Genomic DNA, 60948 nt, shown 5'->3' on the forward strand with positions numbered 1-60948 from the left:
AATATCTGTGATAAAAGCATTCAGGATCTGCCCCTGATATTTTTAGGTGGCTAGAAATGTTGCCAAAGAAGTATCAGGCCTTTAAAATGTCAGAACATCCTATTACACCTGTGTGAGACACCAATGATTGTTCTTAAAAGCCACACATCTTTCCCATCTCCCATTTATCTTGCCCCATCTGATAACTAGATGGCCAGGTGCTACTGCTGTGACATTGATCCACGAGGGGAAACACAGGTCCAGTTCTTCAGAAATACTGTTTTCAATGGGAATTTGATGCCATCAGTCATCACACCTCAGAGGGCCTGAAAGATGCATCATCATGCAGAGTGGTGGTGCACTCAAAAGGGGGAAGGGGCCAGACAGAGAGAAACACTCATGAACCCATCTCCTTGACATAAATTCTTCACTCTCCTCTTCTTACTTTTCAGGTTCTGTTACATTATTTTTCATCTACATCTTCTCTCATATGATTATAAGATCTTAGGGTAATTCAGGGAGGAGGTGACCTCCAGTGGTCTCTAATTCAAGCTCCTGCTCAAGGCAGGGTGAGCCATGAGATCAGACCAGGTTGTGCAGAGTTTTATTCAGTCAGGTCTTGGAAACATCCCAGGATGAAGACCATGCAGCTGTCCTGAGGCCCATGTCTTCCTCTTTAGGAACAACATTTCCCTGCCTGACAGATCTACCTCACAAAGACCCACCTCTTCCCCTGCTATGCTCCTGCACCATATCCCAGGAGGTGGTGCTGGTGGGAACTGCAAGTCCTTATCTCCTTCATGGGGTAACTTAGGAGGTGACTGTGCTGAGAGGACAACTCACAGATAGGGAAATCACTCTGGCCGTCCCTGTTGACAGCAGGATTTTAATCAGGGCCTGACTTAAATCATTAATTCACAGCCCTCAGGTTGTTTAAAGAGCTGTGATAATGAGCTGAGAAGAAATTACTATCCATTTTCTCTTGGTGGGACTCTAACGGCATGACATGACATTCACTGAATTGAGGAAAGAACAGGGATAATCTTCAGAATGAGAGAAAGACAGATAATCTACCCAGAAGAAACAATGCCAGAAGATTCCTCCACATATGCAAACACAAAGAGGTCAATTTAGATCTAGTTTTTTCAACATGTCTTTATTGCTTCAGGGCATTTGGCAAGATAGCCATAACATAAACCTCCTGTCCAACATTACTTGGCAACATATTTCCCATCTGGAAAGAAAATAAATTGGATTTTTTTCTTTGTGCTAATGCCACATTTTTTGGATGCTTTTTTGGAAACTAATCAAGAGATGGCTGCTCAGCATGCCTCTTCATTCTTGATGGGCTTTTAGTGCAAAACTGCCAGCAGCAACTTTCTGAAGTCCCCAGAGGTGTCAGATCGGACAGCTTCAGCTAACGGCTTCTTGTACATTTGCTGGAACTTCTCCTTTATTGCTGGCAGATCGCTCTGAGGAGACACCAAGAGCCTCTTTAGAAGAGTGGTGAATGTTCTGAGTAATATGCCCTGCTCCTACCAGCGCCCCTGGGGTCTGATTCAAGGACCACCACACCCAGTGGGAGTAGGAGAAGAGAATGCAGGAGGTCTAAAAATCTTGGAGGACTTTCAGCTTGACATTCAGATTTGAGGTAAGCCCATGTCAGATGGTGGTGAGGGGATGTTAACTGTGAAGAGGACCTGCATGGAAAGCTATGCCAGGTGGCTGGGAGAATTTCTGCCCAGTGGTGCTGTGCCAGCACAGCCTTGGTACTGGAAAAACTCACACAGGTCGCTGTGAACTCCTGAGGTCATCCCATGGTGGCAAACAGGGAAAGAGGCACTTCCTAGGAGAATGGCTAAAAGTGTTTTGTTCCACCCGTAGAGGTAATTTTCTGGTTACTAGGCAGGGGAAGAAATAAACTCCTTGTCTTGAGCTTTCTTGTGAAGACACCTAAAGCACAGGTCTGATCTTTATCACTGTGGGTTTTAAATGTTATAATGACTGGACTGTGTCTTAATAGAGAGAATACCCTGGAGCCTAATTTTTCACACTGTGGATCATGGAGAAATATGCTTTCCTCATCCCTATGAAAAGCTCCTCCTCTGTGTTAGTTGAAACAGCCATGGGGTTACAACCTACACAGCTTAGAAGGAAGATTTAAAGACTGTGCTTAAATATCTCAAATGTCTTGTGAAATTTTGTGCTCCTTAAAATGACAATTAACTCCTTTGGCTTTTTATTTTTCTTCTCTCCTCCCCATCTGTTTTTCCCAGCTGGAATCCAAGAAAATTGGCAACATATGTTTATAAGCAATTCTCAAATTGGGAACTGCTGCTTTATCATTAATTAACTAGGAATTACTTTTACACATCCTAGTGGGGCCAGACCTCCCCATGGGTTGGTTTTAACCAGGTACAGTTGACTCCACTTGAAATTGCCTGCATGCTTCCTGGTTTAGTTCCTTTGAAAACAGAAATAGATGCAATATCAAAATTAGAGTTGCCTGGGTACAGAAGCAGAGTGTGACCACTGATGTCACTGGGCTGAAAAGGGTTTGCTGAGCACATGATCTATCAGGACTCACTCCATACCCTCTACATTTGTATTTCTCCCAGAGCTGATGTGAGGCATTACAGGACACAGGGTACCCTACCTCAGCCCTGGTCACAAGGATGCGAATCAAGGTCTCTTCATCAGTCCCAGCTCCTTTCATCGACTTGTGCAGAAGTGTGGCAAAGTAACCTGGGCAGTCTTTGGCACAGCTGACTAAAGAAAACAGTAAGAAGCCTCATTACACTTGTACATTTGCAGTTTGTGATACAACTTCAAGCAGAATTAAATAAGTAAGAAAGAAAAGGAAACTCCAGTGTTTGTGCTTAGACATATGAGATGGCAGGGCTTTTATTCCAAGACTGATCTGCTGTCAGTATGCAAGGAGAAATCTTGGACTCTGAATGGGGATGTACATTTTTCCACAAGGAAAGTGTGTTACACAGTGAGATTACCAGCACTGAGTACTCTGCCATTCCACAATGAAAATTACATGAACGAGAATGAGCATTTGCCCCTATGGGGTTCCTCTTGCCCGTCTATTCTTGAGGTAGCTGCTCTTTCTGCAGATCACAGCAGGAAGATCTGGGAGAGCCTAGATCCAGATGGATAACAGCAATACCAGTAAGATAACCAGAGACAGGGCACAGGCGTAAATACCAGTCAAAATCAACCCTAGTGCTAAATTGCTGTCAAGGACCCTGTACATTTTTGTGGTGGATGGCTAGCACACTTCTCATGATGCCCAAGCATCTGCTAGAAGTTATCACCAGCCATGGTCCCAGGGCCAGCTTGGAGGTGGCCACCCTGTGTTAGAGGGCAAATAATTTAGCTGTGTGGAAAGGAGCTGTGTCTATCAAGTTTCATTTTTAAAACCAAGGAGTCCTAATCACTACTGAAAACTCTCTTTTTTTTTCTGGCAGATATGTCACTCAGTTTAGGGGTATCTTAATGGCTATTGCCAGGCTGTACACAGACCCCCAACAACCAATGTCAGGCGATGGCAAGAACTAGAAAAGGAAGGTCTTGAAACAACTGCTTTTTACCTAGAGTCAGATAAGCCTTCTCCAGATCTCCAGATGTTTCACTTTTAATGGATTCTTCTATGTCCTTCCCACACACCTATGGGAACAAAAAGGAGCCATAAGAGCTTCTGTCTGTACATGTCTTCCCACTGTCCAAACCAGCATCAGACTCGGGATCCAATGGTAAAAGGTCAATCTAGATCCTTTAGAGCCTTTCCAAGAGAGTAATTTGAGGGCAAGTGAAGTTCTCCTCCGGTGTAAGTGCTCACAGATCCACTGGCACCAAGAGAAGGTCTATGCAGCCAGGTAAGGCACAGTGGTTAAGAGATGGATAACCTACATTATGCAGTCCCAGGTATCTGACAGCTTTAGGACAAAGAAGCTGCAGCTTCTTCTTGAGTGACCCCTGGTTGGGAGAAACTGTTTGACCTTCCTCTATCCCCTCTGTCAAAGGCTCTGGATGGCTCCCACACAAATAAGATAATTTTTGGAACTTTACCAACTCTATGAAGTTTTGTTACTTATTGTCTTTGGCTTCCCAGGCAAAGTTTACAAGCACCGCAGTTGTCCCAAAGTTTTTGTATTATTCTGTAGGGAAGGGGAGAAGCAGACTTGTCTCTTCAAAACAGAGTTTATCCTGACTTTTGTGAACTTCAGGAATCTCAAAGGCTTTTACTTTGCTCTGCTTTGCCTATCAGGATGTCCCTGCATGATTCAAGACTCTGACTTTTAGGTCAGAGCTGGGAAACAGTATGTACAAGGCAGCAAGGGCACCGTGTGAGGCTTTAGGGCTTAAGTTCTGCAAACTACCAACCTGGTTTAGCTCTTGCCCTATATATATCTCCAGCTGAAGAGAAGGGCATGTTTGCAAGATTTGGGCTCTAATCTTGGCCTACTTTGAGTGCAGCCAGGCAGGATGTGGTGGATTGGTTTGGGCAACCTGATCTGCTTGGCTTTAGGAATCAAAAAGCCAAGGTAGCTTGGCTATTGGAGCATTTAACTGAACCCCTAGGGTTTGGGCCACTGCAAGGGAGAGAGTATCAGTTTGTGACCGGGTTTGTTCTCCTGCCAGCAACAACCCAAAACTTGGATTAAGCTGCAAACATTTTTCTAACTATTGGTTCCTTATTATGCTGACACTGAAATATGGCTTTGACTGGAGCTCTTTTCATCTTCAGTGCCTAAGGCTACAGTTTTCTGATGAACTCAGGAGTTCAGGACTGTGAGCCAGAGGCTGGAGGGGAATCCTTTCCTGAGAATAAATGTCACTGCTGAGCTTCCACTTTGCTTCCAGGAGAAGGACCTTGGATCTCCCATTGCTTTGACTTTCTGAGGTAATTTCCAAGCAAGACATCTCCATATCAGGTCAGGTTCAGGTCCAAGCATGAGTAAAATGTCCCTGCTGGTGACACAGGGAGAAGTGCTAAACAGCCAGGATCCTGCTGCCTACTTTGCCTTATGTTTGGAGACAGGGGAAAGCACAGCAAAGCACCTGCACAGGCCATCTGCCCAGTGTGGGCAGAGAGGAAAAGGCTGGAGATAAGCTTCTCCTCAGCCAATATGAGCGTGTGAAGTGGGGAGAACAGCAGGAGATACTTTGCAGGCTCTATTTAAGAGGAGGGGAAAAGACCAGAAAAGCAAATCCTTCCTTCAGAGCAGGTATTTGTGAACCTGTCCCTTTGCTGCAGGAGGAGGGGTACCTACTACTGTGCAGCTGTGGGAAGGAACAGACACTGTGACATTTATTTGACTGAATATTGTGTAGGTTATGAAGGGGAATGGGTCCTTCACTGGCAGAGATACAGCTTCTCCTGTAAAACACCTATCCTGTAAGCTCGGAATACAGTTGCATAAGTATATTTTCCAAGATTCTTAAAGCATTCAAGAAGTTATAAAATGGCAGATAAAGGCTTGTCCATTACAAAGAATCATTTAGGGTGGAAGAGGCTCTTCAGATCATTATATGTCATTGTAGGGTCTGCACCTATATGTCAGGGCCTATGCAACCCACATTGCAGAAGATAATAACTCACCTTTTCATAGGCTTGAAAAGTAGCTCTCAGCTGGCTATAGCTTCTCTTTGCTAGGACCACATTGAAAGCCAGCTCCTCTGTTCCCCAGCGGCCTTCTCCTGCCTTCAAAATCACATGTTATTCCTTGGAAGCACTTGTTTATACACACTAGAGACACGAAGTCAGCCAGAGCCCTTGATTCACCAAGCTCCAGCCCCTGCACCCCTTGGTTGGTGTGTTTAGTCCCCCCGAGGCAGCCCTTGCTGCGCAGCACGAGGGAAAAGGGATTTGTGCGCAATTGCACTTACTTTATACAGATCTGAGGCATCTTGCTCTGCAAGCTCTGCATTGACCTGTTGGGTCTCATCTCGGGTTGCCTGCAGAAAAGGAGATAACCGTAAAAAACACCAGACCAAGTGCTGGTTACATTTCAGCTCGTGGCCCTGGCAGGTCTTTTGGTTGGAGTTTTGCTGCCATCTGCTGACACGAGCCCGGTGATGGGCACGGTGGGACTCGGGTTCACCGCAGCCCCTGGGTTCGCTGCCTTCAGACATGAACCCTCTGTGTAGGGTTTATCCCCCAGCCTTACGTGCTGTGTGCTGGGGCCCTAACGAGATTGCAACGTTGATGCCTCTGGAGCAGGAAGGTTCCCAGTACCTGCACTGAAGTGCTGACGGTTTTCACGGTGCTGGATATGCCCTGGTAACTGTGAAATGTTTTCCTGACTAACCCACATACTCTGAGCATTCACCAACATTGTCATCCCTGGGAGAAACTAAGAAGGACTGATCTATGAAAAAAAAAAAAAAAAGTATTTGCCACTCCTGAAAATATACAAGAGGTTGAAGAGAGCTGTATCAATGCTTCCCAGAATGAGAATCTTAACTGTGATGCATTTAGCAATGTGATTGCTATGTCTTTTAAGCTTTTTGTATTTATTCAGTCTTTTCATTTCCCAGGGTTGTCAGATCAGACTGGCCACCACACTGCATTTCTAGATGGGCTCCTATTTTTCTTAGTTATAATGTATCTTTATGACAATATTGATTTTCTGCTTTATTTCATGAAAGGGGTTTAAAATAAAGTCTGTTCTAATGGAAAACATGCTTTTTTTATGAATGAAAAACATAACAGCAATCTCTTTCATAGTTGTTCTGTATCTATCTGAATTCTAAAATGCTTAGCTGAGATGGAAATAAGATTTCCTGGTTTGGGGCAAAATTCAGAATAATGGGGCCATGACCTCGAATGAGTATTCTAGCCTTTACCATGGTATAAATAACAGTGAAACAATCCTGTTATTTTCAAAGTATCAATATTTATAAAATTATCTCTGGCTTCATAAACTAAAATTGTACATATTAAAAAGCCATATAAATACGAAAGGCTCCTATAAGAATGCCTTTTGTTTACTGTAAGTACCTCGTTATTATTTTACATATCATAACTGCAGTATTATAAATACCAGCCAATACTTATTATGATTACTCAGGGAAAAAAGGAAATATCCCTGTCAGGCAGCGGCATAAGAGGAAAGTCCCCAGCCTTACCTCTAGCACCATGACTAATATCTTCTGTAGGGAGCCACTGGTGTCACTTTTAACATCAGATTCTAGATCCCTATCAAACACTGGGAAGAAAAAAAATCTATGAGAGTTCAACCAGTGAGAAAGGATTTAAATGAAGGTGTTTGAAAGACAAAACTACTTACAACGTTTGTAGGCCTCCTTTATGTTTACAATTTCCTAGGAAAAAAAAATAAATAAAGTAATAATCAAATAAATAAAGAAAGAAATCTTATTAATCATTAAATAAATGAGTAGACAAAACACCAACAAGTCAGCACCACGCCTGTACTGTATGAGGCTTGGGACCAGAGGGGTGGGAGAAGCCATGAATTCCCAGTCCCCCGTTAAGGACAGCACTTTGAGGGGTGTGTGACTCGTGCAGGTGTCCTTCTGGTTTTCCCTGCATTTAGGCAAGAGCTAATGTTTTTTTCACTAGAGTTGTGCTCCTGTACCTCTGAACCATCAGAGTAGTGCCAAAACTGCCTTTAACATGTATCCAGGGATTTTTCTCACCAATGTTGCCTCCATGCCATCCAAGGCAGACAGGAGTAAGATAAAGGAAGGAATGTGAATTATATTGGTCTTAAATCCTTTTAGAGTTTCAGCTCTAGTATGGCAATCGTATTGCTGCAAACACTGGCAAGAGGCACTTCAGCCATGGAAGCTGGTCTGATCCCTCCTCCTCCTCCCAGGGATGCTCTTGGTGAGCTCTTTGCCCTGCTGCCTAAGGAAGGTCACACATGGTGTCCCAACCTTATTGTTTCGTGTGCAGAGAATCTCAATCAGGAGTGACTCATCTGTCCCAGCACCCTTCATCGCCTTCCGAAGCTCTCGGGCCTCGTACTCGCAGGGCAGGTCCAGCAAAGCCAGAACAGCCTTTTCAAAATTCCCACTCAGGTCTCCCTTCAGGTCCTCTTCCATCTCCTGTGGGGACAGTCATGAGGGTTAGTGCAAAAGCTGAGGTGAGATTAGAGGATTTCTTAATTTGTTTCAGGAAATCTAATGATTTAAAAGCTCCTTCTGTACCAAAAAGTGACAAAACATTTTTAAATAGGCCTTAAAATACACAGGCTTTTTTTTTTTCAAAATTATTTCCCTAAAAATTTTGGTTTGAGATGATTGTCCCATCTTCAAATACCAGCCAGTATCAGTCCAGTTATGACTCTTACATGAGTAAACAAATGCAAACTAGTGTTTTGAAAAGCTTAACAGGAGTTTACTCTGAAACAAAATGCAGAAGCTTCCTGCTTCGAGAGAGCTGCCACACAGGGGATCAAACTACAAACCTTCTCTGTTAGTTTTGGTTAAAACAGACTTACTGGAAAAAGCAGCAGATTTCTGCAAGGTGCTTTTGTGCCAAGCAAACAGCAGTTTTTTTAACATACACACACACACACACACATGCACAGAGAGAAGAAAAAAGCAACCTTCTTTGATGTGATCTACTTAATTAAAAATTTACTAAGACCCTGGAGAAGAGCTGGCTAGTGCATGCTAGCTAACCTTGAGGATGCCTGCTGAGGATGTATTTGAAGTCCTATCTGCAGTCAACATTTCCTGCAGTATGGGAAACACTTGACAAGTTCAGAACACTGAATGAGAAGTCCAGCTCTAAATCTATTGTTCTCAAGTTCCTCCTCACACAACCACACATGAACACTCAACTACTCAGGTCAGAGGCTGCCATCGGTGTTGGAGCAGGGTCAACACACACACCATGAATTCTGCAAGTTCCTGGAGCAGCAGGAGTGTGAGATGGTACCACTTGTGCCTCCTTCCCAAGAGATTCAGGCTGCCCAGGCAAGCAAGAAGGGTTGCTATGAGCTGATGTCACCATGATGTCTCACGGCATTTGATAATTTCTAATGCCTATTTTTATTAACCCTCATTATAGAACAAAATCTACAGTATTTTTGTAATCAAAATCTAGATCATGCTTGCTGTAAATTTTACATATAGAAGGCTTTCATTCATCTTCAGTGCTGACTTTCTTATTGACACTGATTAATGAGCACGCAGACACTAAGAAAATACCAATTTAATAACAAGGTCTGCAGGATTCAGCTGTTTACTAAAATAATATTTTTCTTACACACAAAATCATTACAGCAGTTTATGCCTCCTCCTGCAGAAATCAAGTGCCCAATGAAACTTCTTCGTTTTGCAACATGTTCTACTTCATCACTGGGAGAAATCAGTATTACTTCTATTGAACTCAATAAAAATATAGTTGTGCAAGATCAAATAGTTCCTCTGAATTTACATCTGGACTCTGACTTAAAATTTCCCTTTTATATTAACTTATTTTTCTGAATGTGCTGAAGATGAACACAAGCTGAAACACTTTCTATTTCAGTTATGAATTATTTTCTAGCTTTCCCAGCTTTGATTAAAATGCTCTGATCTGGTTAAGGCTGACTTCAAGAAGACTCTGAGGCCTAAAGTTAGAAATATAATTGGTATTTTAGGAGATAAAATAAATAGCTGAATCAGAAAGTAACTGCTGTCCCCCTTAAGTCCACTATGCCCTTGATATTTTCAAAAGCAGAGGCCTGTAGGCTGTATTTTCAGAGGCAGTGGTTTGAAACAGAGAGGCCACTTATTTCAAAATACCTTGCTATACAAAGCCTTGTACTTCTGTTTTATTTGTTGTCTCTGCTCCGATGTTCTACTTGATAAGACTTCAATAATTTTCTTTTCATTGGTTCCTGAAAAAGAAGTTGTGCATAGGGATTATATACTCAGGAATCTAATGCAGAGGAAAGAAAATGTGACCTCTAAAGAGAAAATAATTCCTGTACATATATCCCCAGTGGTTCCACCTTTAGGACTTGTAGCATCTAAGATTCTTTTGAGGATAATTTTAACTGTAGTCAGCTACAATGTTCAGGCCATAAAATAAAAGTTCACCATCTCACGCTGTTCATATCAGGGAAATTGAGTCTTCTGTTTGAGAAGGTCAGACACTGCTCCTAAAATCAGGGTTATGCCAGTGCCCATAGGCTGACATACACATTTTTGGTGACAATGCTTGTTTGAGTAGTCCCAAGGGATCAGCCACCAGATCCAGTTTATTACGTGTGCGAATGCTGTGCTGGCACAACAGAATGAGGGCAGTGGGACAAGAGGCTGGGGCAGGTAGGATGTGTTTGAATCAGCTTCATTAACCCAGTGCCTGGATGTACAGCCTGTAAAAAATTGGTTTTAATTTTGCTAAATGGAGTCCGGAAGAGGAGCTAGAACCAGCCTGGATGGTTTCAGTCTCTGCCAATGCTGTTTTGCTTGGCAAAAATCAGAGTGAAGTGGGAGCGTGGGATGCCCAGGGAGGTGCACCTGCTGTGCTGCCCATCACAGAGGGAAGCTGAACATGCAGCCCCCCTCCAGGGGAAAAGCCCTCAGTCAGTTTTGAGCTCTAACTTAGGCAATGGGTTGAAGAGGCTTACTAAAGGCAGTGACCTTGCTCTTGTACTTTTCTTGCCCTCGGTCATATAAACAGATGTTTGCACATAAACAGATGTTTGCACAAAACAGAGCTGCCAGAAGGCATTTGTTATGGCTAAAAAGAGACAGGACCTCAGTGATGTTACCTCGATGTACAAAAGACACAATAGGGCAGCTATTGCATTAACACAGGTGTCCTGGTGCACTTCCATCTCAGGGCCAGCAGCTTGACTCAGGCATTATTTCTTCAAGATGGGTATTGAAATTGAGCATGTGAGCCAGGACAGACATCTGACCCGGCATGTGATGGGCACTGCCCAAATGCCCATAGCATATCAAGGGTTTAGATGGCAGACCAAAGGCATCATGACATATGCCAGGGCTGCTGATGCCTGCACATCCTGCTGGTGGTCACTGCCTCATGCTGTCCGTGTGCTCTGCCATCTGATGCATTTGTGTTGCCATCCCTGGGATTTGTGCTGTGCCTCATCTCATGCTTTTAGGAGCAGGAACAAACAAGGGTTTTTGAGTAGCAACCAGCACAAAGGATAAAGATACAAATTATATTGGCATTCAGCAACAGCTGATGTGCTTTCATCCCTCATATCACTATCAGGTACATGTAGGACAACTTTAGGGCACCTTGTCCAGTTCTTCCTGCTTAGATCAGAGGCAGAAGGCATGGTCCAAGTTTGAAAGGAATTATATTCCTATTTGATAATGCTGGGCTAAACTTTCAGTAGAAGAGTCCTCTGGGGAACTGTTTTGAGAGGGCTCAGTTGATAGGACAGGAACAGTTCCTAAAATTCAACACTTAACTAGCTGATTCTGAATGTCATTGCTATACCAGGAAGAAATGCTTAAATACATATTAACTGTGCAAATACCTGGAGTGAATTAATAACTTATTGATCTTGTGTGCTGCCTGGATGTTCTTCCTCTATGGAACATTGTCACCTCCATGGACCTTAGGATCCCATGAAACACTATGCATTCCTCACTCACGTCAGTGCAGTCAGGCAGCTTACTTCAAACTACCTCAGAAGATGGGGAGGGACAGTATTTTCAGTTAAAAATCACTGATGAATGTTGAAATCACTGTAAATTCCTTTCAGCTGATGGAGCTGCAGTGGGATCTGGTGAAATATGGAGGTGATGATGTTCTTTACTGGTCTCTGGAGGCCTGAGAAAGGATATATAACCATGACCTTAATCTGACCTGACTACCTGGACCCTGTGACTGTCAAATTAGTCTTGGCAGCTTGATGTTCCTATCATAGGGAACAAATATCATATTTACCCTCATCCTCTGGAGCCATGCAGTTAACAAACTAGATCTTACCAGTCTTTGAGAAACAAGCTGGCTTCCCTTCCCATTTATCTTCATGGATGTGAATGTTCTTTGAGTCAGTACGTGACAGAAAGCATAAATATTACCTAAAACTAGTTGGAACAATTGGTTTGCCTAAGTTCATGTATATGCTCTTTATAATATTGATCTGCCCTTTGTACAAAATCCAAAAATCTACAAAATTTTTCTTACCTGCTCCTTTGCAGGCACTGTGTATTTTCTTGGCGTCTCGCTCTGGATCAAAGCCGTGATGGTGGTGTTTGTGGGTTGACTGGGAAGACAGAGGCACAACAGACACATGGGAAACAATTTTGCATTAGAATGACAGCAGTTTGGGGCAGGTTCTTGCTTGATCTTTGTTCCCACCATCTAAACCTTGAAGTTCAGGCTGAGCTTTGCTGAAATACTGTATCTATCCCTAGGGCTCCTGGAATGGATCCACAAATAGCTGTCACCACATAAAAACCACAGTGGTCTATATAACTTTGTCACCATATTTATATATGTATATGTCACTGTACATAACATGTCACCACATGACACACATGACCGTATAACATGACATATAACTTCGTTCTGCCAGTTCTGGCTTATTCAAATAATTTAAAGGTAATAACTTCATACCAGGCATCTTCATGCCAGATCAACTATTATTGGTTTGTACCACTTTAACAACAGGCCAATACAAACACCTTATCAGAAGCAGGACCTATCTCTGCAGTACAGTTTTAAGTACTGGGAGCTTAAAATCACAATCATCTGAATAAAAACTTGTCCCAAAACCCTTTCTTGTATTGATGCATTCATGCAAACAAGATAATTGGAGATATATAATGTGATAAATCTGGGGGCTTTTGTTGTTGCTGGGGAGGTTTTTTGTTTATTTTTTTAATTTGGCAAAAATGTGGCTACCTTGAGCTAAATTTACAGGGACAGGATAATAACTCAAAGTCCACATCCACAGCAGCAGTTTACAGCCTGACATATCAATGTAAACAGAAAACCATGTCTGCTCCTAATCTGACAAGCTGTGAGTCACAGGGGCTGAAATTCTGGTACACCCTTCATTCTGCTGTTTCTCAGAAAAGGGTAGAATTGTTTGAGACCACAATGACAGCAACAATTTCAGCTCCCCTTATATGATTAATCAGATATTTTAAATGCCCAAACTCCAAAACAGTAGTAGAAACTAGGTCCTGGGCTCCAAAGGAAAGTAACACAAGTCAGTATGCACACCATGGACTCAGGGGTCTAAGTGGGCACTGGCAGTGCTTTGGCATTTCCATTCAAATAGCAACATGTGGATCGGGCTTCTTGCTTGGCAGGGCTGCCAGGCACTGGCACCACCACTGTTAATTAAGAGTTATGGTACTGCAGGGCATGGCAGTCTGCTTTGAAGCCCTTCTGAAAATGCCACCAGTCTGCTGAGGAGCCGAAGAGGTTAAATGGCTGATTAACCTCCTTGTCTCTGGGGATTGCACATGGCAGAGATCTTTCCTGAAAGACATTAGGCACAACATCATTCTGCTTGTGGAGTAAAGAGAATTTAGCCACGTGGCTGTGGGCTGCGCTCTGCTATGTAGCCATCTGTCCAGAGAACATGTTTTATTTACAAGTACAGTTACAACCTGAAAGTCTGTTTGTTGGTATGCTCCAAAAGTTTCATGCTGTCATCTACTAGTTCTGGTGAAAGAGCTGCAACTCTGGCTAAAGGGGTCATCTGTCAAAAGGCAAAGGGTCAGTTCTCAAGGAGAAAAACCCAAATCCAGTCCCTACACTGCTTTACCCAATGTACCTTCGTGATTGAAGCCAGTTAGGTACCTGGCTTTTTCAATGCAGTTAGCAGCTAGAATACAACCTACTGCTAATGGTAGCTGAAACTGAACATTTTTACAACCATAACAATTAGTAAGGTACTGTAACAATGCAATAACTTCATCTCTACAGCACAAGGTAACACTTTGATTGCCATCATTATGACAAATGTTGCTTTTAAAGATGTATCCTACTGTATGCTCACACACAAGTGAGAGCCTTTCAAACAAGGTAGAAATAGTTGCATATAAGTAAGTAATATTTTCTAGTGAGAGATTTTATTTAACAGTATTCAAATTTCCCAGGAGTTTCAGTCAAAATGGAAAGGGAAAAACAAAGTTAGAAAGCAGATGCACTGATAACTATTTGAAATTAATTCCATTCACAGTTTTCTATTATGGCATCTCCTTAGATGGCATCGTGTACAAAGGGAATCTACTGACAGGCTGAGAGAGCTGGCGTTGTTCAGCATGGAGAAGAGAAGGCTCCAGGGAAATACCATTATTTTGGCTCAGTACTGTTGGTATGCTTATGGTTGATCTTGCTGTCTGTGTTAGGTGGCCAGTACTGAAGTTATTCTAGAGTTGTTTGCAAAGTAAACCAAAAAGACCAAAGAAGCAGCTGAAAAATCAGAAAAAAGGGGAAAATTCTGTAGCACAAAATACAGAGAAAAGTGCTAACATATGAAATGTAGACATTTGACTACTTTGCAGTTATCCAAGTGCTATTCTAATTTATAGACTCTCAGATTCCCTGCAGCAATAAGAGCTGAGAACTGTTGCTTCACATTCACTGCCTCCTGACCTGGGACAGAAGGTGCAGTGGTGAGAAGTGAAGAAGAAAAAGGCTTCATCTGGGGTTCTCTCCCACTTTTCAGACATTCAGCCTGGACAGAAACACCTGCACAAGCACACAAAGGCAGGAGCTGGGTTGTTCTTTGCTTTGCCTTGCCCACCAGCAGTGCTGGGCTGTGGGAATTGCCCTTATCATGCTCGTGCTGCTGCCTCTGCAGCTCCCACTGCCCCAACCCTACTGCAGGTGCACCTGATCATGGTAAGGTCATGGCAGGGCATCGAGAGAGTGGTTTTCTCTCTCCTGCCTTGATGGCTGGTCAGTTATCCTCAGGCTTAGTGAGCCCCTAATTCCTAGGTACAACTTGTATTGTAGGTGTTGTGTTTGTGTGTAGCACAGGTGCAATAGGCAGGAAAATGGTACCACCAGAAACTGAAATAACATTGTAGATTTATGATTATTCATAAAGACATAAATACAGAAAGACTTATTTTCAAGGGAAAAATCATGCAGAAAGGAAGGAAGGCCTGTTTCGATGTTCAGGACATGTTTGTTTTAAAGCACCAGAGGAATTTATTGAGTCAGCTCTGCTAAAGCCTCCATCTTCAAATAAATCATTGCAAAACATTAAATGATGTGCCTGGGGGACACCATTCTTATAGTACTGTGTATAATACTAGCATCAGCTTTATAGAGAGAAATCTGACACTGTGGGTAGGTGACTGTCAAGACCACCTCCTGGGTCATCTGAGAAAAAAATTCACTACTTGCTGAGTCCCATCCTTGACCTTCCCACTGACATAGCTTCCCAGTGCAGGAGAGGTAGAGCTGTTTCAGAGCTGTACTCCTTACCCTGTGGATTTTGACAGGTGGATTTTCCTGTAAGGGATACATGGCAAAATCAATTGATGTTTAATACCATTTGTAACTTGTAGTCATTTTTCTTCTAAAAGTATGGGTAGAACCACTTTAATATAGTTCTTTTTTTAGAGTTAGGACCTTAGATTTGATTAGTTACTGACTTAGAAGTGTTCTAGCAAATTTGGTGATAGCATGATGTGGAGTCTGAAATATCAGGTGGACAGACTGCAAACAGCTTTGAAGTTGGACAGACAGTGTGAGGGAACTTGCTTTCACAAACTGGTCCAGCTCCATCCACTCATTTATTTAATTTTCTTCTCCTTTCTCTCCAATAGTTCTATATTAATTAATGTGACCAGAGTTCTGATGGTAAAGAATATTCTTTTCACTTCCAGAATAGCTGTATTTACGGCCTGTGTTGACTTGTTTTCTCTCATCCTGAATAGTTTTTGTCTCACTCAAGCATGTTTTAGACAATAATCTGTTTCCCTTGCAGCTTTGACTAAAATTGCCACAGATTTATTTATATTAAATTGGACAGTTTATAACAGATCTAAAACTAACTTGCTTTGTTCTAACTTGCTTTCAAGCACATAAAGTAGTTTTTCCTACTATAAATTACATCTGACTTTAGGGAGCTGTAAGATGAGTTTATAGTTGAAGATGATCTGCAATGCTTAGAGAAGCTTTGTAGATTTTTCTTTGATGTTTCAGCATGTGGAGCCCTTATGGAGCACAAATAAACAGTTTAACAAAAAGGTCAGCAAATCAAGAAGGACATGATGGGGTGGGGGAACAAGAGCTCTTGCTGCAATACATTGCAGACACTCCTGAAAAAATCTAGTATCTTCCTCAGGCAAAGACAATTAAGCTTGCAGTAGATACAAAGTGCTCATCAGTCATTAGACAAGAACAGAAGACATGCTACCATGAACATGCCAGGTAGTTTCCTGTATTGCAAAAGAGAACCCTCCCTGAAAACACCTCATAATACAGCTTGAGCACTCACAGCTATTTTTCCATTTCTATCATCTCATGCAGATGCCACAAGCCTGCTCAGGAACAGGTTTATGGAGGAGTACTGTCAGAACAATGAAAAGAGCAGCTGCTCGGGGTGCTGGTCACCCGCTGCAGCTCTAACAGAGATTGATGCTGATGATGTATAGAGATAAATGCAGGCACAGACCCTTAAAGAAAATCAGTAGGAAGAGCCAGCAGGAGTGTGGTTGCTGACCAGAGCAGATGAGATGCAGCTCTAGTAGCTGTAGGCAGAGCTCTAAAAAGAGTTGGATTGATCCAAGCATGCTAAGTGCCTACCCCAGTCTTCATTTCTGCCAGGTCCAATTTATATGCTTTATTTAGTCGATGTCTAACTTCAAGCTTCTTTTTGGCTGCTGTTTTCATTTTTCTTTGGTTTAACAGAAATAAAAATTAAATCTCAAAGTGGTAGTACACAGAAAGGGCAGACTGACCCAGCCATGCTCTTTACAGCATTACCTCATGCACTTGAGTGGGGTCAGGAATAAAATTTGGGGCAGCGTTTAGTTGTCTAAACATAGACAACTAAACATAGGTCTCTGGTGCTGTTAAGAGATGTCCCAGGGTAAGCTGCCTGATGCCTGTCAGACATCAGTGGTCTCCCGTGGGCCTGCACCCATCAACTTGATGTGGATGTCTCACATACCTGAAAGCATCACCAGTGGACACTGGAGGTGGGCTACACAATCGTGCCAGAGTTTTCCCACCCATTTTCTTATTCTACACACATTTAATTATGTTGACAAAAATGCATTTGAGAAAAACGAGGTTTTAAAAAGAATGACATAAACTAGTTCCATGTACAGCAATCTGAGTTTTCCTTTCTATCAAGCAGGTGAGCACCAGCAACCTCTCTGCCTGATTTCCCAGAGATTTACAGCTCCTGTCTGCCTGATTTTGGTTCCTCTACTGCCTACTGCAGCTGAAACAATTCCTGTGATGGGCACAAGCACAATGGCCCAACACTGTGTGGATTCTCTGGTGTCTTATAAGGCTTGAGTTCATGCCTCAGTCTTTTGTTCAGGGTATTTCTAATACAGTCCCTCTCTTCTCAAGATTTCCAAGAAACATAACAGGCACTAATAATTTTGCGATTAGCACCCTACTGGTAAATTCATCTAAAGTTGTCTGGTGGGTTCAAACGTTTTTAGCTAGGATAGCAGATACATATTGCAGCATCTTGCATTCTCTTTTCTTTGGGAAGCCAAGTCCCAAACAATCCATAATGTCTCAAAGGTGAGGACAGGAATACCAGAAAAACAAACAAACAAGTCAAAACAATTGAAAACCCATTCCAGATAGGAAGCTACAGAACCTGTTGAGATTTTGCAGTTCTCACAATGCACTGTCACTGAGCCACCAGTTCAAAGACCTTTGGGGAGCCCAGTCTCCAGCTAATGAACCATTTCTCCAGCTCAGCACTGAGAGAGCTGTCAGGACTGGTTTGGGCAGACCCTCTCACTCTTCACATATATTTAATTATTGCGGTAGGCAATGGATAAGTGAGTTGTCATCTCAAGGTGCCTTCCAGTTCTATGATTCCTGTCTTTATCTTTTGTGTGGAGAAGAAAATTTATTTTCTCTATCTACCAGGAAATATTCCAAACCATCCAGTCACCTTGTTAGCATAACAAACAACAGGACCGGGGTGTGCATCTCATTGGTTAAACTGTATCTAATACACTTGGATCACAGGAGACAGCTTTTGGCAAATCAGCACCTACATGATTAATTTTTTATAAACATACATATACTCAAGATTAATTATTTATCTTGGCAGAAGTCTTTAATGAGCTATAATGCAACTAGAATCCAAGGTTAACTAGACTAACAGTAATGATTAGGAAAAAAAAGGGACGTGTTCTTAGATCTTGTGGTTAAAACCTTGTAGTACATCACATTGTCAGGATAACATCCTGTTATCAGAAGAAACTCTGAACTCCCAGCCAAAGTAGTCTTAATGACAGCCCAAACCTCATCCCTCATCTCAAGTATTTCCGTCTGTTGAGAATAAAACACAAGAACAAACATAGGAGTAGGCTGCTGCATTTTCATCCTGATCTACTTCCAAAGACAGACTGAAAACATGATGCTATGTTTGTGCTTCATCCCTAGTCTGATTTACTAAAACAGACATTGCCAGTCATAATGATTTTTTTTCACCTTGTTGCAATGCTACTTTAGGCCCCTCTGGATTGGGTCAACTTTTTGGATAACAGCAGAAGACATGAGCATAACCAACTCAAACTATTTTATGATCCTATCACAATAATAGCCAGAGCCTCCTACCGCTAAATAGGGTTTATTATTCTTATATAAAAATAGTGTCACCTTATTTTAAACCTATGCATTCCTAATAGAAAGTGTATCTTACTGTTCATGTCAATTAATGACGCAGCTGAGACTGGAATGAACACCAACAGAGACGAGGACAAACCATTTCAGTGGTAACATCCAACCTGCCCAACGAGCAACACACCTCCCTCACCCACGGCAAAGAGCCTGGAGCCACATATCACACATCTCAGAGCTGTGCATGGGAGAGCTCTCAGAGCCAGCAGGCAGATCGCCCCTCCACCAGGAGCCTCCAGCTTGCCATGGGATGGATGGATGGATGGATGGATGGATGGATGGATGGATGGATGGATGGATGGATAGATGAGGGCAACCTGGCATTGGTACCTGGTGACCTGTGGCTGCTTTCTGTAGCAGCAAGGCCCTGGGACACCACCACAGCCCTATTCTTGTCCAGCTTGACATGGGACTGCAAACATTCCTGGGGGATAAAATGTTGACCTGCTGAGAAAGCTCAAGACCATCAATCAGAAAGGGAAAAAAAGCAGATAAAACCCATTTCATTGCAATGTGTAGGTATTCCCATGAGAAAAACTTCCAAATATTAGAGCTCTTTAATATAATGGATAAGAAAAAGAAACAAAGAGCAATTACTGGTAGGCAAGGTCAGGTCTCATCTAACTGGGAAAGGCCACTCCGGGCACAGATATCTTGTCATTAGCGGATGATGCATTCACTACCTCCTGTCATCCTTCCACCAAAGTAAGGGATTCTTCTGCAAGCTCTTCTCAGTAAAGTTGAAATAATAGGGCTCAGTTATTCAGGTATGAATTTATGAGAAAGGTAAAGGCTTTTACACACAGGTCAGAGTAATGGACACTAACATCTAAAAACAAACAGAAGCAAACAGCTGTGGTGTGTTGGTAGCAGGGCTGTATCAGCAGGCACTGGGGTTTGTGCTGTGGTAATAAGAAGGTGGGGTTGACAAACACCTTTTTGACAAATCTATTGGCAAGTGCAACCTTAAGACAACATGTCCTTTTGTCCGTAAGGTTCCTTCTTCTCCTATTTTGTAAAACATACCTCTCATTTTTGTTTCTTTGAGCATTTTTCTCAGTCAGCCACAATATGCAGCTGAAAAATTGCCATCTGCCTCCTTGCCTGCTCAGAGAATGGTATCAATGTCTCCAAATGCCATCTGCCATCTGCCACCCAGGCTGTGACTCTCCCAAATCCTTGTGGCTGTTTTATGTCTAACAGCTGCATGACAGCAACACACATTGTCAGCTAGCTTGTTCCTGATGGTTTGTTGCTATTAGAATCAAAACAACTTCTATATGAATTCTATACTGGATAATACAATACATGTAAGTTTTATGGATTAGTCAACAGCTTTTGCAATTGTAGGACCCCAGAGTGCAGAGAATATTTCTCTGCCTGTTTTGAAGGGTTCTACCCCACTGGACAACACTGTTTGTGACCTTCGTCCTTGGAGAAAATTGCCTACCCTCTGGGAAGAATTAGAATCTACACTGGTGTGAACTAGGTGATAGAGTGTTATGTAAGATTGTCACAGGGTGAAAAATTTAGAGGATTTGGGTTTGCTAATATAGTAAATAGATAAAAGCAAAAAACTTCAGAATGGAGGATTGTTGTTCTCCAGACCTTCTTCTTCTTCTTCTACTCCTCCATATTCTGCAGTAGAAGTAGTTTGGGATGACTGGATAAAGAATTCTGCAGTTCCTGACTGCGTGACTAAATAATTGGTAGAAAAGTAAAAATAATGTACGCTTTTAGTGACTATTGGTTAATTTACCTTTAAAAAGCCTTGAGCTTTCCTACATTTCCCTTTTGTATTTTGCTCTGCTTCATGCTCTGCTTCAGCATGTGAATTACTGATAAGATATAATAAACAACCTGAAGACCGAGAAAATACAGAAGTCCCGTCCATCTCTCGGACTTCTGGCAAAGACTCTAAAAAGTCTCTCCCATCAAGGGAGGCATAATTACGGCACGGTCAGTGGCAGCAATGACTCTGTTACTCTTTCCAAATTGAGAGGTGCAGACCTTATTTTCTACATCTGGGACTAAATGTGCAGCGACAACAAGATCCTAATATAATTAGTCACTTTTACTTCTTCCTTTTAAAAACAAGTGGCAATAGTGAAGATAATTGCTCTGACAGTTATTTAAACTGCAAAATAAAACCATTTTTCTCCTACAATGTCCCTCTTGTTTCTAGTAGCTGTTAATATATCATCTAATAATACCTTGTGTTTAATTTTTTATCCAATTTATTCATGCTCACCACCATAACAGAGAAACCCATGATTAAGAGAAAAATGTAAGTTTGGGATGGTTTTCTCATATCTGAATTTTATACTGTCCAGTTTTAATGTTTTCAAAAATTTTTGTGGCTGATGGAACACCTTAACACAGAGTACTTTTAAAATCAGTTAGCTACCAGGGCATCATGCAGTGGGAATGCCAAAGTTGCAAAACTGCAGCTTTTATTTCTAGAGGGCTCAATCCAGATGCTTAAATACAGACACCTCTGAGATGTGTGAGATCACCTAGCCCCTGTGTGGGGCTGGCAGAGGGGACGTGGGGCTGACAAGGACCTAACTCACTTGGTGGGGCTGCTGAAGCCCAGGCAGGAAAGGATGCTAGAAATCTTCAAAGACACCATGCCTGTGATTAGACATGAGTCATGCCTCACATCACTTCCTTTGATTACTTATCTTGCAAATGGTAGCCATAAAAAATGCAAACAAATGGCTTTATTCACCACAGATAAATCTAGTATTTCAAGTTGGCAATAATTCTTTTTTATGATGGGGGCAGACTCCTTTTATTTTATTGACCATAATACCTGGTTGGAAGACACTTGGAAAACAGCATATTTTGCCTCTTTTTTCAGCTGAGATGCCAGATTTTTAACTCAAGTGTTCTTACGTCTTATTAAAAATTTGACACTCATTACCTCCACTAAGACTTGTGATGAGTTAACCTTGATGGAGCTGAACTAAATTCGTGTGTATGCCAGCATGAAAGCTAGCATGACTTCAGAACACCTACACAGGGCTCAAATACATGGGCACAATCTTTGGGAACATCATACTGACTCTTGCATGTATTTTAAAACTCAATTATTTAAAAGGAGAAGGACTTGAAGGATGTTGCACCTCATCAGGGAAGCCCCAAGATGACATGCTTCACCCCTTGGTCCCTTCATTGTTTCTAAAATACATCTCTGCAAGACACATTCTCTAAACACCATCTACACATTCACAGACACATAGAAGTGCTGTTACTATACAAACGTGCATGTTTAGTGTCCAACAAACCAACTGTGCCTATGGAACTTGGAGGTTTGTGTGTCTAACGCCTTTGCACCTCACAGGAAGGAGGTGGAGGAAGTTTCAAGATACTCTCAGGTCAGCTGAGTCACCTAAAGCAGCAGTAATCAGTCTACTGCTTCAGCCACTAGTCACAGTTAACAATAAAGGCAGAGTCATTTTCTGGATAGCAACTGTTGAAAATTTTATAGTATTTGAAAGTAGCTAAGTTCTTGCTTGACTTAAGTAGTTAGAATTGTGGGGCTACAAATTGAACTTTATCTGAAGCATATGGCTGTGTTGTGTAAGTCAAAATGGATTACAGAGAAACCTGGAGCTAATAATCTGATAATTAAGAACAATAAAGATAGATTGTAGTGAAAAGTGAACAACCAGAACATTAGTAATAGTTAGAATAGGCAAAGCTAGCAGCTTAAATATTACTTAAAAGTTAATGGCTAGAGTGGGCAGCCCCTAGATTGTGGTATATGAATTGTAACAACCATATTCCAACATGGAATACAGAACTGACCAAAACTCCCACCAAAGCCGACCTCAAGGGATGCGAAGATGACCACGTGGTAACAAAACAGTGAACCAATAAAGAGGGAGAAGACCCCTAATATTACCATTGGTCTGGAGTGTTGCATGAGGGATGGGAAATTTAGATTGTGAGGGTTTAATTGCCAAGGGGTTTCTTTGCTCGGGGTCCCTCTTTTGAGGCATCTAAGCTTGAGCTACCAGATACCATAACTGACTTGTGCCAATGACCCACCTAATGGAGATGAGAGTCGAGTGACAAAAATTTCTTTAACAGTAACAACAGAACTTGGTAGAGTATGTTAAAACTGTTGTATGCAAAGAAGAGCATTAGAGTGCAGATACTTTGGATTTATGTTTTTGTACAACACAACTGCTTGACATATTTACATCATGTAAAACATAAATGTAGCGACTCTTTGATATTCCAGATGGATTCTATTTTTTTGCCACAAATGCATCATAATTTTTTTCATGGGTAAATGCTTGTTAACACCTACTACAGCAGCACTCACAGGACAGCCTCAGACCTAAAAGGAACAGCAAATATCTTGGATAATAAGGGACCATGGAAATGAGAAGAATCTGCCACAGCTCTTCCCCAGGGGTGGGTGGCTAAACAAGAAGTTATTTCTGTCATCTGTTGACTGTGGGCTTATGGCCAGGGACTGAACAAGAATCGACTGTCCCTGAACACTGGTCTGCCAGGGGAAGCAACAAAGAGCAATTGTTGAGCTTCCTGATGAGATAATAAAATCACACCATGATAATACTTGTACTAGGGAAACATTTCTACAAGGACAGTAATGTTCATAGGCAACACAGAAGTCCTTGTGAGTTTTGTGAGCTTATGCCCCAGAGGACTCCTCGGGCAGATATGTTCTCCAAGTTATACTTACTTTTTTACCTTCAAGTTGTCAAACCATATGGCCCACAACAACCTGCCATCCCCTTCTTAGACTATAGAGTCCTCCCTGGAAGAAGGTTTAGTCTGCTTTGCAATGAATGAAGCAGATGAAACTCAAGGGTGTTGCAGAAAATCTCAAAAAATTTGAATTAACCAAAGAACTCACCCAACCCCAAGATTAATTAAACTCACAAACACCACAGAGTAATGCATAAACAGTCTTCATGGATTTTTGAGAGACAGAAGATTAAAAAAAATACACAATTTCACATAAGTAAAAATCCATCAAACTTTTCAAATCATAGAATGAAAACCATTGCTGCTATTCCCAAATTGTCCCGAAAGCATCTTCCTTGTAGCAAAGCAGCTATCTAGATTTTAAGGCGGATTGACACTATTTGTGTTAATATTAAGGACATCAGATGTACAGATAAGCTTGATGCAAGACTGCAAACACAGAAAATAATTAAGAGACTTTAAATCGCTAAGGATATGCAGTTAAAAACATTGATTGTAGGAAAGGGTTCTGGACTGATTTCAGAGAGCAAAAAGCACATGAAAATATGCAGATTTGGAGTTGTAATGTTGCATCAGGTGCAGCTCTTAATTGGGAGCTCAGTTTCTGAGAGAAAGGTATGCTAGTGTTGGTTGGTAAATTTTTGCTGAAAGTGTTTTTTTCAGTAAAATTTTATACTTTTGTTCAAACTAACATGTTCAGGAAGATATAAATTTTGATGAAAGCTCCATTTTAAAATGAGACATTCTGATATAGCTGAAAAGTTCCATTTTAACATTCACATAGTGGAACCTTTTCACTGAAGAATTGTTAGCTTTCAATGAAAGCTCCATTTAATTGTTAACAGTTAAAATTAAATTGTTGACAGTTAAAAAAGAAGTTTTAAAACCGAAAGTCATTTGACCAAATAAAATACATCATTTGATATAGATGATTATTTTTATATTTCTCCCAGCAGAAGCTATTAAAAAAAATTAACTTCTGAAATTTCAAAGCAGACAAAATTCTGTTGTTGTATTATTCAACAGAATGAGACAACCCATTTTTACCCAGATTTCTAGTGCCAGTATTGACCACAAAAGAGAAGCTGCCTCTGTGCATTGCAGTGCCTCCCAAAGCCACCATAAACCACAGCAAGAGGTGCTGCAGCACCACAGTGCCCCTTTCATCCTCCACAAAATAAGTGCTTACTGGCTCATCTGCTGACAAACTGGTAGTCCCTACGGCTGGTTTCCATATATCCTCTGTGAGTTTGTAAGACTGGCTCTGGAGGTTTAAAAAACACAATATATAAGACACTCATGAGCCTGCTGTTACAAAACATGAGATTAGGAGAAACAGCAAACTGCCAGCAAAAAGCCAGTCTGCAAAAGGGATGGTGTTGAGATGGGACCATCCTTCCATTCATAGGGAGACAAAAAGCTCCTTGGATCTCTAGCTGGAACTTTGTGCAAATGGTACGGGGTGTCTTGCTCAGTCTGCCAAAGAAAATGTCCTGGGGAGCTGGTCCAAAAGCATCAGAACCTTGGCATGCCTCCAGGCCTTGCTGAATTTGGATTTAAAAAATAGTTACATGATAATATAACTCTTACAGAAACGAATGTCACTTTAGCCTGTATCAGCAAGCAGGCTGTCTTCTACTGATCCATACTGTGAAACTGCAGGTTCTCAGCATTCAAGAAGAAAATTCACTGCTGAATAAATACTGCTTTTATCCACTACTTTCAAAATTGGAGCTAAGACCCACAGCTTCTTCAGCACAAGCCACCTAACTTGCACTGGAACCAATCATTCACAGCTGTCACACAAAAGCTTTTGACAATCAGGTAATTTTGAGGTTAAATGTCTTCATGCAGAAATACAGATGTTAGTAAAAATTGTCTTAGTCAAAACTCATACAGTAATTTGATGCAGTAAATCCCGACACCTGGATTTTAATCAGGCCCTTCTGGGAGCACTACACTTCGAGATTACTCCTGTCCCTATTGTTCTGTGATAAACAGCCAAATTTTGAAAGTATTGGCCTTTGAGACAGGAAGCTTTTCATATATCTTTAGGGAATTATTTTAGTGTTCAGAATGTTCCAACACAAATTTGCTAAACTAACTAAAATTAGTTTTCCCAGGACATCCTGTGCAGCATTTATTTCTCTCAAAATGAAAGTGCTGCCCTGTTTAAGCCACAAGGAGCATTAAAACACTCAGGACTTGTGTGTTGCAGTAATAATTTCATTTTTCATGTACTGTAGTGAAGCAGTGTTACCAGCTGCATACAAGTTTCCCCCACAAAGTAGATTTTGAGTTTAAATCTTCACTTTCAGCTGTATTAATGCCATACAAAGTGAAAATTGACAAAAATAAAACCAGGAAATAATTGCATTCTTGACAATCCAAATTAAGTAACTACTTACATGTGAACTGCCCATTTTTGCTTAGCCTGAATGTGGAAGGTGCAACTCTTCTGCTCTTCAATAAAACAAGCATGCAGTTGGAATAGCTAAATACTACCTAACCCCACGTTAATCAATAACTTCTGACATTATTTAAATTCTAGTCATCGCAAGGTGGGGTGTATTCATTATTGCACGGTGGCTTTATTATCCCTACTATCTAATATCACATCCTGTTGTTTCATGGAGCTGACTGTTTTTTCTAAGGGAAATCAGGATTTCACAATGTAAACATTAATATTATACATACTGATTTATCTAATTGATATTACAATGATTTAAAACACAAAAATATTGTAGCACCCAACATGACCTTTCCAAACATGTTAGAGAGAAAGATACCTCCTTTGAAGGGTTTATATCAGATTTTATGGAATTTAATGATATCTAATAAGCCACTGGGGACCCTCAGCTCCTACAAAACATTTTGAGCAGAATCTCACTGCTTTAATTTGGTTTATGTGATCAGGTTTTGGTAGACGGGGGATTTCAGGGGTGTCCTTTGTGAAAAGAGACCAGGGGCTGCCCCCGTGCTGGACAGAGCCAGTGCTAGCTGACTCTAAAATGAACCCTCCCCAGGACAAAGTTGAGCCCCATCAATGATGCTGGTGGTGCCTCTGTGATAATATATTTAACAAAGGGTAAAAATTACTGAGCAGCAACTGTGAGAAAGGAATGAGAAAAATGTGAAATTAAACAGTCCTGCAGACATCCAGGTCAGAGGAAAAGGAGGGGCAGGAGGTGCTCCAGGTGCCAGAGCAGACATTTCCCTGCAGCCTCCCTGCAGCTGTGCCCCTGCAGCCCATGGAGGTCCATAGGGGAGCAGAGATCCACCTGCAGACTGTGGGGGACCCCACATGGGAGCAGGTGGATGTGCCCTGGGGGCAGCTGCAGGTCATGGAGAGCTGATGCTGGAGCAGGCTCCTGGCAGGAATGATAGTCTGTGGAGTGGAGCTCATGCAGACACAGGCTTTCTGCAGGACCTGAGACTCTGAGGAGGAAGCAGCAGCAGAGATAAAGTGTTATGGACTGACTGAAACCACTGCTGCCCATTCCCTGCACCACTTGGGGAAAGTAGGTGACCAGCTGGGAATGAAGGAGTGAGGTTGAGCCTAGGAAGAAGGGCAGGATCAAGAAGGTGTGTTTAGTTTTGTCTTTTCTTCTCACTATCCTACTCTATTTTTAATTGGCAATAAATTAATTTCCCTAAGTCAAACCTGTTTTGCTCATGACAGTAATTGGTGAATATCCTCACTGTCTTTATCTCAACCCATGAGTTGTTTCGCCTTATTCTTTCCCCTTGTGCTTTTGAGGATGGGGAGCAGGAGTGCAGCTTGGTGGACCTCTGACAGCCACCCAAGGTCCTCCTTTAGACCTTACACAAGATACCCAGAGAAAAATAAGAAACCAAAACAAATACACTTGAATTTATAGTAGTTCAGGGGGAAAAATCTACGTGATTCTGTAAAGCGAAAAAGAAAACCACTGTATTACTGAAAATGTAGAAATTATTCTAGGTTTTAAATAGATCGATAGGTGCAAAGACCTTCCCATCATTCAAACACACTTAAAAGATCAGCTTTGATCATGGTGTTCAAACACAAGTAATGCAAAAATCAAATGTGAATATGAAAAAATTGGTTCAGAATTCAATGATTTGTAGTGACATACTATCTCAAATGCATCATTAAGGCCTATAATGATCTGGGAGCTACTCACTTCTTCCAGGATATTTTTGTGAATAAAGCCATCCCAACCAATATCACAGAAAATACTATAGTTAGAGGGAAAGCAACTGCAGGGCTTCTCTGGAAACCAAGCATGAGATCAAGGGGCACTCCTAAGCTCAAATACAGACTGGCATTCCTACTGCTTTCACTGGTTGTGAGTAAAATACAGCAATCCAGACGGTGCAACTAATTAAGGATTTAGAACAAGCACCTGATTGAGCCCTACTAGACCATGCTGTGCACGTAAATGGTCTATCTAAACATGCAAGTAGGCTATCAGTAGGGAAACTATATGTTACTCTCACTGATCAATTTGGTTGACTTAGCTTATGTTCTGGGACTTTAAAAGTTTGTACAGTTAACAAGAGTTAAGGATTGTATGGTACTTTTTAGATTTGTAAATAACAGGACTGACACCCTGTAGAAGATCTGAGGACCATACTCCTATAGATGACATAGCCCAGGCAATGACACAGGGGCAGTCTGAGAATTCAGAAAGGTGAAAAGGAAATGAAATATTTTCCCAGGTAGGAAACACCATGCTGCAGCGTGGCCCTGGACTGAGAACACTGCTACTCTGGAGATCATTGCTGGCGACCCCCAAGCTAGTCTTTGTTCTAAAGGTAACCACAGAATTGTTTACAGCTGATGGGTCTTAACTGAGGCTAAATGGAAGAGGCAATGAAAATCTTCAGTCTACTGAAGTAAGTGAAATAGTGAAGCACCAAAGTGGTAACAGGTAAGAACTAAGTGAAACTGAGCTTTTTGCAGAGGGTATTTGTGGTAGCAGTGTGTCCTCATGGATGGGCAGTGAGACTGTGCTTTGTTGGTCTACAAGAAGACGCAGAACTTCCCCTGGAGAAGGCACCTGGATTTCTATGTGACAGAAACACAGCTTGTGGATTACATCAGAGTCAACAGAATGAATACCTTCACCAACCTTGACCACAGCATTGGTATGAGCTATGAAATGGCTTTTACAGTGGTAATAGTGTTTGGCACTCCTGTTCAACTCTGCAAATCTCTGAACCTGAGTGAGACTGAGAATTTTCAGAAAGAAAGACAGCACAAGAATTCTTAACAGTATTTAGAGATTTATTCAGATAAGGCAAAATGGGGGAACAAGGTTGACCAGAGACTGATGACACACTATCAGGGACCAAGAGATTCTCAAAAGTTTACCAAGACATTTGCTAACAGGGATAAGCTGCAGGAATGACTGATGCTTTCATGTGTTCCCTTTAAAGAGGAATTTAAGGGCTTGAAAACTGGAGTGGAAGTCCTAAATAAAAAATTCAGCCAATCAACAAACTTGGCTAAAACCAGGCATTTACAATTAAATTGTCTCCAGTGTCCTTGAAGGAAGCCACTGGATATGCAAAAAACCACTATTTCTCAAGAAAAATTCCCTGGGAACTATTTAATCTTGAGATCTGATCAACAGTTGCCAATTTGAATAAGTGGCTCGGGGGTGCTGCACAAATCACTCATGAGAAAGAGACAAAAGTCATCTTGGAGAGCAAATGTTCTTCAAATGCTGGTGAAGGTGGCATGAGCTGGTCAGGCCAGCCAGGACCAGAAGGAATGTGAGTAGGAGATCTCAGTGCAGCTGTTCAGTTCAGAGGAGAGCTGCACCGATTCAGCTCAGCTCGCTCTTTCAGAGCACTGCATTTTACTGGCAGGTCCCCACCAGCCCATCAGGTTTGATGAGCACACTGGAAATCAATTTCTGCCTCAAGAAATAGAGGAAGTGACTAGAGGATGCCAAAATGCTACTTCTGTTTTTAAACAAGGAGGAACTGTTTGAAAATCCAGAAATTGAAGGTAGTTTGTTTGAAAGTGTAATGGAGTTATCTTGTTGCAAGAAAAAAACCAAAAGACTTGCAGTAAGGTGAAAAGCAGACTTTAGAAAAGTCAGTTAACATAAAGGTAATGTATTTTGAGCAGGTAATCTCAAGAATGAAGGCTGCTGAGAATAACTGGAAGCAAATGTATTAAAAGAGAAGCAAATTTTCTCTACAGGAAGAAAAGATAGGAGGTATAGTAAGAAAAATATTTATCAATTAGATTATTCCTGCCAGAAATTAATGCCTTTAAGTAAGCAGTTGTGTACACCAACCTGACTAGGATTAAAAAAAAAAAGAGAATAGTCATTGTATACAGTCAGTGATACAAGTCTATTGAGCATCAAACTAGGGACAGAAATCTCTGAACCAGGGTTGATTTCATATGAGCACTAATTCAGGTCAAGGAAAGTCATAAACAGCTGGAGAAGGCTACACATAGTGCCCATGTTCCAGGATAAATCTTCTCAATCTGCTCATTGTTGCAACTGCCTGAAGGGTCAGCTGGAGAAACTGTAAACTGCACAACATCATACTCATATCTATCTATCTATCTATCTATCTATCTATCTATCTATCTATCTATCTATCTATCTCCATCCTGAGGAGCAGAGCTGGGAGGGAGTGCATCTGGTTATAATGATAGCCTAAGGTTTGGAAAAAAACCTCAGCACTGTGATCCTCCATACTCACTTTATTTTACAGACATGATTTAAACCAATGTGATTATAACTTCAAAGACCTCAGTTGAAGGGGCAGGAGTTCAGACTGGTTTATCTGTGGCCTTCATTTAGAAAGTGAATTTGAATCAATTGTCTGCAAATTCTCAAACTCATTAATAAACAGAACAATTTTTTTGTATGGTACTCTTTCTGGTATTAAATTAAAATCCTGTTAGACGTCAAGTACTTTCACTGTTCACTTCTAATCACAGGTCTGCTCAGTTACGCTGTCTTTTTGAAGATCTACTCTGTGTCAATAGTTTCTTTGTAATTGTCTTGCTTTTTCTTCTCTTTTGCCAGTCCTAAAACTGAAAAGTCTGAGGCAGATGATAGCAATATTATTATATAATACTAATTATGTTAATAGAATAGGAATACTACCTACATTACTGTTATTCTGAGCATCTGAATTTTTAGTGTGTGGATTCTCACAAAATATTATTCAGGCGCTGCTGCCTCTAACAAGAAAATTTACCTGAGAACCGTCCAAGAAAAAAATTGTCCTGCCCTATTTAGAGGTGTGTCTTAATTGCTGGCACCAAAAGCAAACAGATAGTACCAGCCAACGACTTGTACCATCTGGTTTACGTCGCAATGGGCAAGGTAAACCACGTTTTTTATTAATGTCTTTTCATAGCTTATTTATAAACCATTGTGGGGTGTGACAGAAAAGGGCTCTTAAGAAACCCAATAACTGGCGTTAAAAGAATTGAGGGATGAGGTCAGATTTGCAGGCTGGGACTCTTCCTGGACTGAATCCTGTCTGTGGTATGAGCAGGGAGGCCTTATCATAGATTCTGGAGGTCATGTGAGCTGCTCCTTACTGCAGGGAACTCAGTGTTGGCACTGTGGGGCATGTCCACAGGCTGAGGCTTCGTGTCTCTACAGGTACACATAAGTGGGATCCTGAACATGCCAGCGATACTGAAGGAGGAGGACTGGGTCTGTAGTTCTCTAGGGACTTACTCAAACATAGCAGAGCACTGAGTTTCTTTCTGCTGCTGTTGGTCCCCTTTCAGCTGTCACCACTGCTCCAAGGTTATTAGTGGGCATGCAGGAAACACCCTTGAAAAATGAATGGCACAAGGGATCAGGACCTCACTTTTTTGTTTTCTTTTTATACATAAAATTATTCACTAAAATGTTTCATAGTGTTAAAAGTAGAGAGCCCTTCCCACATCAGCAATTCCCCAAGAGTAAGAAAATGCTTGACACTGATTTCGACACAGGCAAAATTTTATCCTAAGATCAGGAGGGGCACCTGCTGCTGTTTTTCTTGAAGCAGCGCCCTTGGTGACACTCTCCACCTGCTCGGGACGCCGGGCAGGGGGTACACACAGGATGGGATGCTGCTGGCACTCAGGGCTGCTAGCTCTCAGTCCTTGCTGTGCACACCGGGGCACACTCAGCTGGGATAGCCCAGGGCCACGGCTCAACGCAATGATCTCCCTCACTCAGTCCATTCCATTCCACACTGGAACGGGCTGCCCAGGGAGTTGGTGGAGTCACCGTCCCTGGAGGTGTTTATAGAAAATCTGGATATGGCACTCCGTGCCATAATCTATTTGACATCGTGGCGTTCTGTCACAGGTTGGACTCGATGATCGTGGAGGTCTTTTCCAACCTAATTGATCCTGTGATTCCCTGCCGTGGAATACTCGTTTGTGCCCCTGCAGCCCTTGCTCTGAGCAGTCACTCGCGCCTGTCCGGGGGTAACCTGATCTGCACTAGGAGGACACTGCTGTCAAACCGAACCAAGCAGGCAACAGAGGCATTTCAGGCTTGGCTCCGTTCCCGGTCAGTGTCAGCCGGCAGTCGGGGGCCGCAGCCAAGGCGAGCGACCGCCTTGCCGAGGCACCAGCGCCAAAGCCCCGTGGCCGCCGCGCCGAGCGCCCGCCCCGCCTGCGGAACTGCGTGCGCGGCGCTTCCGGGGCGGGCCGGGGCAGCGGCGCCGGCGGGAGGCGGCGGGCGGAGGGCAGGGCAGGGCAGGGCGGCCCCGGGCCGCAGCGGCTCCTTCGCGGGCCGGAGCGCCTCCCGGCGGCGGGGCCCGCGGCTCGGCCTGCTCGCCATGAACATCGACGTGGAGTTCCACATCCGCCACAACTACCCCTGGGCCCGGCTGCCCGCCAGCGTCAGGCAGGTGCGGGCTGCCGGGCTCCCGGCCCGGGGAAGCGGCGGGGGAATACGGGGCACTCGGCCCTGCCTGCCCCGGCGCAAGGCGGGGGGGCCCTCGGGGGCCGTGGGGTGCCGGCGAGGGGGCGTGGGGTTCTCTGTGGGGACAGGGGGATATGGGGTGTGCCCGGCCCCTCTGTGGGGAAAGGGCGACTCTGTGTGCGTGGTGTCTCTGGGGAGAAGGGGATAGGAAAGCGATCTGTGTTCTGTGTGAGAAGCGGGCAGTGTGGGTGTGTGTGGCGTCAGTGAGGAGAGGGGTGAATCGGGGTGCCTTGGGGTCCCAATGGCCGGAGGAGGATGTGGGGTCCTTGCTCAGCTTGTGCAGGTGTAAAACTGCTGAGTCGGGTGTCCCTTATGCCACCCGTGAGTGATGGGAGCCGGACCAGGGCAGGTGCCCTCGGAGGCTTGTGCAGCCGCGTGTTTCGGTAGCCAGAGAATTGCGTGCTGCAAGTGGCTCATGGAAAAGAAAACCTCATGAAATTTTGATTGCCTGGATTTAATGGGCCTGTGATAGCAGAGGGGAGGTATTGTGTCGAGTTGAGAGGAGGTTCTTTTTCCAAAGTCTTACACTGCTTTAAAGCAGATGCTGTTAAACAATTCCTGCTCTTGCACAGAGGAAGGGTGGAGAGGATGAGTAGTGGCTGCAGGCCACGAGTAATGTAGTTTCTTGAGTTTGAAATTCCAGGAGCAGTAAGGGGAGAAGGAAGGATGATTTCTCTTTACCTATCCAGCTGAGTGCCATATTGTTGTCTTTGTGATTCAGGATAGAAAATATACCAGTATTTATTGCATTATTTACTTTAGTGTAACTTCTGGAATACTGTTTTGTCTACTTTAGTGTTAGTATAGTCCTTAATATTTTTGTCCTTTGAGCAAATACTTGGCTCTCTCTTTGGGTATTTAATCAATTCCAGACCCTGTCTGTGATACCAGGTGTTGCTTTTCTAACACCTGATTCTGCAGTTTGTGTGCAACTTTCTTGTTTTTCGCATATATGAAGGAAAGTACCTTTTTTTTAAAGGGATCTCTTAATACAAGCATCAGTGAGGGAACCAAGAGAGGGAAGAAAAAAACCAAACAACCCAGATCACTTGTTGCAGATGTAGAAGAGTAATATGGGGAATATTGAGGGGACAGTTTTTGAAATAAGGCATCTGAAGCATGAACCAAAGTTCTCTTTTTATCATCTTTCACAATAGTCAAGTAATGTGCTGTGCTTGTTCCTTAATCTTGTGATCTAGGATCACTTGATAGTTTTACTTCCGCAAAACTGCAACTTGAGCTGTTCCACTTTTTTTTTTCTTCTTTGTGTGTGTTAAAAGTTTCTTAGGTACAGCAACTAAAGCTTCACCTAATTCACCATGCTTGGTTTGTGCTACACTAATTCTGAGTAATTTCTCAAGGCTGAAAGACACTGAATGCTTGGTAAATGTTTGATTAATCATGTCTTTGATTTGAAAATCAGATGCTCCCTTTTTATCAGAGTGGTATTAGGAAAAAAAAAATCTAAAAATGATTGCTTAAATATGCATCCCACATAGAGACTTATTTAAAGGTATTTTTGAACTCAGAGAGAGACTAAAGATACTGTCACTGTTCAGCTGGGGGACTCCCTGAGCAATGACAACTGCCTGCACATGTTTCCTCATAAGACACTTTGCAGTGGTTTAACTAAAAGGTGGGGGGTTGTGCAAGTCAGTTAAAAGGCCTTTATGTTTTCAAGGGTCTTGGAAACTCGCAGAGGGAATATGAAAGGCAAGTTGTACTCTACAGCATCCGCAATCAGTTGCGATACCGGAATAACTTAGGTGAGTAAAAAAGAAAAGTAACTTCTGATTGCTGCCCCAGTCTTCTGTGTGGAAGCTTGTCTTTACTGTAAAACTGCAAGAAAAAGTCCAGTTCAAAGGTCCTTCCTTCCTTCCTTGAAAACAAATGCTTTTAAATAATAAAAGATCTCGAAAAATCTTCACTTTTTGAGTCCATTTGGCAACTTTTCTAGCAAAGCACTCTTGAAGGTTACTGCATTGGCAGGTGGAACTGAATTCCTACTGTAGTTCTGCTACCATTTTCCAAGTAATTAAGAGATGTTAAGAGAGGATTTGACTAGTGAAGCCTGTCACTAGATGAGATGCAGACAGTTACCCTGACTCACAGGAGCTTTTGGCTATGACTTGTTTGCAGACTTTCAATTTAGTTTACATTGACTGAATCTGTCTTCCCAAAGCAGAAAATACTTTCACTAACTGAAAGGTAACTTTCTACAGCGGGCACGAGTTCTGTCTCAATGGGCCACTTCCTGGCAACCTTTTAGATAAATCTGCTCCTTAAAGTCTCTGAGCCGACTTGTATCATATATAGAAATTCTTGGATGCTGAATTCCTTGCACCACTACTTTATTTTGCTTGTAGTTTTCTGCAATTGCCATTCTGTTATTTTTAATCCTTTGTTGTAACACTTTTTAAAAAAGTTGAACGTCATAGAACATTGTAACTTTTTCTCCCCTTGTAGTTAAGCATGTCAAGAAAGATGAACGTAAATATTATGAAGATCTGTTAAAATACAGTCGAGATCATCTCATGCTGTACCCTTATCATTTGTCTGACATCATGGTAAAAGGTCTGAGGGTAACACCATTTTCCTATTACACAGGCATAATGGAGGTGAGTGCAGAACTGTGGTGGGAGGGTGTCATTCTCTGTCTGGAGATGTTGGTAATGGCCCAGTAATGTGTATGAGGCAGTGTCAGGTAGTTTGTTTGGTTTTGTGTAGGCCTGCTAAGAAGTTAAGAAACAGTAAGGAAAGTTTGTGGAGAAGTGCTTTTACTTGCAGTGTTTTCTCTTCTGCCTCATTAACCTTTCAAGAGCTGGACTTTTGTCATGTGTTTCTGGGATGGGACTCGCTCTGAGACCAGACTCTCTCTTTTGATGTTTGGCAGTTGTGTCTTCACTTCAAACTGTAAAAGAAATACCTCATTTTAACCATACTGGAAGCTTTTTGAGAAGCCTGAAGCAGATCTGTTTTTATGAGAACAAAGATGGTTCTGTTTTCTGTCAGCACTCTGGCAACCTTCTTTTATTTTTGTTGGATATTTGAAGTGCTTTTATTTTATTTTGTATACAGTGATTGCAGACATAATGGATTAGTTGTTTGTTTATTCTGTTATTACTGTTGATGATTCTGTGTGCTGGTTTGTTTTTGGGAAGAGACATACAGGATTTTGTTTATTAGTCTTTCAGCCAACATTTTTCTTTACAAAACTTATATTAAACAGAAGTCTCACCTTTTATGTATTTAACTTACTGTGTAATGATTAGTCAATAATTATCAAGTTTGATAAGGGAACTGGCTTTTATAGATCTGTTTAAAATTCATTTCATTCTTAAAGTAAAAAGGACAGGCAGAATTTTGGACCTGCTTCTCTGAAACGATGACTTTCTTCTTGCAACTTAAAAGTTTTATTTTCTTTTTAAGGATATAATGAACAGTGAAAAGAGCTATGATTCTTTACCCAACTTCACTGCTGCTGACTGTAAGTATTACCTAGATGAATTACTGCTTTCAGTGAGTTAGAAATAAGGAGCTTCTGAAAAAGGGTTTGGGGGCATCTGTTTGCTTGAATATGAGCATGTGAATGAAGGTGTAAAAGCATTTAAATAGTGATTTTTTAACTTTATAAATAGTGATTTTTTTTTAACTCTTAAGGAGTGTGTGCTCTTCATACAGAGATCTGTGATCTGTCTGTACAGGCAGGACTGGAATTGGGCTGGTTTGAGCACAGCTAGGCATGGTGCAAAACCTTGCCTCTGTCCTTGCTTGTTGTGCATTCCTGTTTGCCTGCACTTCCAGCTCATGTACATCAGCAAACTGAGCTAGTGTGCTTTTTGGGGCATGTGTTGGGCAGAAGACTTTAGCAGGACACTGAGAGGCTGCTGACACTCCTGTGAATTGGCATCAGTGTGGATTGAGGGATGATGTACCAGAGAAGAGAGGGAAAAGGCTCTAGTATTTTGTGACATTTCAGATGTGCCAGATGTTTTACCTATTACACCACTCTTGGTATGGGATGGGGAGATTAGGAAAGTGACAGCCTTGAACCTGGTATAGGAGAACTGAGTAAGATCAATAATGAGAAGTCTTACAGAGCAAACTGTAAACTGATGGCACCAGGAGGGTATTAATCAAACCAGCCACTGAACAGTTACCTATAGTTAACACTTAATTTCTTGCCTGTGGTATACATTCATGCAGTTCTTTTTAAGGATAGTGTGTAGAGAGGTGAGGAGTAACCTGCAGCTTTTGAAAACAGTTGGTTTTGGTTTTAGAAGGATATTGTCAGTTAACTACTAGTTAGCCTCTGTGTAATGTTCACAGCAGGGAAACAGATCAGGAAGAACTTTCCTCAGCACCATTTTGCTTGTTGGAAATCTAGTATTAGTCAGGAGTATGAAGAAGGGAAAGGCTTTACTGTTTTTGTTTGATTTCTGCTCCCCCCAACAATTCTGTTATCTTACCACAGCTGCAGGTTAGTAACTGCAGTATAATTGACTTAAACTTCCTTAATTACATTTTTTCATAAATCTAGTGTTGAACTAGAAAGCTGGAGTTAAAGCTGAGACAGACTATGGCTTAAAACTAATGAATAGTTTTCTACTATCTCTTCAGGGTTCTTTAATGGTTGAAGGCTAGAGATTATAGAATTAAATTTTGATTCAGTTTAATTCAAGTAAATCTTGATCATCTTTCTTAGGAGATTAAGTGGCCCTTTGTGTCTAATTCTTAGATTTCTAATCCAGTGCATGGCATGGGCTTTGTTAGAGGAAAGAAAAACTATCACTATTAATCTGAAGTTGTTGATGTGAGTGTAGGAGAAAAGGGGTTGGATTATTCCCTGCTACCTTGTGACTGGAGTGATAGGGGATTTCTTTTTTGTTGTTTTTTTATGTAACCTGTACCCAGTGAATGAATGGGGATATGGAATGAATTTAGCTCCTCTAACTGTCCTTTAATTTTGGGTAAGAGTAACTAAAAAGGTTATTATAGAAGTAGATCTGATTTTTTGAAGAATGTTTAATATATCTTCAGCTTAAACCTGTCTTAAGAGAAATAAAACCTTACTTATTTTTCAGGTCTAAGACTTCTTGGCATAGGAAGAAACCAGTATATTGATCTAATGAATGAATGTAGGTCTTCAAAAGTAAGTTTGTCTTTAATTTTCTCGCTCTTTCTCTTACCCTTCCCTCCCTCTCTCCCATATTATTTCATAGGAAATGCAGAATGGAATAATTTCCTGGCCCTGGTCAGTTTAATAGTGTGGCTAATTGAGTATGATGTAGTGTATTGTTAATTATATTACATTTCCTCATGTTAGTAAAGATCTTTTTGGTTTAAAATCAAAGTATAGCAAAGGCATATATATTAATTACTACTTTTTAATTTTTGTAAATCTTATATTTTTGGAGCTGTACTTTGGGATACCAGATAAATAATGTCTCCTGGCCACTATAAGCAGGGAATAATGATACTGGTTCTGAAAGAATTTTCCATGTTCCTATGTGTGCAGTTGAGATCACAGTTTATTGTGGAGCAGTCTTCTATCTAGGTGTAAATCCTTGCAGTGTGTAAGTTTGTCTCTAAGACAGTGCTAATGAGTGCACAGACATCCTTGGATATGAACAGCACACGTGGCAAATGTTGTGATGGCTGTTGATAGAAGCAGGGCCTTTAGTTTGCAACAGTTCCTTCCTTTCTTCAGGGAACTCAGAAGTGCTCTTGCAGTAGCTTCACAGTCCTTTAACTGAAAGTGAGCTTACCAAAATATACACCTGATAGTGAACCAAAAAGTAATGGTTGTGCAATGAAAGAGAAACTATTTAGGTCTATAAATAAACAATATCTTCCAGTTTTTCTTTCTTGGACTGACATTCACTGTATATTTTAGCACTGTGCTTATCGAGAAAGTTTTACTTTGTCCCTTTAAGTAAATAAAATATGTTCCTAAAATGTGTTTTTTGAAATCACTGAACTTCTTTAGAATACCCTATTTCTATACTTGTGCTCTCTTACCTGTTCAAATTAGAAAATGTCACAAATTGTTTAAATTTGGACTTGATCCTAATATAATGGAATAGTGTGGATTTTAATTAGCAACACTTAAAATATGGATGAGCTTTTGGGAAGGTTTAACAATATCAGATAGAAATTTTGTTTTTCCTTTCTATTTCCATGTGATCTGAGAGAGGAAACTTCTGCTAAATGACAACACTAACAGTATAGTATGTGTGTCTCCAGTCTGTGAATATAATGTACTTAAAAATGGATGTTTATACAGATGAGTTTTCATAAAGGTAAATGAATATCTATGTATGTGAAATGCTCTTTATTACTATCTCAAATGGACTGTACCACTGCAGAAATTTTTCAGAAGGAAAACTGCCCATGATCTGTTACCCGTGAAGCCTGTAGAGATCTCTATAGAAGCGTGGTGGGTCGTGCAGGCTGGTTACATCACTGAGGATGACATCAAGGTAGAGTAGTATGGATTGCATCTCTAAATCTGGGTGAATACTGATAGTCCATGAAAGCAGAGGCTTTCTTTTGTGTGAAATAGACAAAGATTATGTTAAAGACTTGCAGCAACTCTCTTATGGAAATACAGATTGGAACTAAAGGAAATTGTGATGTTTTCTTTGTCATGTTCTGCCCTCTCTCCCCTTTGTACTTTCTGCACTATGTACAGTGTAGAGGTGGTTTTGCATTAATCAGTCTGTGGTAACTTATATGCACAATCATATGTTTTGTAGGGAACAAGGAACAAAATAAGTTTTCTCAAATTTCATATTTAAGCCCTGACAGGTCAGTTTTGACTGAATCTTCAACTTCACTGTAGTTAGTATCAGAATTGGCACTGTTGGGGCTGCCCGAGGCAGCACAGCGTCCAGCTGCAGATGTCCTTGGCTTCTGCTGCTGCAGGCAGGGGTCGGCTGCAGCAAGCAGGGAAAGCTGTCAGCTGCAACAGGCAGGGGCTGGCTGCAGCAAGGAGGGAAAGCTGTCAGCTGCAGCAAGGAGCAAGCCCCAAAAAAGGTGATGTAAAAGCATTGTCAGAGGCAAAGGATCAGAGAGGGTCTCTGTGTAGGTTCCAGCTGGTTTATTGCCGGTGGAAAATCCAGGGACAAAGACCAGGAAAAAGGGGAAAGCACAGCATTTTATACGGGGGTGGAACAAAGGGAAGAGCACATTTTTAAAATTATTTTTATTATTTTTATTTTATTAGTTTATACAGATCAGTTTTTGTAAAGTTAAATGAATATCTGTGCATGTGAAATGCTCTTTGTTACTATCTCAAATGAACTATACCACTGCAGAAATTTTTCAGAAGGAAAACTGGTTGCAATGGGGATCGACTGAGGAGGAGGAGATAACAGGGGAATAACCAAGGGGGATAATTTAGGGGAGGGAATTATATGAGTAGACCAATGGGGCATCGAAGAAGGGAGAACTTTCCAGAACTAATACATAAGCAACTCTTGGAAATACATAAACATAAACTTATACATAAAACTGGGTGGAGAACTCCTGAACCAATAAACTTAAAACATGTAAACTTAAGAACCACTAGGAACATGGGAACTCACTAACCACAGGGTGAGAATCAGACCTCTGTATTCTGGAGGCCTGTCCAGCAGTCCTCTGAATGGTCTGCTGCAGTGGCCACTGCCACTTGCACTGCAGCACAGAAGGGCAGTGGATTTGTTGCGTATTTTCATTGTTTCTGTTCTTTTTGTCTGCTTAGTTTTTCATTGTTTGCACATAAAAAGCTTGTGAGATGACTTAATGTTTCATCCTCATTCAGCTTTCATTTCTCACAGGTGGTTTTTTTACAGTAATTTGATCTGGATTTATTTTCTTCTCTAGAAGTTTTTGTTTAGATTAGAACATATTTAAAGCAGTGATGGATTTTCGTTTTTGAAATATCTTAGGCTACTCATATTCTGACATCCCACCAACCCAGGGTAGTTAACTTGAAGCCAACTACTTTGATATTGTAATGGGCCTCTTTCTAGGATGATTCCAGTTGTGTGGCTGAATACTCAGTGTGGAAGTTTTAAAGAGCAAATCTGTTATACTGTGGACTTCACTTGCCAAATTCTTGTGCAATTAATTTCCTTTCCTAGAGCATGCATAATTTCATGTGGGGACAAGCTAAAAAATTTGGAGACTTTTAACTGGAACTGCATTAAATTCTTCAGTGCGAATATTTTGGTTAGGAATGTGGGTTACTCCCTATACTCTTATATTACTTGTGACTGATTTGAGGCTTAAGTGTTTGGGAGTTTTTTGAGTGATACTAAGTTGCATAGACTCATTTCTACAAGAAACTAATGTGATTTCTTTTTTTCTTTTAACCTAGATTTGTACCACATCAGAGAAGTCTGCTATTGATAAGATAATTGATTCAGGTCCTCAACTTGCTGGTTCATTAGACTTCAATGTAGTTCACAGTAAGTTTTTAATGAACATTTCTGATTTTAGATTTTGCTTAGGAAATTCTGAGAGGAGTGTCTGGAAACTAGGAATAAAGGTGATGTAAACAGCTGAGGCATAAAGGAGAATTGGAGGAAAATATTCAAAAGCTTGTACAGACTGCAGTCTAGATCTTGTAAATTGTTTAATGGTGAACAATTAGCAGCTCTCTTATTATTCTGTAACTGTTTGAGTCAACAAATTCTTTTGTTGAAACCTTCAGTAAAGATTGTGGGGGAAGAGAATGTAGATGAGAACAAGAGAAACTAAAATTAAAAATGTTAGAGTTGGTAATCCTGAGTAATTAAAGTGCACTTCTTGCTTTTCAAAGGAGAGTTTTTTAGCTTTTTCTACTATTTTAATACAATAAAATGGGGTTGTCTTGTTTCACAGAAATCTGCAGCTGTTACTGGCTTCCCATTTTAGCGTAACAAGTAGTAGGTATAGACAAATCAGGGAATGAAAATTCACTGACAAAATCGTCCTTGAAAAGTCTTGTCTGTAAGGGTTTGGCTTACTACAAGCACTCAAACCTGCCACTGTAGTTTTTTAATAAGAAATTGAGGCAGAATTTCATTGCCTGTTACTGAGAAGAACAAAACAATTCAAAAAGTGAAGTAGATGAAATTCATGCTCTTGAGGAGATCTGAAACAGTATAGGGCTTAATAAAATTTGAATTCCAAAACCACTTCACAATCCTTCTCTATAAATGGCCTGCTGTTGTTTGTGGAGAGTGTTACAGCTCAGGTTTAGTAGGTTTAGAAGGATCTAATGTGTGGAAAAACAATGTACAGACAATTAAAGTAGTGAGACTGTGAGAAGGATCATATTTTCTGGGCAAAGAGGACTGCTGAGTCCAAACTATGCTGCAACCAGTACATTTCAGGTGTGTAGGTAAGGTTGTATCAATTGTAAGAGCTGAATCTGAAGGAGAGACGGTGTAAAGCACACTTAGCATGTTGATGATCTGTAATGTCATCCTGACCCATTAAAGCTGTTTTGTTCATACACATCATTTTGCAAAGCTGAGTGTGTTACTGCCGGTGCTGAGCAGTGAATCAGCGTGAATCCAAGTGAGTTGATGGGTCAATGCAGACATTTTATTTAAGATCTGATTGAGGGTGGTAATTTAACTAAATACACTATAGATGTATAGGTTGAGGTGTAGGTGAGCCTACTGTAGGTGAGCTCTATGTGTTTATGAAACATCCTGACAGTTCCACTTCAGGTTTTCAGTAGCACTTCACCTGAGGGCTGTTGGTAACTTCACTGCCACCGTCATGAATGTGGTGTAGATGGACTGATCTTGGGTAACACCAAAGGAACCACAGACAGTAAATTTGGTTTATTTATGCTGTGCAGTTCAGCTTTATGCCTTGCCATTAAAGTATTAATTTTCAAGAAACATTTAAACAATGCTTTCAGGCACATGGTGTGATTCTTGGGGTGTGCTGTGCAGAGCCAGGAGTTGGACTCCATGGTCGTGATGAGTCCCTTCTAGCTCAGAACATTGTATGATCCCTGTTACAAACCTCAGACTCTAAAAATAACCATACTGTAATTATTTTTCCATTTCTTAAAATCTTCTTACTGGTTTATCTTCTCTGTCTGCAGTTGAGTTTAGCTGGTTAGTGCTCAAATCAGTTTCAAGCCGGGAAAGTGCAATTTAAATGTTTACCATATTGTTGTCCTTGTTGTATGCAGTGTCTGTCTGTATCTGCTGCAGCTTTGCTAATGCATTGTGCTGAAATGTACCAGAATTTACTTTTGCAGTTGTGTAAATACTTTCTGTGAAGATGTGTGGCAAGGATGTGTGAGACCACCAGAACTGTGTTTTAGTTTGTATCCTTGCTACCAAGTGTGTGAGTTCTGGCCTGAGTAGCCAAAGGTAGCCAGCATCCTCAGCTGACAAAGCCAATTCAGGATAAAAACCACACTTCTTGACAGTACAGTGATGATGGTGAAAACTGAGTTAACATTTAGGAAAATATGTGCTCATTTTTTTTAAATGGAGTTGCTTTAATTTGTGGTCATTTTGCTGTGCTGTCCTGGAAGTACTTGTAGAGTTCCAAGCGTGCTGCATCAGGCTATGAGTGAGGAACTCTGGTTTAGGGTAACACCTGGTTGGTATTAGGTGTGGTTTATTGACCTGTGCATTGCAAAGAAATATCCTACTGGGGAGGCTATTAGGAAAAATTACTTTAAAATCTGAATTGGCTGGTGGGGAAGTCTGCTCTCTATCTATCTTCAGTACTTTGGAAAATGTTTTTTTTTTCTTTTTTTTCTAAAATGGTGTCCTTTTATTTATAAAGGTTTGTATAACAAAGGATTTATTTACCTTGATGTACCAATATCTGATGACAGCTGTATAGCAGGTGAGTAAATATTTAATGTTATTATACCTGTGTTTACTCAGTTTCCTTTCAGTTGTCCTTTCAATTGTTTCATGTAGTTCTCTGTCTTGGAAGCTGCTTGTCTGTGTCCATGTGCTGTGAAACTTTTTCCTGACTAAATGTTTTCAACCCTATTAAAACATTGTTTTTATTGTGTGTAGAATTTATTTCAACTTGAATTCTCAGGTTATATTGAACATATATTTAGGTAAGATGAGATTCTTTTATGAGAGTCATGGCATGAATTAATAAGTACCCTCCTATAAGTTTGTAATGAAAAGGAAGAATAGCATGGAGAATTGTAGTTAACTTACCAAACATATATGGGTTTTTGACTTCTTTCCAGACAGATGTAAGGTTTTAATAGATACCAGTTCTATTCTTCATGGGTATTGTCATCTCAATTAGTCACGGATTGTGTCTGGGGACTGTGTAGGAGCTTAAACTAGCACAGCATGTGGGCTGCCCTTTGAACAGCTTGTTATGCCGTGATGGCTCTCAGGGGTTTCTGAATTCACTATAATCTGCAAAGGCATAAATTGTTTGGAACATGGTCATGCAAAAGTACCTGGCATTGCTGTATAGAGATCATTTAAGTGAAAGTCTTCTAAATACAAGAGACTTACTGCTTAGATAATTGCTTTGGAAGTCTCAGTTCTGGAGTATGTTGGTGGTGTGGGGTTTTTTGTGTCCTACTCCAATCACAGTAGTGATTTAGTCTCCATCCACATTACAAAATCATTTTATTGGCTGGACACTGGAAATTATCTGTAGTTGATGAGCTGGAGAGTGCAAGGCTTTGATGCCAGGTAGAGTGGCTTTAGTGTCTATAAGAAAACATATTGACAGGCATTACTTTCTTAAGGCATGGAGGAATTTTAAATACCTCATATACTGTCTTCAGGTTTTTATTCTTTGTGCCTGGGAAATCCTCAAAATTGCAGGTACCATGAAAACTGAAGTGTAAACTCATTTTTCTGTTTTAGTACAGTTTCAGTTCAATAAAATAAGTTACCTAATTGTAATTTTGAAAGTGATTCTTTTTTCAGTGCCACCACTGGAAGGTTTTGTGATGAACAGAGTGCAAGGTGATTACTTTGAAACACTCCTGTACAAGATATTTGTTTCAATAGATGAACATACTAATGTGGCAGAGGTAAGTAAAACTTACCCTGTGTCAGGGTGATAGAAATACTTGAAAATGGCCCAAAGCACACTGCTAAAAATACTTAAGGATACTGATTGATATACAGTGATTTTGTTTAGACATATTGCCAGGCTTAAGATCCAACCTGTAGCTTTTATAAGCCTGAAGTAATACCTTCAGTTCAGTGAAACAATTCCATTAGCTGGAATGAATTTACACAGAGGTGGCTAAAGTAGGCTTTTATATGAGTTAGAACTGGAACAAAGTCTGTTTTGCTAATGTGAAATAAAAAATTTCAAGTAGTTTTTTTCTTTGGCAGTGAAAGCACACAGGGTGTTGGCTTAAAGTAGGAACGTAGCTTCTGCGTAAGCATAGTTTGAGTATGAGAAATATGTTTTCATAAGGTCTTCTCAAAACTTGGTGAATAAATATCTGAAAAATACCCATTAAATGTATCCAGGATTTGTTTTTCTCTTCGCATGTCTTGTGACATACGTGACTAACCTAAAATGATACATACATAGTTAGCCTAGAAATTACAAAGTTGAAGATAGCCTCATATTTCTTTTGCATGCTTTCAAGTGGGAAAATTATGAGGTTTTGTGCAGGCTAGGTTTAGATATAAGACCAACAAAAAGGTGCCAAAGCCCACCAAAAAGTGAATTACATGCCCTGTTAATACTGTATTGCTGACTCATCTCGTCTTTTTTTTTTTTTTATTAGCTGGCAAATGTGTTAGAGATTGACTTATCTTTAGTAAAGGTATGTGTATGCTATGCATTTGTTTAACTGGATACAGAAGGTTCACTGTCTTGCAACCTTGGTTTCATACAGCAATTCCTTACTCTGTATGTATGTTCCTGCAGAATGCTGTGTCCATGTATTGTCGGTTAGGCTTTGCTCATAAGAAGGGCCAAGTAATAAACCTGGATAATCTTCATCCATCATGGAAGAATGTTCCTTCAGTAAACAGACTGAAGTAAGTGTCTTTACTCTTTCTTAGGCTTATTTTTCTCATTGAAGGGAAAACTTAGAACCAGCATCTGATTTTAAAGCTATTGGTTGCTTTTTTTGACTTCTGCAATAACAAATCTCATTTGGCTTTCTAATGTGTATAATGATAAGAATGCTTGATCCTCATGTTAATCTGAGGATGAGGAATGGTAATTCAGACTGTAAATTCAGAGTACTCCATTTGGTGCTGTTACTTAGTGCTAGCTTTTTCACCTTTGGGTACCTAGTTGCTCACTTTTCCAGTAGATGAATGTGCATTTGTTTTACACTCCTGGGGCTAGAAGTAACAGCTGTCAGTGTGCTATTAGGGAGGCTGTGGCTCTTGGCACTGCTGGCAGTGAATATGTGCGTAAAGATCACTTGTTTGGTGTAAGGAACCATGGCAATTCTGTCAGTGACATTCTCACATACCTGTGCATCGATATCACTCCCAGGAAAGGGCAGATAATACCAGTCAACAAAGAGTTCTCCAAGCTGAAATGCCAACTTGGATTAGTTAAGAATTGTCAGGTGCTTTTAGTTCAATATCTGCTAAGCCATTTAAAATTTACTGCTATGCCTGTTTTCTTTAATGCTTTTTCAGACTGTGAAAACAAAGTGGATTAGATTTTTTCCATTGGATTCTTCAATTATGGTGGTTTGATTTTTTGGGTCTTTTTACAATCTGGTATTTTCAACCCCCCAATAAGCCTTTCTGCTGAAGCTAAAGCAGGACCCTGAGGGTTATTAAGCTTGGCTGATTTAGGGCTTAGACATACTGAAAGGCATGTGTTGGGTATGCCTGTGCATGGACTACTAGCACTGGAAGGCAGAGATACTTCTCTGGTGCTGCAGTGACTAATAGATGTGGATTTTAATTCACATTAATAGGAGTACTCTGGATCCTCAGAAGATGCTGCTTTCATGGGACAGTGGGGAAAACAGAAGTCCTATACAGGAAGCTGGGTCATCAGCCACAGATACAGATACCAACAGTCAAGATGATCCAGGTTAGCACTAATAGTAAATTTCAATACATTAGGATCAATTATTTTTATGTTTATAGAGTAGCATAGGCTGTAAAGAGGTCTAGAAATAAGTTAAACACAGACTATATAGATCCTTTTGTCATGTGGACTATTCAGTGGGGGAGGTGGTATCTACTCCTTGGTTTAAGAGTCTTTAGCTAAATAGCTTTTTTCTGAAGATGACACTGATCTGTATTGTGGATATAAATTGATGCAAAGGTACCAACTTCTGAATTAAGTTAATCAGTAGTTTAATAGTAAGGAGGGAATTTTGTTTTACTTGGTATGGTGATAACTAACGTATTTTTTTCTTTGTTATTAGATTTAATTAAACTTGATGATACTGTTTTTAAATGAAACAGATGTGATCATCTACTTCCTTTTTGTTGTCCATTAGCTGAAACAGCCAGCGTGAGCAGCCTGAACCTGTCCAGTGGACACACGAAGCGCATTGCCTTCCTGTTTGATTCTACCCTTACAGCCTTTCTAATGATGGGAAATCTCTCACCAGTATGTCCAAATTGTTTGATGTATTATGCCAAGAATAAATATGTAGAGATTTAAATTACTCTGACATCAATATAATACAGCTTTATTTAAAAAATTAATATTAAAAAAATCTCTATTATTTTTAAGTAGTTTGCTTAATATAACTTTTACTTGCCCATTCTCTTCTCAAAGAAGACAGTTTTGTTCTGTTGTTCCAGAACTTGAAAAGTCATGCAGTCACAATGTTTGAAGTTGGGAAACTGTCAGATGAGAGTCTTGACAGCTTCTTGGTGGAGCTGGAAAAGGTAAGTTGTTAACATGTTGGGCAAAATGCTTTTTCAGCACTTGAAGTGTTAAAGGGTCCAACTCCACCTTCTAAAGATAAATCTAGAAGGACAACTGTAGAATTAGGTAGGAGCAGTGCTGTCAATTGCTCTGTCATTTCATACCAGTCAGGATGACTGGACACTTCAGGCCTTTTGCCTAAAGACTGAATCATGGTTCTGATATGTAGATATTGTCTTTGTGTACTTTTTGACTGTCCCACTAGCATGGCCAAGACCTGCTTTTCATTTAATAGTTGCTGTAGATCACCTTTGGATATAAGCTGCAGAGTTATTACTCAATAACAAAGCTTTAGAATTCTAATTTGTTCATCTTTCCTTTGGTGTAATTGATGCTTATGTAAACAACCTGCCACTTGTATGCATTTATTTTGTTTCTTGTTTAGGTTCAAAGCACAGGGGAAGGGGAAGCACAACGATACTTTGATCACGCCCTTACGCTAAGAAACACGATCCTGTTTCTGCGGCATAACAAAGACCTGGGGGCACAAGCTGTGCAGCCTGATCAGCCAAATAATGGTACTGTGAGCACTTTCAGAAATCCTTCTTAGTTGGTTTACTTATCTGCCATAGACTCAGCTTTCTGCCCTTGCTGCTTTTGTAGAAAGCAATCAGTATCCTACTTGCTTAAAAATATTTTGAAATATTTTTCATCATCCTTTGAGACTGTGTTACTGGGTTTGCTTGTTGAATGACGGATTTGGTTAACAAGGCTTGCACTTAAGATCCAGAGCAAGAGATTAAAGTGTAATAAAGGCAAGACAAGCTGGACTTGAGAAAGAGATTGTTTCAAATCACGTGCTTCTGGAAGCCATATAGAGGAGTAATTTTTTCAGAGGAGTAATTCACAGCTGTTCTGTCAAAGAAATATTTTTCAAGCCATGAAAATGAATGTATTCTTCTAATGGGGATAATTTTTTAGTGTTTTTTTTTTAAACTTAGGTCTAACTTCCTCGGTACCTCTGTGTTTATTTCCTGGGTTCAGTTAGTTGGTGAGGAACTAGTTCAGTCTCAGACAACCCTGTATGCCTAGAATTGCTAAAATTTTGTGCAGATTTATTAAAATTCACCCCAATTGTTTAAAACTTCATTGTGGAAAATACTGCACTCATGGCTTAGCAGAGAATAGAAAATCTAAAATCATGCTTTGTGTTTGTATGTTCCATTTTAAGTGATAATTTAAGAATCTTGCATTTTGAACATAGGGTTCCCCTTGGACTTGTTACGATGTGAGAGTTTGCTCGGTTTGGATCCAGCTACCTGCAGCAGAGTTCTCAACAAAAATTACACTCTGCTGGTTTCCATGGCACCGCTCACCAATGAAATTCGACCTATTAGCAGCTGTACACCCCAGGTGAAAAAATGCTGAGGGATTTGTCTCCCCCTCCCCCTTCCTATTAGCTTTTTTGGATACATTTGTTAGATGTCCCTTTTAAAGTGACAAAATTATTAGCGTGTAGAATATCACTGTAATTAATCTAATAAAAAATGTTAAGTTGGGGAAACGTGAATATTTAGTAAATTAAGTTTGTTTAACTTATTAACAGTTTTTCTGTTCAAATTAGTGTCAGTGACAGATATTTTAGTTCTTGAATTTGGATTAATAGAAAATACTATCACTTTTCTGTGAAGAGTCTTGTATCACTGGACTAAGTACCTAGAATATAGTCAGTAGAGAGTAATACATTTGTACTTCAGTACTGAAAAACTGGATTTCTATTTCTTTAAAACTGTTGCTTCTTAAATTAAATCTGTATGTATGATGGTTGCAATATGAAGTTATTTCTAATTTCTTGAATAATCTCTCTTCAGCATATTGGGCCTGCAATACCAGAAGTCAGTTCAGTTTGGTTCAAACTGTATATATACCATATAACTGGACAAGGACCACCCTCCCTGTTGCTCTCTAAAGGAACACGTCTTCGAAAACTTCCAGATGTTTTTCAGGTAGTCTGTGCATGGATTTATTCTCCCTTCCTTCTCCAAGTGTTTCAAAGATATGCTGTATGCTGTTTAGGGATAACAGTTGAAGCCAGAGGTACAATTCCTTGTAGATGATGTTCCTTTTCTAGAAGCTAGTTTTATGTAGCATCTTGGTTTGTTTTCTTTCAAGGTTGTGAAAAAGGAATGCTGTATATGTCTCTGTCAGAATGAGAGTCCAGTATATTTAATGCCACCCCTATCAAGTCTGGTGTAAAATGTGGTATGCAGTCTTAAGAATTGAGGTTTGTTAGCCCATCCACAGAGAGTGCTACAAAGATGCAGAAGAGAGTGTGAAAAGATGGAGACCTAGTATACTGTGCTTTTTTTTTTTAGTATTGTGCAAGAAACGTCACTTCTACACATAATTCTGCCTGTTTAGAAGATGGCTATCATGATCACTTCCAGTTGTCCAAATCTGTGCTGGAGACTTTGGAGTTATTGGCTGTAATTCTCCCTGCAATTTAAGTGACAGAATAATTTAATAGAAGTTGCATTAGGTTGGAAAAAAGGTCTTCCTGGCCCCGTAGGCTGGCTTGTAGCAGTGTCTGGAAGCAGAGAGTAGCAGCACATTAAGTAATACTTCCTTGTAAGACCTTTCCACTCTCCTGCATGTTCTGGTTTGGAACTCCCTGAGCTGCATGTGATTCTCTGTACACAGAGATTGTGACTCAAATTCTTGGCTCTGCACTGATGAGTTGATTTCCTCAATTCCTTCCAGCCTTGAATCCACCTAATTTTTTAGCATCCATACAGTGCTTTGGCAAGGAGTCCCAGAAAACAGCACAGGTGATCAACTTCTGCCTGAAAAATTTCAGATGCTGCCTTCTGCCATTCTGTCTCTGAGATGCTAATAAAGACAAAAGTACCAAAAAGGAGCACTGCTGGATATTCTGTATAGTAGACAAATGTAGGTGGAAGTGGCCATGACAACTTCTAAATTTGCCCAAACCAGAAAATCTTTGCATGTGTTGACTTTGATTTGAAATGCCATGGGCATTTAGCAGTGTTTGGGTTTTGCTCCTTACAGTGGAATTTACAAAATAGTATTGTTCAGGTTTATAATCGCAGAGAGGCCTCTACAGTTTTCATCTCATTTTTTTCATCTTGTAGATTCTTGAGGAGCTAAATATATTAGAAAGGTGTGGAGACATTCAGAGAGGGACTGCATTCTTTGGTGTACCTACATCAGCAGTCCTCTCTAGCACTAGGATTTGTAGATTCCATTCCTCAAACCTTTCATGTGTCCCTTCCCTTTATGATTTCAAAAATTTTGTACATACCTCTGTTTCTAAGATTTACTGTAAGATCACATAGGATTAAGTGAATCAAGTCTTCTAGACCAGAAGGCATTTTGTAAGGATATTGGTGATGACTTTGATTCAAACCCTAGTCTGTCATTAGTTTAAACCACCAGTACATGTATGGATTGTGCACTTTTATTAGTAAAAAAGCATTCAGTGTGGTAGCCTTGGAAAACTTCAATATTGCATGAATCTCAGTGTGCTGATAGGACAGATTTTCTTGAACTAAATGATCTCCCAGTCTGGACTTTTTTCCTCTGTGGGAATATGAGTGCTCTCTCCTGCTGCTGTTTTGTAATGTCATTTTCTTAGGGAACTGTCAAGAGGTTTCTAGAAATCTTATGGAGATGCAGTGGAATTGAATCTTGAAAACTGAGAAACTAGGAAATTAATTAGTGGTTTTGTCTTCCTGTTTCCCACCCTGCCCTTGATAAATGTTTTGGGGGTTGATTTATCTTTGTTCATTGCTGGGAGTGTTAGTTTATCCATCTTATATTTTCCTTGAAATTTATGTGGGATTATATTCATCTCCTGTTTGCTAGAAGGCTGCTGCAATGGCCATGTAGCTCTACAGGACTTGGTGGCAGATACTTCCTGTCCAGAATAGCATCTTAACTTTGAGGTTGGCAAACTTCTGTCTTTACCAGGAATACAAACATGACTGATCCTTGGTTCCGAGTACAACACTGTAGAGCTGTAGTTACCTATGGTAACTTCCTAGTTGTAACAATATACTAATGCTTAACTCTTGTATTTCACTTAATGTGCTTAGATAATTCATTACTACAATAAACACTTTTAATTTCTCTCTTCCAGGGTTATGATCGCTTACTAATAACGTCTTGGGGTCATGACCCAGGAGTAGTTCCTACTTCAAATGTGCTCACAATGTTGAATGATGCTTTAACACATTCTGCTGTTCTAATTCAGGTACAGAGTGCTCTGTATAAATGATGAAAACCTGCATAATTTTTTGAGTTAAGCTGTTACATGGTAGAGGCTATTAACAATGTAGAAGAGCTACACTTTTGCCAAGAGCTGAAAAATATGTTTAACTTCTGTGGGCAGTGCTGCTGTGATTCAGTGGCGGTTAAGACACGGGTTTTGGACTGAATTCACATTATGTATGTGTTACTGTTTTGTGGGCAAGCATAACAAGTTTTGGTAGCTAAAGTAGGGGAGATAGTAAACTGGAATGAAGGCAAGGGGCCCACAAGCTTTTTAGACAGCAGTGACACAAGGTAACCAACCGGTATTATGAACTGTTACTGAAGAAATGCACCTTTTCAGACTGCTTGGTATTTAACTCTTACAGTAAAGTATGAACAAAACATGCTGTTTAAACAGCAGAATAGGTTGAATTTTTCTATTTGGGAGAAGTAAAATGGCTTCCTCAACAATTTCTTTGGTTCAGCTGAAATAGTCTTTGAATTAATCATTTAAATAAACAGATGTTTTAATATTTTTACAAACATAAAATTGCACAATCTCAAAGGCCAACTTATAAGCAGCCTGTGACTGCTGAAAAATGTTCTGTATGCAGGGGTGGAAGCTCCCTTTTGCTCCAGAAGTGCTCAGCCTTTAGAAAATACTTTTGTAGCCAGTAATTGGAGAGAAAAATTGCTCCTCTTCAGTGAAACTTAGCCTCACTGTGTTTACCACATGCATTTTAAGGGGGTAGGTGGGGTACTTCAATTATTTCTGCTAATCAGGACCTTTAATGCATAAATACCTCCATTTGTTTGTTTCATCAACTTGGCTGGTACTCCTTAAAAGGGAGCACAAGTAAGACTGAGCTAAGCTGATGAGTATTTTTTCTGTTCCTAATTTAATTTCTTGATGTTCAGGGGCATGGCATGCATGGAATGGGAGAAACAATGCACATACCTTTCCCTTTTGATGAAGCTGAGCAACAGGGAGGTAACTGATCATCTTCTGTGTAATTTCTACATTACATTACGCATCTATTGCACATCACCTTGTGCAGTAAGGTTGCAATAATCCTTTTAAAACAAATTTTGTTGATCTTATGAGTCATATGAGAAAATGGTAAGTTTTAAATGGTTGACAAGTCTGTTCTGAGCTTAGAGGTATCACCTTCCCCTTTCTATCTTCTCTGACCTAATTAGAATATGTTTTCTGGCCTCTCTTCTCTCCTAACACACATGTAAAGAAGTAACTTCCACAAATACCTCTAAATCTTTCTTTGTGCATACTTACTTATTAACTAGCATATTTATTAACTGCATAAATAATTATTCTTATATTACATTGAGCATTTCCTAACTGTTAGACAGGTGAGAACAAAACTGAACAAACCTTGATTATTAGCACCAGGAACCTACTACCAGGAGGTTTCTTCCCCAGGAAAAGTTTTAATAGCAAAATCTGTGCCTTCAAAGTCTGCCTAGCTCAACTGATTTTGAAAGGCAGGAATTAACATCTTCCCAAAACTCCTTGATGAGTAGGACAGAAGCTTTGCATAGTTGAGGCCATAACCTCTCCAAGTGAGAGCTGCCATAAAAGTGTGAATTTCCAGATACAAAATCTAAAATTTTTTAAGCTACCACTTAGAAAAGTCTGGGCCAATTAGAAATAAAATTAACTTCCTCATTTAGTTTTTACTTGGTTCAAAATTTGTTACTTTTATGTTTGCTGTTTCTGACATGTCTGGTTTTTCATTGAGTATCAGTGGAAGAAACCCTGAAGTTAGAATCTCTCAAGTCCTGACACGAACAGCTCAGTGTTAAAATTTGTTGTTAAGCTCTAATCCTATATTCTAATTCTTCAGAATTTCAGATGTGAAGCATATATCTTGCATTGAATTTGCCATGAAAGACTCTGGCACTGAAAGAGCTGGAAACCTAATTCCTAGCTGAACCTTGCTATTTCTGCTGTCTGAATATCTCTATGTAGGAGGGAGAGATTGTCTTCTGTTTGTATTTTTCTTTCTCATTTGCTCTATTACGGTACTATAAAATACCACTTCATGCTTGTTGTTATCCCATATATAACAATGTGATCACTAAGATGCAGCGTTACAAGCAGGAAAAATCCAAATAAAAAACTTAACCTGGCCTAGAGAGGAACCACATGGTTATGGGGGAGACCTCTTGTAAGCTGGAATATGTTTTGTTTCCTCCTTAGCCTTCTCTCGTGTGAACATGGGCATTCATACGGCTTTAAAAATACTGAGAAACAAAGTGGACTTGCAGCATTTTTGTGGCTATGTCACAATGTTGAATCCTTCAAGTCAACATGCTAACAGAAAGCTGAGTGATGCTTCTGATGGAAGAGGTTTGTTACCAATAATTGTCTTTTTTGTCTGTGTCCCCTTAATTTCACATACAGTTACTTAAGCAAAGGTGAACATAAGCTTAAATTCTTTGATTTCTAACTCTACAAAATACTATCCAACACAGATAGGAACCCATTTTGAGTGTCTATTTGAGTGCTCAATCTATTGGCAGTAGGCTTACTTCCCAATTCTTCTTTGAGACTAGCTCAGAAATACCAAATACAGATTGATAAATGGCTGAACTAGAACAGCCAGTGAAGGGAAAAAATACTTTTTTAAATATTAAAAATAAATGGTGTCATTTTTATATGCCAGAACTTAATCTTTCATAAGTGTTGAGGATCCCTAAATAACTCTTCAGTCCCAAAATGAGTCAGGCCCTATGTTTCTCTCTATCCCTTCTTCCACTTTTATAGTTTTATAGTCCTTGGGCAGAGGCAACCAAACTTAATTCATGTTTGTGTTTATGTAAGAATTACTTTGCCTTTAGGAGAGACTGAACTAGCATCAGGATCTGATGTAAATGGGAGCACAGAATCATTTGAGATGGTAATAGAAGAACCCTCAATGGATTCTGCAGTCAAGCAAAGCCTTGAAGGTAAAAACATGACAAATGGCTTGTATTAAACGTTTACCTTGTTTTTAGGGATCTGAATTCATTGTTGGATTTTCTCTGGGACAAGTCCAATGCTAAATTCCTCTTCAGATTCCCTTACATATTTGATCAGTTCAGTATATGACCTGTCTTCAAAAAGCATGAACTCTCTACTGGATCCAGATCTAAGACTGTTGACCCCCCAATGAGCTTTCTTGCCTTTTTTTCCCCTAACACTTCAGTTATCTCTTGTTTTTATTTCTGTAGTACCTACAACTGAACTGGAATGGGTTCCCTTGGAATTATGCTTTGGCATTCCACTTTTCAGCTCTGAGTTGAATCAGAAAGTCTGCAGAAAAATTGCTACTCATGGATTATGTAGAAAAGAAAGGTGAGCTGTAATTTATTGGCTGCAGCTTTAACAGATAGTGTGTATTATGTCTGGAGCTTCTGTAAGAAGAGATGCCTACAACTCCATGACTATAAAGCAGAACTGAGCTATGTTTATAGAGTAGGTAATTCTAATGTGTAAGGGAGTTGTGTAGCTCATAGGTAAGTACAAGCAGTTCTTAGTTGTGGTAAGATAAAGATTAGGCTTTTTTTATCGTTTCTGTAATGCAAAAATTAATTCTTTGTTGTAAACTGTCTATGAGCAGATCAGGAAAAAAGTAAATTTGGGTGCCTTCCTACTCATTTTCCCTTCCTAGCCTAGCACAGGCTTTTTTTCCTCCTCCTAATTGTTCTGTAGTGGAGGAGGAAAGCTTGCTGGTAATGCTTTGATGTAAAACGCATTTAGCTCTTACGGAAATTTTCTTTACTGTTGGTATCATACTTGATAAGTTTATGATCCAGCTATCTAATGCTTTTTACTGCAGCTTTTCTTTATGAAAGATTATTCTTTCAACAATGGGGTTTTGGGGGTTGTTTCTTTTGTTTTGTGGGGGATTGGGGGTTTTTGTGGATTATTTTTTGTGGCTTTTTTTTTTCCCCTAAGGCATGATTCTGGAAATCAAAAGTAAGGGTGCTTGAAAATAAGCTTAAGGTTCTTACAGTAGTTGGCCTGCTTGTAACAGTGTGTCACTAATATACTTAATAAAAGTCATGTTACCAGACTGTCCTATATAAGAATGAGTCTAATACATTAGTATCTTACATAAAATAATATTTTTCAATTGCAATAGTTTCATTTTACTTAGTATAAGTGGTGTGGAAAATAGCTTTTACCTGACTAGACTCGAGCAGATGAGTCAAGCACCTCTTCAGTGATTACAGTATTATCAAGCTTTATGTGTGAAAGCTTTTAACTTGGTCACATGATGTTAGATACTACTGGAGTTATTTGTGAGCAAGTTACTACATAGGTACTTTACTAGTGAAAAATCGTGTTCCTTGACCATAGCTTCTTTTCTTTTGTTTTTTCCAGCCTTCAAAAACTCCTACATTCCAGTAGAAAGCTGTCTCTTCAGGTCCTTAATTTTGTTCATGCATTCCAGGTAAGAAGCAATAATAATCCAGATGTTAATCATTCTGTATGGTCTGTCATCCCTTTCTGCCCTCTTACTTGCCTTTCTTGGGTGTATGGACACATACGTGGTTTGTTTTATTTGTCTTTTCTTCAAGTGGTACCAGTATTAAGCACTCAAGTGCTACTTGAAGGACAAAGCAAATACTTCTCTATCCCTTCTCTAGCCTCACTTAATACTTGTATCAGCTTTGTGGTTGCTTCTGGTGCGTAATTATTTTCACTGTTTTTTAGGACACTTGCTCAGCAAGGTTGTCCTTCACTCCTCCTGCTGTAACACAGCCTACTCTGCTGGTTATGTGGTGGCTGCTTGGATATGTTGGAGAGATTTACTGCTAATCAGGGAGATGCTAATTTTATCTGCCTCTCAAGTCAATGTGTTTCCTTAGAAGAAAAATATATATTAACATGGATTTCATTTTTGTACTTGTCCTAAGATCCTCTAGACCTTAGTGTTCAATGAGTATAAGTACATAAAACTACATACTCTGGAAGGATTGTTTAAGAGTGTAGGTAGGAAATGGGGATCTTGTGTAGTAAGCAAAGAGGAATACCAGGTCTGCAGCCTGCTCTTAATTCTGGATGGAAGCAAGCCATGTGCATGTGTAACATGGGATCTGCTTAGCTGCTCTGTCTTATGATACTTTTCTCTAAAACTCTGGGTTTTCAGTAAGATAATGAATTTGCAGGTTATTTAACCAGGTAGTGTTATGGATGCTGTGATCCTGAAACTGTCTCTTGATGAGAATGTTGGAGATTCCCAGTAGGTTTGAAGCACTGAAACCAACTGTCTGTCTCAAGTGACTCCTGTCCTAATGTGTTAGATGTTATCTCTGAGATACACTTTCCTACATGATGACTCTAGAAAGGGGGGAAAAAAAAGTGCTGATGTGAGTTTTAAGATGAGAAAACCGAACTTCTGGGAAATAATACCTTCAACATATGGTCAAGTAATTGCCTCCAAATACATGTATCCATCTTAGCATGGTACAGGATAAATAGCAGTCTGATAGCTGTCCTGAAGATTTTAGAGATTTCCATTCATTTTTTCTAGGTCTTCAGTTTTAAGTCCCAGTTTTCCTTAAAGGTTTGTTGGAAGGCAAATTAGGCATGCACAGATGCAGCTGAGGCATCTGTATGCTTATTTAATTTTGTTTATTCTGTTTTTACTTCCATAATTATTTGGTATTTATTGGATTATAATAACACACTTCAGATACTCAAAGTGTATTTGCAGATTAGATTAATCTGTCATATTCTTTGCTTTTAAGACACGATTTTCTTCTTTTTGCTTTTAGGAAGGTATTTCAACGCTGGATCAGCTCCATGATGCTGGTTCTTCAAGTTCACTTCTGCAGCCGATTTCTGCAGATCTGGGTGTTCCTCTTCCTGCCAAGAATCTCATGTTCAAGGAAGGTGTATTATCTGAATGGAATGGATGGGCCCCTTCCTCAGTTTTTTTCAACCACACCTAAGGAACAAGTCAGATAGAGGTTTTGTGCATTGATCACTAAATGCCTTTCTTCTATTACGGTTAATTCCTAGTGCCAACCACTAAGAAGTGTACTGCTGCTGCAGCATAACCTGTGTAAAAGTAGTGTTACAAAAATGTGTTGTGTTGCAGTATTGGGGAAGTACTTAAACTGTCTAGAACTTGTTACTCATTACTGCATATCTTGCTGCAACAGAGAGCTTTTTAGCTGTCAGCACTATTTTTATCTTGAGACAATCTTTCTTTTATAACTAAACATGCCCTTTCTAGGCTTTCTGATGATTGTTAAATTTCTATGCTGTCACCACAAAATTGCAATAGTAGTTTTCTATGTTCGTTACTCAGACATAAATTCTGTTTAGTTTTGTACTGTATTACTGAAAATCTTTCTGTATAAAGGTAAGAGATTTGGCTCTTCCTCTGAAAGCTCAGTGATACCAACTGATTAAATAAAAGTATCATGATGATATGGGGCATTAAGGATTGTTGAATTCTGTAGTTCAGCTTAATGCTGGGGCCTTGACAAATCAGTACAATGGAAGGAGGAGGCTGAGTTAGGGCAGACTCAGTGTCCTGCTGATGACCTAAGGCCACTGCTGATAAGTGGTTCACTTCCACCTCTGTCAGTATTTGGTGGAGGTATGGAATTGTGGAAGATCTGAGGTGGTTATCTCTGTTCACAGAGTTCTTAATGATAATTGATTCATCCTCCTCTTGGTGTGAAACCAGGAGTGTCTGAGATTTGATCCCACTGGGAGTCTTTTGCTGTAATTTGAAGCTGGTGATGATTCCTGTGGGCAAATTCCTGTTGTCATAAATTGAATTTAAGGTAGATAACTAATTCTGTCCTGTTGATTAATGTTTGAAAGAACAGAGGTCTTGATTTTTCACATCAGTCATTAGCAAAGGAAGATAACAGCAGAGGATGTGGAGACAGAAACTTCAGTGAATCTGTGTTCCTTGAACTATTAGCTGTTGATCATGACAAAAATTAACAGTAAGCTGTTTCATCTAAATCATGTTCTGGCTTTATTTGTAGGGGATGACTTTATGTAGCATGATTTTACTTTTGTTTATATTAGGTATTAACAACTTACTGCCAGCTTAAAAATGCCTGTCCCGTTCAGCACGTGAGGAGAACAAGCGATGCAGTGTGTTAAGACTTCTCTGCTAGCTCCCTTCTTTACTAGAACTGCCTTGTTTTAAATAGTCATAACTAAAAGTGAGACTTAATCATCCTGTCATTACTATCCTGCTATACATAATAGCTCAAGGATCTGTGGAGCAGATGGTGCTGAACAGCAGTAAGGAGAAAAATGGCAACATTTGGGTTTGTGTCCTGTTCTGCATGAAAAAAAACACGTCAAAAGCTTGAAGAGGACAAATGTACCATGATAGGATAAAGCAGTGACTTAATTTCCAACTGTGAAGATCCCATTCTTTTTCATTGGCTTCACATACATTCCTGAAGTGTAAGCGTAGGACTTGTGCTGTAAGAAACTGGAAGTCTGTAGTTCTTCAGTTTGCTCAGTGCTGCTCTCTTACATCTGTTTTGTTCTGGAATTTTACTGGCAGCAGCTGAGCTTAGTAGCATTCTGCATATGTCACAGTTATATTATCCATATAAAGTTGATCATTTACACTACAGTGACTTTTTGTACTGGACATGCATACTCTCCATAGCAGTTTTTAAGTTGCCTTATTTCCTCCAAAGTAAATTAAAGAGGAATTGGATGTCAATCTGCTAGAAATAGCTGAGAAAACCTTTACTGTGAGAACTGTTATGTGGAGATTAGGCCAGTACCTGGCACTGTGGAGGAACGAAGTAGTAGGTGATGGCTTACACTTTCAGGGCTATAGATGTTACTTTAAGTGCTACTGTGAGCTGCAGTAGGTGAGCTAGTTTGCTATGTTGTATTGAATTTTGCCATGCACTATCCATACTGGTAGGTAAAGTGATGATAGTGCAAGTTGTATAAAAGTTTGAAAATAGACGAAAACTTACTGTTCTCACTGCATATTCTTCAGTGTTGCTGAGTGAAGGATATCCTTTGTTATTAGGTTGTCTAAAGTAAAGTTTCTAAATAAAAGTAGCCTGTTCCTCAGAGTTGGTTAATACCCATAAATCTTACAGTTAATGGTGAGAATTCCAGGTGTGTTGCAGTTTTTAGAACTCAAGCCACCCTAATTTAGGGGCTTCAACACTAGTTTAGGAGCTTAAATATTCAAATTTGCATATCTGATGTTTACTGAATAAATTGCAACCAAAGAAGTCTATTGAAATTCCTGAAACTCTACTACAGCACCAGTGCTTGAGATGGTCAAGAGGCTTCAAACTACGTGACTTTTGTTTTCAATGTGGTGTAAACACCCAACAGGTCTCAAAGATCTTCATACCAAAAGAATCTATTTTATATTATTTTGCAAATAAAGACAAATTAAATCAATTTCTTTTCTTCAGGTAGTTTTATTGACTGTGGGGAAAATCACATGCATTACATATTGTGAAGCTGTTTTAAGTTTCTGTTTCAGCAAGATTTTTAACTTGCAGAAGACAGCTTGGCTTCATGCTCTGGCACAACCCAAGCAGTACTGAAGCTAGATGGACATACCTGAAGATGTTCAGGAGCCAGCTAAGAAGTGTGTTATATTTGTTTTCAGTTTTTTTGATCATGACTTATTGCACTTTTTTCTTTTCCTTCATTGTTCTCAAATTTTCCCTTACTTTCTTCAGTGTTTCAAATGGTTTGTATTTTGGAAGTTTTAAGTACAACTGTAACTGAATACAGTTGTGCTCTTCTAGTGTGACATTGTTAATATTACACATTGAATTGTACAAAGTCTGTGTTCAATTAAATTATTGGCACATGTAACAAATGTTTACAAATAAACTGTGGTGTAGGTCAAACCATGTGCAGCATCCTTCTCATGCAATACTTTTATTCTTGGGCACAGCTCTAAAATGTCTCTCTGTCACCGTAGTGCTCAAGCCCACCAAATGGCATTGAAGTATCTTTTTCCCAGTACACCAGCAGTTCTGCAGAGGTGCAGTTTAATCAGTGGAAGCCCTCTCTTCTAGTGTGGTCTTTCCCATCCCAAGTACTTAACCTGTGAGGAGAAGGGGAAGGATAAGAGCATTGTGTATGCTGCATCTCCTCCAGCCACAATCTAAACCACCTGGAGTTTTGGATGCTGGGTATTTGAAGGCACTTGTGCATGTGGTGTCTTACCTGTTTGCTTTGACTAAAGACAGTTTTTTACTAGGAACTTGAAAGAAATGAGACCAAAATTGTTTATATAAGGTCATGCAGGCTGGGGATTCATTTTAGCAGTATAACTGTAATGAATCTGATGTCAATATGAAAAAAGAAATACAGACCTAGATGTTGAAAGA

At 40.1% G+C, this 60948-nt stretch overlaps 2 protein-coding genes across 4 annotated transcripts; one reads left to right on the forward strand and one right to left on the reverse strand.

The window, feature by feature from the left end:
* Positions 1-1139: 1139 nt before the first annotated feature.
* On the reverse strand, positions 1140-25991 carry ANXA13 (annexin A13). 2 transcript variants are annotated; one of them, XM_069006048.1, is made up of 12 exons: positions 25942-25991; positions 24723-24797; positions 12122-12200; positions 9751-9845; positions 7891-8061; positions 7281-7314; positions 7120-7199; positions 5878-5946; positions 5591-5692; positions 3579-3654; positions 2636-2748; positions 1140-1451 (listed from the first exon to the last, which is right to left on the reverse strand). In XM_069006048.1, the coding sequence occupies exons 1-12, from the start codon at positions 25954-25956 to the stop codon at positions 1332-1334; spliced, it is 1029 nt and encodes a 342-aa protein (XP_068862149.1). In that variant the 5' UTR covers positions 25957-25991; the 3' UTR covers positions 1140-1331. The 2 variants fall into 2 exon arrangements, with proteins under 2 accessions (XP_068862149.1, XP_068862150.1); XM_069006049.1 differs by lacking the exon at positions 24723-24797.
* A 971-nt stretch (positions 25992-26962) lies between these two features.
* Positions 26963-60001, forward strand: FAM91A1 (family with sequence similarity 91 member A1). 2 transcript variants are annotated; one of them, XM_069005441.1, is made up of 24 exons: positions 26963-27118; positions 34172-34256; positions 34957-35108; positions 35920-35977; positions 37575-37642; positions 38859-38972; positions 40856-40946; positions 43282-43344; positions 44412-44518; positions 45233-45271; positions 45376-45488; positions 46394-46512; positions 46928-47040; positions 47238-47324; positions 47750-47882; positions 48569-48717; positions 49176-49310; positions 51464-51577; positions 52495-52567; positions 53795-53944; positions 54436-54543; positions 54808-54931; positions 55964-56033; positions 57361-60001. In XM_069005441.1, exons 3-24 carry the CDS (start codon positions 35025-35027, stop codon positions 57535-57537), a joined length of 2289 nt encoding a protein of 762 aa, XP_068861542.1. In that variant the 5' UTR covers positions 26963-27118; positions 34172-34256; positions 34957-35024; the 3' UTR covers positions 57538-60001. The 2 variants fall into 2 exon arrangements, with proteins under 2 accessions (XP_068861542.1, XP_068861541.1); XM_069005440.1 differs by lacking the exon at positions 26963-27118 and adding an exon at positions 32243-32416.
* The last annotated feature ends 947 nt before the right edge of the window (positions 60002-60948 follow it).

Source organism: Aphelocoma coerulescens, chromosome 2 (genome assembly GCF_041296385.1).
Source record: "Aphelocoma coerulescens isolate FSJ_1873_10779 chromosome 2, UR_Acoe_1.0, whole genome shotgun sequence".
NCBI classification, from domain to species: domain Eukaryota; kingdom Metazoa; phylum Chordata; class Aves; order Passeriformes; family Corvidae; genus Aphelocoma; species Aphelocoma coerulescens.

Bases quoted from the DNA above. Each gene is read 5' to 3' on its own strand.
- ANXA13 (XM_069006048.1), bottom strand. The intron at 7,315-7,890 runs GTTGGGACACCA...TTTTTTTCCTAG, and splicing joins TCTGCACACGAAACAATAAG to GAAATTGTAAACATAAAGGA. The intron at 2,749-3,578 runs GTAAAAAGCAGT...TGTTTTCTTTAG, and splicing joins GAAGGCTTATCTGACTCTAG to TCAGCTGTGCCAAAGACTGC.
- FAM91A1 (XM_069005440.1), top strand. From the start codon at position 32,345: ATGAACATCGACGTGGAGTTCCACATCCGCCACAACTACCCCTGGGCC. The intron at 44,519-45,232 runs GTAAGTAAAACT...TTTTTTTATTAG, and splicing joins AACATACTAATGTGGCAGAG to CTGGCAAATGTGTTAGAGAT. The intron at 53,945-54,435 runs GTTTGTTACCAA...CTTTGCCTTTAG, and splicing joins TGATGCTTCTGATGGAAGAG to GAGAGACTGAACTAGCATCA.